The sequence below is a fragment of the Lycium barbarum genome, chromosome 12 (assembly GCF_019175385.1).
Source record: "Lycium barbarum isolate Lr01 chromosome 12, ASM1917538v2, whole genome shotgun sequence".
Lineage (NCBI taxonomy): Eukaryota > Viridiplantae > Streptophyta > Magnoliopsida > Solanales > Solanaceae > Lycium > Lycium barbarum.
The window spans coordinates 101785451-101851627 of NC_083348.1; the positions used below are offsets into that span (position 1 = coordinate 101785451).

The 66177-nt window shown below is 34.9% G+C and overlaps 4 protein-coding genes and 1 long non-coding RNA gene across 15 annotated transcripts; 1 reads left to right on the plus strand and 4 right to left on the minus strand.

The window, feature by feature from the left end:
• Positions 1–6119: 6119 nt before the first annotated feature.
• On the minus strand, positions 6120–17607 carry LOC132624740 (uncharacterized). Its single transcript, XM_060339469.1, has 2 exons — positions 16713–17607; positions 6120–6190 (listed from the first exon to the last, which is right to left on the minus strand). Exons 1-2 carry the CDS (start codon positions 17605–17607, stop codon positions 6120–6122), a joined length of 966 nt encoding a protein of 321 aa, XP_060195452.1.
• Positions 17608–19201: 1594 nt separating this feature from the next.
• LOC132623490 (DNA-directed RNA polymerase V subunit 7-like) lies at positions 19202–24022 on the minus strand. 2 transcript variants are annotated; one of them, XM_060338253.1, is made up of 2 exons: positions 23867–24022; positions 19202–19883 (listed from the first exon to the last, which is right to left on the minus strand). In XM_060338253.1, exon 2 carries the CDS (start codon positions 19871–19873, stop codon positions 19331–19333), a length of 543 nt encoding a protein of 180 aa, XP_060194236.1. In that variant the 5' UTR covers positions 19874–19883; positions 23867–24022; the 3' UTR covers positions 19202–19330. The 2 variants fall into 2 exon arrangements, with proteins under 2 accessions (XP_060194236.1, XP_060194235.1); XM_060338252.1 differs by lacking the exon at positions 23867–24022 and adding an exon at positions 21360–22196.
• Positions 24023–32231: 8209 nt separating this feature from the next.
• LOC132625070 (uncharacterized) lies at positions 32232–36912 on the minus strand. 3 transcript variants are annotated; one of them, XM_060339846.1, is made up of 3 exons: positions 36762–36912; positions 36489–36580; positions 32232–35316 (listed from the first exon to the last, which is right to left on the minus strand). In XM_060339846.1, the coding sequence occupies exon 3, from the start codon at positions 35293–35295 to the stop codon at positions 32995–32997; it is 2301 nt and encodes a 766-aa protein (XP_060195829.1). In that variant the 5' UTR covers positions 35296–35316; positions 36489–36580; positions 36762–36912; the 3' UTR covers positions 32232–32994. The 3 variants fall into 3 exon arrangements, with proteins under 3 accessions (XP_060195829.1, XP_060195831.1, XP_060195830.1); XM_060339848.1 differs by lacking the exon at positions 36489–36580 and having other exon boundaries at positions 36762–36897; XM_060339847.1 differs by lacking the exon at positions 36762–36912 and having other exon boundaries at positions 36489–36719.
• A 3104-nt stretch (positions 36913–40016) lies between these two features.
• Positions 40017–43164, plus strand: LOC132622574 (uncharacterized). Its single transcript, XR_009575937.1, has 2 exons — positions 40017–41236; positions 42328–43164. It is a non-coding gene; the product is annotated as an uncharacterized LOC132622574 (long non-coding RNA).
• A 3107-nt stretch (positions 43165–46271) lies between these two features.
• Positions 46272–52094, minus strand: LOC132625114 (uncharacterized). 8 transcript variants are annotated; one of them, XR_009576651.1, is made up of 5 exons: positions 51718–52094; positions 51512–51600; positions 49547–50199; positions 49321–49405; positions 46272–46510 (listed from the first exon to the last, which is right to left on the minus strand). XR_009576651.1 is itself a non-coding variant. In XM_060339908.1 (5 exons), exon 5 carries the CDS (start codon positions 47818–47820, stop codon positions 47014–47016), a length of 807 nt encoding a protein of 268 aa, XP_060195891.1. In that variant the 5' UTR covers positions 47821–47864; positions 49321–49405; positions 49547–50199; positions 51516–51600; positions 51718–51876; the 3' UTR covers positions 46587–47013. The 8 variants fall into 8 exon arrangements, 7 of the variants coding, with proteins under 7 accessions (XP_060195891.1, XP_060195890.1, XP_060195893.1 ...); XM_060339908.1 differs by lacking the exon at positions 46272–46510 and adding an exon at positions 46587–47864 and having other exon boundaries at positions 51516–51600; positions 51718–51876; XM_060339907.1 differs by lacking the exon at positions 46272–46510 and adding an exon at positions 46587–47864 and having other exon boundaries at positions 51718–51876.
• Between the last annotated feature and the right edge of the window lie 14083 nt (positions 52095–66177).

Here is a 66177-nt window from a genome sequence, read left to right on the forward strand (position 1 = left end):
CACTCAAGTGTTCGTCCTGGTCTGGATTGACCCCTGCTATTCCTTGACTTCGATCTGCCCCTATTTCGGTTGTAGTTTCTGTCATAATTTCTGCTTCTATTTTCAACATTAAAAGCAGAACTCGTCGATGCCTCTCCAGAATCTGTCCTGCGCACCTCCTCAGCAAGGATACGATCCCTAACATCGTTGAACTTTAGTTTGTCACTGCCGACATAATTACTAACCGCTGCTCTCATTGGCTCCTAGCTATTTGGTAGGGATGCCAACAAAATTAGAGCTTGTACTTCATCATCGAAATCAATTTTTACCGATGACAATTGATTTACAATGGTATTGAATTCATTTATGTGTGCAGCAACATGAGCATTTTCCATCATCTTTAGATGAAATAGTTTTTTCATGAGAAATACCTTATTATTTGCCGAACGTTTCTCATACATATCAGACAATACCTTCATCATATCTGTTGTGGTCTTTTCCTTTACCACGTTGTGAGCAACGTTCTTCGACAGCGTCAGCCGAATGACTCCCAGAACTTGTCTGTCGAGGAGATCCTAATTTGTTTGCTTCATCTCCTCTGGTTTCGGACTCAGAGGTTCATGAAGCTTTCTGTCATATAAATAATCTTCAATTTGCATTCTCCAGAACGCAAAATCTGTACCATCGAATTTACCGATGCCGTGCGTCGTACCATCTTCGCCTCCTATCGTTTCTAAATCACAACACAACCTGTTGCTCTGATACCAGTTGGTAGGATTTTGAATCCCAAATCCGACCTTTGTAAGCAGGTTCCCAGGAAAGATTGGAGGGTCACAGCTGGACCACTTAAATACCAACCTCCTTAGACAGAACCTACTTACGCCGTGATGTAAGCGAAGAATATATAGCACACACAAATTTATAGTGGTTCACCCTCAATGTGAGAGCTACGTCCACGTTGCTGCTGCAGATCTTATTAAAGAAGAAATATTACAAGTGTTTACAACACTCAACCTCACAACCCCAATCCCAATTTCACTCAAGAATTTTTACTAAAAATTCTCTCAAAGACCTTCTCTTACTTAGGCCTTTCACTGAGAGTATTTCTCTTAGATTTTTCTCTTTTTGGGATGTGTTGTCTTCTTCAATTTTTTGGTGTGTCTAGCAAATGAGAAAGCTTCCCTATTTATAGGTATGAGATGAACCTATTGATGTCATTAGTGACTTAAGCAAGCACTTGACAATTTGCCAAAGACAAGGAAGATGTTTTCTTCCTACAAACAAGGGAAGTGTTTTCTTCCTCAAAACAAGGAAAGTGTTTTCTTCCCTAAAATAAGGGGATGGACCCAACACATGGTTCCAACGCTTTGCAGACTATGTCTCCACTATTGGTTTTTCACATAGCCGATCTGATCACTCTCTCTTTATTTAATGTCGAGGTTCTGACATTGCTTACATTCTGCTATATGTTGATGATATTATTCTCACAGCTTCCTCAGATGCCCTTAGAAAATCCATCATGTCTCTGCTTAGTGCCGAATTTGCTATGAAGGATTTGGGCCCTTTAAGCTATTTTCTGGGCATTGCTGTTACTCGGAATTCACACGGCATGTTTCTCTCTCAGAAAAATTATGCAGCAGATATTATAGAGCGTGCGGGCATGACTGCCTATAAGCCGAGTCAGACACCGGTCGACACCAAAGCCAAACTTGGTGCCACGGCCGGGCCTTCTTGCGATAATCCCACACAATATCGTAAGTTGGTCGGCGCGTTGCAGTACCTTACATTCACAAGACCAAACATCTCCTATGCAGTTCAACAAGTATGCCTTCACATGCATGATCCAAAGGTTGCACATATGCATGCTCTCAAACGCATAGTACGATACATTCAAGGTACTATTGAGTTTGGTCTCCATCTGTACAAATCCTCCATTGTCTCTCTTGTTTCTTATACAAATGCAGATTGGGGTGGTTGTTCAGACACTCGCCGATCCACATCCGGTTACTGTGTTTTCCTTGGCGATAATCTCCTCTCATGGTCATCCAAACGGCAACCTACTATGTCTAAGTCGAGTGCCGAGGCCGAATACCGTGGCGTCGCTAATGTCGTCTCTAAGTCCTGTTGGCTTCGCAACCTTCTTTTGGAGCTCTGTTGTCCCATCCGGATTGCTACATTGGTTTATTGTGATAATGTTAGTGTCATATACCTATGAGGTAACCCAGTTCAGCACCAACGCACTAAACATATTGAGATGGACATACATTTCGTACGTGAGAAAGTTGCCCGTGGAGAAGTCCGTGTTCTTCACGTCCCGTCCCGTTACCAGATCGCAGACATCTTCACTAAAGGTCTTCCGCGCGTGCTCATTGATGATTTCAGGGACAGTCTAAGCGTACGACAACCTCCCGCTTCGACTGCGGGGGTGCGATAGACTATGTAATAGTCTACGTAAATATCGTAAATATTAGGATAATCTTTTCATAATTAGCAAATGTATATTAGGCATGATCTCTTCCTTATGTATAGTAATTAGGTCCTATAATTTAGCCTAGTATTAAGCTGCTAGTTAGATACCTACTTTGTATATAATGACTTTCATACATCAATATAGATCACGGATTGATTTCCTACACTAGTATAAGTATTTGTTATTGGACCCAAGTTATGTAGAAAAATGTATGCTCGTGCATAAATAACATGCTTTGGCTCCTGAATTAAAACCTCTTACTCCTTTAATTTTCTTCCAAGTTTGGGTTTAATCTTTGTTTTTGTTTATAGAATTAGCTCTAAATAAGAAGAGGAATATCTAATTCATTACTCCAAAATGTATGGGGGGGACAATAAATTCATCATATTCACTTTGATTACTATGATTCTTTTCTAATCTTGAAATTTGTTTTCATAAAACACCATCAAAATTACAATTTGCACATACCCCTTTCTCTTTTTTATTTGTCAATCTTTTCCCAACAAACCCGTGACAATTCATCCAAAGAGCAATTCCTCCCAATGTAAGCCATTGCAGAATCACTAATCCCAGAGTATCTCCATCAGCATATGCCATGATCTGTAAGTAACAAATTAGGGTTCAAATTCTAAGTTTGTTTAAACTTTGGCGGCTAGTTAGTGATCTTCAACTCTTTGCCCCGCTTAGCAAATTTTTTGAAAAATAACCTCAACTTAAATATTACTTATATTGTCCATCACACATAAATTCTATATTTTCACCCCCAACTCTACTTTAAAAATCAAACTCCCCCCTCAACTTTGAACAATAATCCTTCTCCCCCCTTTATCCTAATTAACTTGTTTAAATTCCTATTTTACCCTTATATTATCAACTTGTCTTTTTTCTTTTATTTCTTTAAAATCATGATGATATTTTTTATCTTCTTAATCAAATTTCCTATAAGAAAATATATCATTTTCAAGACGGAAAAAGAAAAGTAAGAAATTCCAATTGATTATATAACTTAGTATCATTCTATAATGAAATAAATGAGAACAATAAGAATTTTTTTTATTAATAATAACCAAAACTCTAATATCTATATTTATACAAGTAAAAATAACTGGTAATAATAACTTTATAAATATGTTCAATGCAGGTAATACAAATTAATTAATAAAAACAGAGGTATATTCTATAACAAATTCCTAAAAGATTATCTATTTATAATTAAACGAATTTTAAATTATTATTTAAAAATTCTTCCATTAATGACAATCAAAACTCGTTTATATATTGACAATAGAGAATACGATATCAGTGAAACTTATGTATATGTGTGTGTGTGTACAGAACTATTAAGTTATATCCTCAATCATAAATATATTAAATATCAATCATAAATAAAGTTTTATTTAAGTTCATATTCTAAGTAGAATAATTCTTTTAGAATTTATAACAAAATCTAATGTTACTTTTGATGATTGATATTTAGGTAATATATATATATATATATATATATAATATATATATATATATATAATATAAAAAGATATTACATAGATGAGGGATTAAAAACGTCAAGGGTAAAAGAGACATTACATAGGATAAAGGGGGGAGAATGACTATTGTTCATAGTTGAGGGAGAGTTTGATTTTTAAAGCAAAGTTGGGGGGTGAAAATGATTTTCACCCTAAATTCTTATCATAATGTGAGCACAAGTTAATTTTATCAATGAAACAACAGTTTGTGACATTTAAATAAGTTCTAAAGATTAAAATATTACAATGTGTTGCCTATTAAAATAATAAAACAAACCGCAGTTGTATTAATTGGCTTGCTTTAAAAAAAAATTAATCATGATAAAATTCAATTGTATTTTTTTAATAATAATTTAATAATATATATCTTTCAATTAAAAAGGTGAGTATTAATTTGTGGATTATAAGTGTAAGAATTATTTTTCGTAGTTTCCTTTCATTCCTTGAATTGGTTAATATACAAAAATATTCTAACCTAAAATAGGAGAGTATAAAATATTACAAAATATTCTAACCTAAATAAGAGATTACAAAATATTACAAAATATTTACATAATCTATCACACCCCCGCAGTCGAAACGGGAGGTTTACGAACGCTGAGACTGTCACGAAAATCTTCAAAAAGGACCTGAGAAAGACCTTTAGTGAAAATATCTGCAATCTGATATCGGGACGGGACATGAAGGACACGAACTTGTCCCCACGCAACCTTCTCACGCACAAAATGAATGTCCATCTCAATACGTTTGGTGCATTGATGTTGCACCGGATTACCGGACAGATATATGGCACTCACATTGTCACAATATACCAACGTAGCCTTGCGAACCAGACACTGTAATAACAATAAAAGATTGCGAATCCAGCAAGACTCAGAGACAACATTAGCCACACCTCTATACTCTGCTTCAGCGCTAGACCGAGAAAGAGTTGGTTGTCGCTTTGACGACCAAGAAATCAAGTTGTCACCCAAAAATACACAATACCCCGACGTAGAACGACGAGTGTCCGGACAGCCACCCCAATCTGCATCGGTGTAGGAGACAAGGTCGGTGATCGATGAGGGGTAGAGATGCAATCTATGGTCAAGAGTGCCCTGAACATACCGCACAATTCGCTTAAGAGCATGCATATGATCGTCCCTCGGATCTTGCATATGTAAGCACACCTGTTGGACAGCATATGAAATATCGAGTCTCGTGAAAGTGAGATACTGAAGAGCACCTGTGAGACTACGATAATGAGTGGGATCCTCATAAGGAGCACCCGAAGTAGCACTGACCTTCGGTTTTGTGTCAGCCGGAGTGAGAGAGGGCTTGCAAGATGACATACCCGCGCGATCAATGATTTCCTCGGCATACTTACGTTGAGAGAGGAACATCCCCCCCCCCCCCCCCCCTTGTGACGGGTCACAACAATGCCAAGAAAATAATTCAAAGGACCTAAATCCTTCATAGCAAATTCGGAACCAAGCCTATCTGTTGACACCCAATTTTGTCCCTCCTTTATTTGAATTTTATTTACTCAGGCTTCTAAATTATTGACGAGCTAAATACTTTATTACTATTTATTGCTACTACTATTAATATCGCTACTTTTATTTTTTTTAACATTACGAGCATTACTTTATCACAAATTTTAAATGTTCGTCATCGTTTCATCTTCGGGTTTGGATTCGTTAAATTAATTACAAGACAACATTTTGTTAAATCCTCATTTTTTTTCTACATATTAATTATTAATTGTCTCCACATAGTGTATATTATACCAGTTATTAAATTAAAAGCCCACACTTTAACTAATTCAGCCAACAACAGACCAGCCCAACAACGGACCAGCCCAATTCCATTTTTTCACCCGACCCGATCCGGCCCAACCCCCTTATTTCTACCCTAATTCCCTATCTCTCCTCCCTTTTCCTTTTCTCCACTTCAGCCGCCCCTCCCCAACGTCTCTTTCCTTTCACCTCTCTCTCTCTCCTTCCCTTTCGTCTCTCTCTCACGCCTCACGCTCCCTCCACTCACTGTTGTCCCCCCACGCATCACGTTCCTCTCCACTTCCCCTGTTCCCCCGCTCCTCTCTCTCCTCACTCTATAAAGGGAGAGGGAATTTTCAGTATTGAGGGGCGGAGATTTCTTGAGTATTTTTAGAGGATCTGATTAGAGTGTTTTAAGGGAAGAGGATTCAGTGTTTTGAGGGGATTTTGGGAGCAAAAACCTAACAAAAACAAGCAAGAACAGACCGGATAATCACAAACACAAGTTTCGGTCTTTTCAAATTTCCCCATAAATCCTTAGATTTTACTTGATTATCATTCCAACTTTAAGACTATCAAATATTCATTTCTGTCTTGGTGGACTTCGGCCACGACACAAATATTCGAATATATTCGAGTGAGGTTCGGTTCGCTCGTGTTCGAGCGTAGATTCGCGACTTCGACATCCCAGTTCATTGCGCGCAAAACAGGTAAATTTCGATACATTTATCACTCGTAATCTTTAATTTCTGTTTGTTTAAGATTTTAGCTTATTCTGCTATATGCTTAGTGGTTATGAAGTTCTTTGTCGTCGCGTTATTTGTTTGATGTTTGGATGCTGTTAGGATAGAATAACAATCGCTAAAAGGAATTTAAAAGATGTACACTGTGGTTTGGATGCTCAGACCGAATTCACATGACTTAGAACTTACTTAAAAGTCGAATATATATAGGATATACTGGGGATACCAAAGCAAGAAGAAGGTATACATTCAACATACACCTGATATACAAACCCTAATGTGTATATTTGGGGTATATTGTGTATACGATTGAAGCAGGTCGGCACTGCCTCTCTTTTACTCTATTTGTTCAAGTAATATACACCGATATGTATGTATCTGCTTGGGTTAGATACGATGAAATGGTTATATGTACTGAATTACTGGTATTCATATTTATGTTAACTCCTCTTCCTATTTCAGTCAGATTATCTGTTTTAGTTGCTAGTTTAGGCGTATTCATGCACGTTTTAATTCCTGTTTTACTATATCGATATGCTGGTTGTTGGTTTAGTTCATGTTTGGTGTTAGTTCAGTATGCCTCTGCCGTTTAGTGGAATATTGGTCCTCATTATGTTTTTTTGAATAATATCAGTATAAACATGAGTTTCAGGCATAAATTATTGTCCTAGTGTGTACTCCAAGTAGTTGGGATCAAAGGGATCTATTATGAATAATTAGTTAAGTTTCAGCTCTTTTCTTAGCAATTTAGAGGAAACATAATGACACATGATTATTTAAGCTCAATCTAGGTTAATAAGAATGCTACAGACTGAAATTTCCCCTTTAAATGATCCTTAGTTACTGCCTCGACATTTCAGTCAATTACATTTTGATTGCTGGTAGTGTTTGGTGTTTGGCGTTTGTGGTTATTTGCGATGTTCTTAGTTTCATAAGGCTGGTTTTGTTTAACTTCATCACATTGTTGTTGTTTAGCCTTATATGTACTGGAAGATTAGCATTGTAGATTCTAATAGGTCATTTCCATATCTTTGATTAAGTTACGAATTAGCTTAGATAAACAATCTGCTGGTTATGGAATCTGTGTTTCGGGTCCTAATCAACATCTTGAGTCATCTTGTTAAGTTTGTGATCTTCTTTGGTTTGAAATATGATTTATATGATTAACTAATTAACCATGAGTCTGTTCAGTCCAAAGTTTAATCCAATTGTGTCTGTTAAAATTATGTTCAGTCATATGTGATAAAATGCAGGGGCTAAATATATATAGTTGCACTGTATGCCCAGTTCTGGTCGAAACCATATGCGCTTAAATGTTATTGTCTTGTGTTTAGGAATCATCAAATTGTTTGGTGAACCAACATACATCCCTCTCTAAGTTCTGAATGTTGAAACTGTTCAAAAAAAAAAAGGAAAGTGCATGAATCCTGAATTGGTTTAAACACAGTCTATAGCGATTTTAAAGGAGTCTGCTGATCTGGTCTATTTGCTTGCCTAGATGACTTCTGTCGAAATATTGGACAGGACCCTCGCGAGAGGAATTTTGCTTTGTGAACCTTTACTTGCATTCATGCCTCATCTTAGTTTATAATAGCTGAACCATGCCTCCAAACTTTGAGTATTGTGATGAGCAGATCCTCCTCATCTCTATATTTTTATTTTAAAGAACTTTTGAGTGCTAACTCTTTCGAGTCCTTCCTGTTTATTCAGTATTTTTTTTATTTTCCCATGAATGAGTTTGGTCCTTGTTGCGTGAACTGTCTACTCTTGGTTGGGCGAAGCTCTACGAAGAATCCAGTTTCTTTTATTATGGATGGATTAGTTTTAGCTGTTGGTATTTCTATTCGTCCTGACCTGACAGATCTAATTTGTTCATGACTACTTAAGATGGAGTTGCCTTTGTTCACAGAAAAGTTTATCTGAGATTAAGTGACAAGATATATTTTTTTTTCTTGCTCATGAATCGTAGTGTATGCTCCCTTAATCCTTTTCTGTCGAAAATGCCGATTGAAATAGTTAAGTTTAATCACTAAACTTTGAGACTAATGATTGATATACACTCTTATTTTGGGAATGTGGCTTGGTGAGAAATATATGTTTCAGCTGCTGTTTTAACGGCAGCAGCCCTTTTGTTTGGTATGAATCGGCTTTAAGTTGGAGCTTTAGCCTATTTATAAGCTGCTGTTTCATAGTATCGTCAAGATTAATTTCTTTCATACGCGTTCTAGTCAAATCTGTTGAGTTTATCATATGATAATTTTATGCTAATCTTTATCTTTTCTTTTTACATGTACACCTCGGAGCGCAATGGAGTCTTCATAAAGACTTATTATCCGAACAGTCTCATTTTGAGACTATACGGCATTTGAACTTTGCATGCGTCTTGCTATTCGGCTCTCATTCCCTCGACCTTCATCCGAACAAAAAAAAAACAAAGAGAGTGGTTAGCCAAACGGCAAACCATTGAAAACTTTACTCTTCTATGGGAGACAAATGTGGCTTTAGTCATCTTATTTTCATTCTCTAACGCTTGTTTGTGTTCGGTGTGACTAACATTTTATCTAGCTGTGTGATTGTGATAAATACTTAATTGCTCATTTTTGACCGAGCCTATTTATATTAGGGTGTCTCAATAGCAAATTTAGGTCTTAAATTAAACGAAGTTTAACTGTTCCTCGTAGCCTATTTGGCATTTTTTTAGTTAGAAAGAAAGATATGCTTCCGAAGCATCATATAACTTTACACATTGACGTCAGCTTGTTTTGAGAAATAAGAAAAACGAACTAGTTTTCGTGGATAACCATTTTACTTTAGCTCCTTTCCAATATTTGAAACACGTATTTGTTAAAACAACCTTTGCACAGTTTATATTGAACTAATTGTCTTTCTATAAAACCTTTTAAACGTTTACTAAAATTAATCTTACAAACAACTGTTTTAATTTGTTAGTCAGCGTAATTTGTTTTCTCCAAATATTTATGAAACATTGCACCATCTTGCGTTTTCTTCAGTTTATTTACAACTAAGCTCTTTTATACAAATTATTATTTTTCTACAAGTCTTATTTTAAATAACCTACTTATATGTCTATCTATAACTTTAGCAATACTTATAAAACTATTTTCTTTTTCTATAATATTTACACTTAGCCTAACTATTCGCAAGTCCGGTCGGTTAACCATTGTTAATGGGTCTTAAAGGATGCATAATACCTTCCCTTTAGACTAATTGAACCCTTACTTAGAATCTTTAAATTTCGCAGACCTTAAACAGAGCTAACTTTAAATATAACTTTAATAAACTTTAGGTGTCCTAATTCACCATAAATAATTAGGTGGCGACTCCTTTAAAACCAACAAAAACAGGAATCTCCGATACGTCATACTTCTACTTTAACCCGGTTAAAATGGGGTATGACAGCTTGGCGACTCCGCTGGGGATTATTTAGGTTCTAACCATAACAGACTTAGTTTAAATAGGCTTTGTGTGCTTATTTGAAATTACTTTATCATTTGTTAACTGTTTTTACATGCTATTAATTGTTTGCTTGATATAAACTGTTTATTTGATATAAACTGTTTATGTGTTACTGTTTTGATAAAACTGTCATTCCGTTCATATTTCCTCCACTTCTGGAAAACTCACACATAGTCACACACTTAAAACGGCTTCGCGGTTCGCGCCCGTTCACTACTAAATTACCCCTTTAGTTGGATTGATCTTGTGGATTTAGTCGATCGGCGGTGCAGTCGACGGCCACAGACTTTCCACTCCCAAGTTGTCCTCTTGGGGGAACCTTGTGTCATAGGAAAACAACTCTTAGTCAGCCTAAGATAGAGCTAAACCAACACCTTTATTAGGAGCATACTTTTCATGACCTAGGAGGTTTAATACCCTTGGTGTATTAAGCCCATTAGATGACTTTACCCAAACGTCCAAGCGGGTTCACGACCCCAAGCGACAATAATCATACTTTATATGCACGTTTGAAGGATAACTGTGCCTAAATATTGACTATTTGCTCTAATTAATTAAACTTTAGGAGGGAGGGAATGACTAACGTTTCTATGACAGGTATGCATTTACATTGGAGTACAATGAATGACGAAGATCAATGACATCACAAAACAGAGCTTAAATTTAGACATAGGAAATTGTATTTACTTTACTTAGATTAGGAAACACTTTATGTTGTACTCATATGACATGTAATAAATATTACACTACTTTTGTACTTTATTTTGGGGAAATAGAATTTGTTTAATCAATCAAAGCAATGGGATGACGTATTATGGCACACTTTACCCTTCAAACAAACGTTAGGCCTACCTCTGGCACAAAGAGGTCACATGCATATTAGGACGCGTTATTATTTTTTTTGATATAATCGTTTACATTTGTTTGACAATTTGTTTGACTTTATTTGACAAATTATTTGCTACATGACTTACTTGACTCTATGTGATCATGACTTTACCTACTTGACTCTATGTTATGGGACTGACATCATTTTGCATTTTTATGTTCTTATATCCCCAAAAAGAGTTGATTCGTGTCGACACCAAGACACTGACCATCCGGGATGCCAAACCAGGAGAGACTTTGAAGAATTGGATTCTTACTCCAGGAGTCTTGGTAGTTTGAACATATAGAAAACTTTTGAAATAACACGATTTTAAAATTGAGGTTTGAATCATGCTCAAGACTTTTGTTGCTTTGCCTCATCTTTTGAAACTTAATTGCAAAATCTATAAATGCATTTCCGATTTTCCTTAATCATCTATTGCTATTTGTACTTTATTTATCAAATCTGCCAACTCTAAGATTATGACATGAGATGAAGACAACATACATCCTGAGAGAGTAACAAAAAAAAACTAGGGGACAAGACAAGATTCCATTCGAAAGAAATTGAAATAGCCGATAGGTGATGACATAAGCTTGAAAGCTAGCAAGTCAAGAAGACATTGAAAGACAATATTAGGTTAGACAGCCTAGTTTGCAACCCTTCCTTTAACAACAGTACGAACTACGCTTGACCTGATTCCTTGGTGGATACGTAGGCAGCCCACATAGGAACTCGGTCATACTAGGTTAGAATTTTTCCCATTTTGCATGCGTTACGAACTACGTTCCGACCTGATTCCCGGGGCGGGATACGTAGGCAGCCTACATAGGGTTCGGTTGCGCTATAACAGAAAATCTAAAAAAAATCATTACACAAAGAACCACACAGGGCCTGATTCCCTCGGCGGGATTCGTATACTATCAACATACAGATCCAACAAACCTTTTACCGTTTAGCCATTTACGGGGTTCAGTTGCATTATAACATAAAATCAGAAGTCCTTATGTAAGGAGAATTACACATGACTTGATTCCTTTGGCGGGATTCGTAGACTTTCAACATACGGGTTAGTCATAATTAGGTAGAAAACCAACAAACCTTTTACCATTTACACAACAGAACTACGCTGACCTGATTCCCTTGGTGGGATACGTAGGCAATCCACATCGGGTTCGGTCCCTTTATTAAATTCTCAAACCATATTTTATGAACCTTACGAACTACGTTCCGACCTGATTCCCTTGGAGGGATGCGTAGGCAACCTATACAAGGTTCGGTCACACCACAACATAAATTTAACATACCCTTCTGAACCCAAAACTGGGGCATATTTTGAAAATATATATAGACAAAAGAACGGTTGGACATCGACAAGATTGAGGCTACCAGATAGGAAGTATTATAGACCAATTACTTTAGAAGTGTCACAATCTGAAGTTGGCAGAAATATTTTACAACTTACATACATATATTTACACATATATATTTCCTTATATACATATACTTACATATATATCTTTCCTTATATATACACTTACATATACACTTTTTAAATGAAACACTTTCTTTCAATCATTTTCACTACTGTTCATCTACCGAGGCTTGAACGGAGATCTCAAGATCCAAAAAAACAAGACGAACGGAGCACCAACAAAGTCAAGCTTTGAGTCAACACGAATCAACTTCCCCCTCCCAAACTAAGAATTTTTCTTTGAGTGCAGGAACCTAAAAGCGCGAGATCAACAGTCAAGTCTATCAATCATGGCAGAAAAGCATCCTTTGGCCCATTGTGGCCTCGCCTCAAAAGCCATACGGCTTTACTTCCAACTTTATCTTTTAATTTATTTTATTTTTATCACAATAATTTTATGACTTTATATACCTGTTTTTGTAGGTTGACGAGATTGAAGGCAAATTAAATCAGGTTTACGTGTCCTGAATTTGACCTGTCACGATACCATCAACATCATAAGCCAGACGGCTATTCCACCACTTTACTCCATACTTTATCAATTATTTTATCATATACTTTACCAGCTTTAACCATTTTACTCTGAACTTTGCAAGAAATCATTGTTAAGTTTCCAAAGACAGCTGAAGGCATCTCCCAAGACCGCTGGAGGCATCAATATCACACCCCGAGGATAACTATACATTTTAGGCTCGTCCGCCTTTAATAGGACATCATTTTTTCAAAAAGCATCGCATTGCATATGCACTACTGATTTTCAAATGCCCCGCAAAGGGACAATATCATTGTTCACAAACGCACAACACTTTAGGCTCGTCCGCCTTTAATAGGACAATTAGGCTCGTCCGCCTTTAATAGGACACTTTAGGCTCGTTCGCCTTTAATAGGACACTTTAGGATCGTCCGCCTTTAATAGGACAGTTTAGGCTCGTCCGCCTTTAATAGGACAACTTTAGGATCGTCCGCCTTTAATAGGACATTTTAGGCTCGTCCGCCTTTAATAGGATATCATTTCTTTAAATGCCTCACACGGCATATGCATCATGTCCTCGAAAATAACCGGAGACATATCATCAAGTCCCCGAAGACAACCGGAGGCACATCATCAAGTCCCCGAAGACAACCGGAGACATAGCATCAAGTCCCCGAAGACAACCGGAGGCATAGCATCAAGTCCCCGAAGACAACCGGAGACATATCATCAAGTCTCCGAAGACAACCGAAGGCATAGCATCAAGTCCCCGAAGACAACCGGAGACATATCATCGAGTCCCCGAAGACAACCGGAGACATATCATCGAGTCCCCGAAGACAACCGGAGACATATCATCAAGTCCCCGAAGACAACCGGAGACATAGCATCAAGTCCCCGAAAACAACCGGAGACCCATCATTAAGTCCCCGAAGACAACCGGAGACATCGCATGGATATACGGCCTCATCTGCATAAGCCAAACGGCTATACACTTACTTTACTCCTTGCTTTATTTCTTTATTTCATCATCTACTTTACCTACTTTAACGAATTTACCTTAAATTTCGCAGATATCATTTATCGTCGAGTCCCGGAAGACAGCCGGAGGCCTTATCACTATCATCTTCAACTGCAACTAGAGATATTATTGCATCCTCAGCATACGCATCACACATTCATTCAAGTCCCTGAAGACAACCAGAGACAGCATTGGCCACACGGCTTCATTTTCATTCCCACACACATATTTACTATCATTTTACACTCTTTATAATTTTACACTCTTTATAATTTTGACATAAATTTCAGTTTTGGCAGAAAGTACAACCTGCAGAGACACAGCACAACGTGGAACTTTATCTTACGCAGTGAACTGGGGCAAATATGCTAAAGAGGAATATCAAACTCATAAGCAAAGGTCACGGATCTACTCTCGAACTCTATTTCGCCTATGTGCACAAACGTGTGCTACGTAGGTTAATTTCTCTTTCACATCCTCTGCTAAAACTCCGCTAAATCTACTCTTTTCACAATCTCATATTCCTTTCTACATCCCCAGTGTCTCCATAACTCAACACTGGGGCATTTTTGAAGAATTTACATCGTGTCTAGTAGAGTCCTACTTATGGGTGTGTTGTGCACCACATTTATAATTAGGAGGTTAAAATGGGGTATGACACTATCCATGATGGAACGACGGAGAGCGTCTGAGGATGCAGTGAGTATAATATCATCAATATATAGTAAAATGTATGCCATTTCAGTCCCCGTATGGTAGATGAACAAAGAATTATCAGACCTGCTATTAGAGAAGCCAATGAAAAACACAAAATCTACAAATCGTCTATACCTAGCACGTGGAGCCTGCTTAAGCCCATAGAGAGACTTACGCAATAGGTAAACATAATCAGGATGTGTGCGATCCCGAAAACCCATAGGTTGATGCATATACACAGTTTCCTTGAGCTCACCGTGAAGAAAAGCATTCTTCACATCCAGTTGATGTATAGGCCAATGCTTTGACAAAGAAAGACTAAGAATAGTGCGAATAGTTGCCGGTTTCACCACCGGACTGAACGTCTCACCACAGTCAATGCCAACCTGCTGAGTTTTGCCATCACCTACAAGTTGGGCTTTATGCCTCTCAAAATCACCATTAGACTTTTCCTTATGAGTAAAAATCCACATAGAACGAATAACATTAACATTAGGTGGACGGGGGACCAAATCCCGCGTCTTATTCGTAACAAGAGCATCAAATTCATCATTCATATCCATTTTCCAATTCGGGTCACGAAGAGCGGCCAATGGGTTACGAGGTAGAGGAGATTTCGTAACCGAGGTATGTAAGTTAAACTGACGTTTAGGCTTGACAATACCTCGTTGGCTGCGGGTGACCATGGTGGGACGGGGAGTGGGGATAGGCGGCTGGATAGTGGCATGAGGAAGGGGGCTGGCAGTCGGGCTAGGGGCCTGGTGGGCAGCCTGCACGATAGGCGGTGCAGCAAGAGGAGTGGCGGAGCATAGAGAAATACGGGGGGGGACCAGCTGGGGCTGCCGCACCGTGGGGCCAGCAGTGGTGACGGGAGGCAGTGGAGAAAGACTGCTCGGCTGGGCAGAGGGCGGGGAGGGGGCAGGTCCAGATTTTTGGAGGTGATGAAAAATATAAGGGGAGATCCCTTCATCCAAAAAATCGTATGTATGGGATTGAGGAGTAGGAAAGTTAGCAAAGGGAAACCGAGTCTCATCAAAAATAACATGACGACTAAGGATGATCTTATGTGATGATAAGTCATAGCATTTGTAGCCTCTATGGTTTGATAGGTACCCCAAAAATACACAAGGTGTAGACCGGGCCTGCAACTTATGAATTGTAGTTGACGGGAAAAGAGGGTAGCACAAACACCCAAAAACCCGAAGGTGAGAGTACATAGGTTCCTTTTGATATAGAGCATGGAGGGGAGACTTATGGTTCAATAACTTGCTTGGTAAAATATTGAGTCGGTAAGTTTCCATTTGCAATGCATGATGCCAAAAGGAAGGTGGAAGAGAAGCGTGGGCAAGAAGAGTCCGCACGACATTATTGATAGACCGAATCTTCCTTTCGGCCTTCCCATTTTTTGAGGACGTATGAGGACAAGAAAGACGAAAGACATCCCATTCGACTCACAAAGACGCCAAAAATCATTATTCTCATATTCTTTCCCATTATCACATTGGACATTTTTTATTTCTCGTTCAAAATGCGTTCGAACATGGGCCCGAAATTCTAAGAACTTAGCAAAGACATCAGATTTCCTAGCTAAGGGAAAAGTCCACAAATATTTTGAGAAATCATCCAAGAAAAGAACATAATATCGATAACCCATGGAACTTAAGACAGGAGAAGTCTATAAATCACTATGAATAATATCAAAAGGCATACACGTGTTCGAATTAGACGGAACAAAAGGCAACTTAATATGTTTTCCAAGCACGCAAGAACGACAAATATTAGAGCAACTAGAATTATTACATTCAATGCTTTTATTGATCCTAAGAGAATTCAAAACTGACGCTCCCGGGTGACCCAAACGATCATGCCAAAGAGAAGAAGACAAAGCAGCAAAGGTGGATGGAGAATTGGCTGTGTTTGTGATGGTGGTGGTGATGGGATATAGATCGCCCTGGCTCTCACATCTCATTAGTGGCATCCCCGTCTGAAAATCTTTCACAGAAAACCCATATGGATCAAAATTAACAGTCACAGAGTTATCAGTAGTGAACTTTCTAACAAAGATTAAATTTTTAATGAGTTTTGGGGCGTGAAGGACATTTTTCAACGATAAAGGAGGGTTTGGGGGAGGCAAATGAGTATGACCACAACCGTGAATTGGAATTGAATGACCATTACCAACAACAATACCATGATGATGATTGCTCAAATTAGAATAAGACGAGAGATTACCATTCGTGGATGTCATGTGAGATTTGGCACCGGTGTTCATGTACCACTTCTGGTCCGGAGGATTCATAGTCATCGTATGCATTGCTGATTCGATGTCCGTTGGAGCATAAGATGGGGCATACATCTGCTGGTACGGGGCAGCAGCAAATGCCTGCTGCGGAGGCTGGGGAGTAGGGCCGAGAATTCCCGGCTGTTTGGCCGAGGGGCCTTGCGAAGACGTCGGCCAAGTTGACGGATACGGGCAAGGTGGCACGGCCCATTGTGGCATCCATCTCCAAGCATAATTTGGAAGCTGCCACGGGTGAGGAGACGGGTGACGCAGCCAGCTGCCTGGCGGTGGCTGGGAATTTCCGTCACTGTGACCACGGCTGCCGCCACGGCTGCCTTTGCCGCCACCGTTTCCACGGCCAGCGCCGTTCCGACGGCCAGAATTGCGGCCTTTGTTGTTGTTATTTTTTCCCCTGTTAGTCACAGCATGACCAGACGAGTGAGTATTATCAAAAATAGAAGTCGAACCCTCGCCACCTGTGGCAGCCACCATCGCCGAAGGAGTAGAGTGGACCGTCTGCATCGCCTGTTCTCGTTCCTCCAGAACGATTGATGAGCGCGCCTCGGTGAAAGGAGGAAATGGTTTGCTGTGGCGAATCTGCATTCCCACACCCTTGAATGCGTCGGTGAGACCCGAAACAAGCTGAAGAACAAGGCGGGAATTGGAAACCGAAGCCCCCACATTTTTTAACTGATCGAAGATGCTCTTGAGCCTTTGACAATACGCAGACGTGTTCGGGAAGTCTTCCATCCTAGTTGTGGAAAACTCTTGTTCGAGCATAACGGCACGGGAGTTTTGATGGTCTTGGAAGATGTCACGCAAGCGATCCCAGGCTTCCATGGCCATTGCTCCAGGTTCAAGAATAGTAGCAAGGAGGTCATTCGAAATCGTGGAATAAATCCACTGGAGCACAGTCGCATCAAGGGTCGACCAAAGTTCTTTGTCGTCATCGGAGGGAGGGGCTACCTGCTTCCCTTTCTCCGGTGCGATGATATGGTGTATGACCCTATGGGATTTGGCGTGGATTTTAAACAATTCCGCCTATGTACCGTATTGTGCATTCTCCATTTCAAGAACCACAGGAATGTGATTACGGATGTTGGAGACGGCGAAAGCGGGGTGGGAGGATGATTTTGAGTCGGACATGGTGGCGGAAAAAAGGGTGGCAGGCGCGACGGAGCTAGGGCAGCGGAGAGGAGAGAGGAGAGGGAAAAAAAGAAAACCCTAGACTGTTGATACCATGTAAGAATTATTTTCCGTAGTTTCCTTTCATTCCTTGAATTGGTTAATATACAAAAATATTCTAACCTAAAATAGGAGAGTATAAAATATTACAAAATATTCTAACCTAAATAAGAGATTACAAAATATTTACATAATCTATCAATAAGAATGACTCTTTATAAGCTGGAGGAAAAAGTTTGTGAACAATTAACTAATAAATAACTTGTAATATGCATTCATATTAAAGATATATTTTCTTCTATCTTTGAATGTTGAAATTGTTTCTGTGTATCGTTACAATTTTATTGGATATCCCTAAAAGACAACATTGAATCTATTTCTCCAATTTCTTTCGATTAGGTGTTGCTAATATGCGTTTGTATTAAAATTGAAACAATTGAGCGAGCCCGAAGTTACTAGAAAGAAACATTAGCAGTCGTACATCCCTTGGATGAATGGCAAATTGCTAACGGAAACTTGAAAAAACAATTTTTTTTTTTTTTAAAGATAGACAAAGATGAATGAATTGGATTATTCTAACTTGAAATTATGTTAGTTAGTCCTTCAGAAAAGTGATAAGTTGAGTTACACCTTCAACCTTGCATCAATGACAAAAATGGAAAACTCAAAAAATAACTTTGAACAGTACATGAACCGACTCAACTTTAGCTAGATGTTATGGTTGATAGGTGGAGACAGATTCCTTTCCAAAACAGCTATAGCAAACAGTATACAAGCACAACGTCAAACAAGTACCACAGCCAGAACTCTTTTTTGCATAGTATTAATATGCTCTGTCTTCTTCAATGCGCTTAATCAACATAAAGTATGAACAAATCCCACGTAAAATGAGTCCAACAGCAATATATGTTCACTGATCAGCCAGCCCAACACCAGAATACAGTATATACCCGAACACCCACTGATTTAATGCCACTATCACAACCTTCACAAGTGAAAAAGAAATCATAATCTTGTGTGAGTTTATCTCCCAATTCAAAGTAGATACATCCAGAAGATACTGAATTTATTCAACCATGAAAACAGAACCGGCAACCCATCAAGAAACCGTAATGAAGATGACTCAGAATGAGAAACATACTTATCACCTAACAAGTAAAAGTATCTGCGAAGACATTGCTATGCCTTAAAGCATTTACATAATGACTTGAGGGCTTAAGGAGCCAAATGAGTAAGACAGGCACTTCAGAGAGGGTCAACAACATAAACAGTAAATTCACATTCAATCCAAAACAGTACTAAACACAGATATAGCTACAGAAGTTAGCTTTACATGTCATTGGTCTATGTCCAAAATGAGCCAATCATGGCGAGTAACCTAAATCTAAACAGAACTTTGTGAGATGGGTCCAAGGTAATCACCCTCCAAGCTCACAACTGCTTGGACTTCCTTCTCCGCCTCCACATACCTTGCTCCAACCACAATGAAACGCACCACAGTGTCTTTCTCAATTCTTGACATCTTCTCATTCATAAAGATGGGATTTTCTCCAGGCACATACTTATAGTCCGACATCTTCTGATGAGAGAGGTATACCTTGGTGGTGGGGCCACATCTCAGAAAGACACCGTGCTTCAAGATCTTGTCAACAACCCCTTCCAAGATCTCTCCACGGAATATCTTGAAGGTAACACAGCTGAATTCCACAGGGAAAAGCACGTCACCAGTGTGTTCTCGAACTCTCCCTTCCCCAATCTTCTCCAATGTTGTGACAGCCATAAAGTAACCAAGATTTTTTGAAGCCTTCTTGGAAGCAAAGTCTTCCAAGAGGCGAACAACAATTGCCTTCTGAAGCATTAAGCCTTCAACATTAAGGTTCTCAGCAGGGATTATCACATTCCATGACAACTGAGATTCCAAATACATTTCGGATGACCTGTCACAAATCAAAACAGAGTGGGCAATTACCAAAGGAAATGCGGGGCATTAAAAAGATACCATGCAGTCAAAGCAATGCTTGTATGAAAGTTCAAGAAAATGTTCTGAAATTCATATAACACAACCACAAGAAATGCAGAGCACATTTACTGAAATTAATCAGGAAAAGATTTGTAATCCCTGAAAACATTGTTAAGGTGTAAGAGGTACTGGGTAGGAAGCCGCAAGAGACCAATGGTACATTAAATAAGGATTTGCATGCTGGGTTCTTAACTTGCAGTATCAGCCATCTCTCCCTCAAATAAGTTGCAAAGATTGGCTTGAAACATCAACATAGAAGAGTACACATGATTAATTTTAAGCTGTTCCGTAGTAATCTGCTTGTACACTTCCTTTCTTAAATATTCTGATATTTAGTCATAGCTATTGAGACTTTAATGGGATTAGTTGTTGTATCACTTTAGGATTTGTTGTTGAGTCAATTCCTATATATTCTTCATTTAACATATGAATAAAGTGTGGTTCAACTCATTCTCCATCTACTCTATCATTTGTTTTAAAGTTCACTCCTGTGAGATTTATTTTATTAATCAAGTGAAATGACAAGAAAAATCAGGTCTTACATTAATCAAACCTCCACAAAGAAAGCAACAACTAACAGCCTACAATTGGTTGTAAAGAGTGTAAGAAATAACCTGAATCCTAACTGCTTAGTGTCATAAACAATGAAATATGACTCTAGCCAATAAACCAGTATACAGATCAATTATCCTAGTAAGCTGAATACAAGAACAAAAGGGCTTACAGAGCCCCATTCAATAGTAAGTAATCTCTCGACTTAGTCACTTGATCGTATCACCTTTTACATCACAATCAATTGATTGACGACTAAATTAGGTTTGATTATACCGTCGCCATGGAAGAAAAATAATTTATATTGTCTATACCTATTAGTTGAGAATATTTAAGACAAGTTAAAACTATTATGCTACGTCTTTTGTTTCTAGGAGTGGTTAACAAGATTTATACATTTAAAAAATATAGGAACTTCTAGTACTTTTAATTTGTATTTGCATAACATTGGCATGTGGCGAGTTTAAAGGTAGTAACAAGATTAATAAGAGTTCATATAGCCGACCGCCATTTGTTGGGACTGAGGCATAGTATTGTAGAACTTTAAACACCATCACTACTTCCCCAAGCCATGTTGCTATTATAGGTTACAGAAATAAACAAAATGCGTAAGTACCAGTAAGAAATTCTCAAGATTTAATAAAACATAACTTTGAACATGGCCTAATATCCTCTTTTTTTTTTTATTTGGAACATAGACCAAAATACATGAATTAAATATAGCATATATAGCCCATGCAGCCCTGCAGAACTCCATGGTACTCAAAATCAATGGAGAAGGCCCATGACATGAGAGAAAGTGAAGAATTAAACACCAGAAAGTTCGGGAGAATGCCCAGACCTCACTTGTGGGATTACACCGGGTCTTCTGTTGTTGTTAAAGTTCGGGAGCATGTGAGATTGTTGGAAACTGAGTTGCACCACCTCCGTACATTCTCGGATGCAGCGAGTTAAGGATGAGGAAAGAAAAAATAGTTTTAAAACAGGTGGAAAGAGATTTGGACCCTAAAAGATAGAAACTTAATGGTGGAACCAGCTTAGAACTAAGCAAGTGCTCAGTTGCACAGCCATTACAAGATGAACTTACAAGTCCCAGAAGCAGATGGTATGTATTTAAGGCTGGATTATCCTACAACCAGCTTCAAATAAACATAGGGTCATAAATATTTTGAAGAATACAGTAGCATCACATAAGGAGGTGAACAAATTGCTTGAGAGGGAAAGCATTCTGCCAATGATGCATAGGGTTTCGACAAATCTGAGCACAACAAGGAATTGCAGCTAGTAAGGTTCATCTATGGGTTATTTCGATGCTTCATATCTATTTGGCATGAGTAAAATGTTTTCAGATAAATATTTAATCTTGTCGTACTATCATTTTGTAACTTTTGGCTGGTAATAGAAGTAAGTGATAAGCACCCTTCGCAAAAGACAATAGGTGATTTCTTCCCATATGTCCAAGCTTTCTTGGACATAGTTACCCGGTATCTGTGCTGGTGGGAGGTAGCAAGTAACCCATGGAATTAGTCGAGGTGCATGCAATAAACAAAAAGTAGGTGATAAGTAGCAATCACACAAGTAGTGTAGGCTATAAGGAGAATACAATAAGTGATAGTTTTGAGCACTAAAAGCTGACAATAATGTCTAAGTGCTAATTTAAAATACTTTTGAGCGCTAAAGGTTGACAATTATGTCTAAGTGCAAATTTAAACTATAGACGTAAGAGTTCTGACATTTACAAAATGAAACAGTTTCCATAGCTCAACATAACCAAAAATGGAAAATGAATTTGCTATGGAATTTTTTATTTTTTATTTTTGCCATACCAAATACAACTGACTCATGCTTCACTCAGTGCCAGGAAAAAACACAAAATCCAGATTCTACATTTTTTTATCAAGGCCTTTATAACGAAGTAACGAGCAATGCTGTTTTTTCTCTCTATAATTAAAGACCAATGATCCCTCTGTTTGGATGGTTGTTTCACGTGGTTCATTAATGTACAGTATGGTATGGTACAGTATGGTGTTGTATTGTATTGTACTGTATTAATGAACACAATGTTTGGATAGACTGTATCATTTGTTGTGGTTTAATAACATTTGTATTGTTTGTTTTGACTGTATGGTACTGTATAATAACTTGTAAGTTTACTAAAATACCCTTAACTCTTAATTAGAAATTAGTTTATATATATTAATAAAACTCAAGTAAAGAACAAAACAGGAACTTTAAAAAATAAGTAGGTAGTGAGTGGGAGTGGTGGAGGGGTGGGTGGTGTGAGGTGGGTGGTTGTGGGATGAAGGTGGGGTAGTGGGTGGTAAGGTGGGGGTGGGGGTGGGTGGTGGTGAGGGGTAGTAGGTAGCGGTGGTGGAGGAGTGGGTGGTTGGGGGATGAGGGTGGGGATAGTGGGTGGTAGGTGGGGGTGAGTGGTTGTGGGGTGGGGTTAGGGGGTGGTGAGGTGGGGGTGGGTGGCAGAGGAGTGGGGTAGTTGGGAGTGGGGGTGGGGTGGGTGGTAGGGTGAAGGTGTGGTGGGAGTGAGTGGCGGGGGTGAGGTGGGCGTGAGTGGTAGGGTGGGGTGGATGGTGGAGGGTGGGGCAGGGGTGAGTGGTAGCGTGGGGGTGGGGTGGGGTGGATGGTGGATGGTGGATGGTGGATGGTGGAGGGTGGGGTATAATGGAGAAATGAAATATGTAACCACGGAAAAATCACCAAATCCGTGGTTACAAAAATTGGGACTTTTCATGGTTATATAACCATGGGATGAACCACGAGTTTACAACACCATACCACATAATTTTAAGAACAATGAAAACAAACATGGTTTCATAGAGAACCATACATTAATGAAACACGGGAAACCACCATCCAAACAGGGGGGAAAAAGTTACTCACTTTGACCCAATTTATGTGGCACGCTTTCCTTTTTAGTCGATCACACAAATAACTAAAGTTTGTTTTATAACACAAATTTCAAAAGTTTCTTTTTCTTTTTTAAACTTTGTGTCAAGTCAAATAGTGTCACACAAATTGGGACGGAGGGAGTAAAACATACCGCAGCTTGACTAAGTGGAAAGATTTAGTAAACAATTTCAAGTTTATGACTTTGATGGCAACTACTAAAAATTGAAAATAGGAAGTAAAAGTCTTATATTTTCCCCTATTTCATGAGAATGTTGTTGGTCTTGTATAAACAAATGTCATAACATAACATGCAACAAATTTGCATTATGAAATAAGAAGTAGTAAATAAGAAAACAGCTCACATTTCTTACTCTATTCTAGTATTTGGGGAAAAGGAATTAGGGTTTTGTATGACGAGATACTGAGAGAAAAAAAAGAACTTACAACTTGGAGTCGCCGGAAAAGATATCGGAGAAGTTCGCCGGCGAAGCAAGTTATGAAGAAATTGCACGGTTTGTCCTTCAAATGGACTGCACTTTAATTTTTGCCGGCTAGTTTTTGATACGGAAAAGGGACAAATAAACCCCAGTACTGCGAGAAATGTGCTAAAATATACCCTTCGGTATACTTGCTGTACAAATATGGCTTTGTTGTTATATCATTGCTTCAAATATACCCCTCGTTATAATTTGAGTCCAAATATACCTTTATCGTTATATTATTAGTTCAAATATATCTCTCCTCTGTTAAAATTGTCTAAGGTGGACATTAAATCTTACGTAGCACAGACATTTAATGAGATGAATGTCACATGGCATGTCACCTCAGCACCCTAAATTCATTTCACCCCTCCCCTCTATTTGTTCTTTCACCACTAAAATTTCCTTACCCTATGCTACCTTGGACAATTGTAACGAAGGAGGGCTTTATTAAACCAATTGTATAACGACAAGTGTATATTTGAACCGAAAGTATAATGAAGAGTATATTAAAATCATTTTTCATAGTACAGGGGTATATTTGTTCCTTTTCTTTTTTTAATATTATAATATAAAAATATAAACTTATGCGCGAAAAAATTATGTGGGATAAAAATTAAAGACCAACAAAATAGGGACAAAAGTGTAAGTGACGGTCGAGCAAAAGTGGGTTGGTGGACTTTAAACGAAGAAGTGGACTGAGGGAATTGTCCAGTTCAAGCCAATCAAATGATATTTCATTTTATTTTTTTTTGGGTAATACGCAGGAATGCCCTTATTTTGGGGTGGTCTTTAATTTTTGTCCATTAAATTGGTGGTCTTTCATTTTTGTCTTTAGCTAGAATCTTTTGGTTTCGGATTCGAACTTCTACTCAGTTAGAAATTAAAAAAAAAATTACAAGGTAGAATTTGAATTGGAAAGGTAGAGATTTGCTTGCAAAATTTTTGCCTGATCAAGAGAGTTTTGCCTTCAGACATGGGAGAGTTTTGTCTTATATCTGAAGGTAAAACTCTGTGTTAAGGCCTAACTTTGGCTCGAACAGGCTTAATTTTACTACAAAATTCTACCTTCCGAAGTTGTCTTTTTTTTTTTTTACTGAGTCGGGGTTCGAACCCCAAAACTCATGGTATTAGGCGAAAGGGGCAAAAATTAAACACCAGTGCCTTTGAAGAGCACTCTGCACAAAAAATTGTTTTTTGGCGCGGAATGCCCTTCAAAGGCACTGGTCTTTAATTTTTGCCCCTCAAATTTAAAATCTTTAATTTTTTTCCCTTCGCCTAAAATCCATGGGTTCTGGGTTCCAACCCCCGCTTAGTCAAATATTAAAAAAAATAGGAAGGCAGAAATTTGTAGCAAAGTTAGGCCTATTCGGGCAAAAGTTAAATCAAGCAGAGGTTTATAAAATTCCAACTAAGTCAAAAAAAGAATTGCTTTAAGGTAGAGTTTTGCCTTATGCCTGAAGTTAAGGCAGAATTTTGCCTTCACTAGAAGGCAAAACAACTCTGCCTTGCGATTTTTTTAAAAAAAAAAAAATTGATTGAGCCCTCAAATCCGAAATCAAGAAATTTTTAGCGTAAAGCAAAAATTAAAGACCAGTGCCTTTGAAGGGTAATGTGCAAATGACCCATGATATTTAGGCTCCGTTTTTAACCTCACTAAGCCACTTCCTTAATGTCCACGGGCAATTTGCACGATTGTCCCTATTCGGGGGTGATCTCTAATTTTTGCCCCTCAAATTGCTGGTCTTTAATTTTTGCCCTTCACATAAAAAATTTGGGTTCAGCGATCGAACCCCCGTTCAGTTAAAAATTTAAAAAAAAATCGCAAGGCAGAGTTTGATTACAAATTCTACCTTATCAGGCAGAGTTTCAAATTTTACCTTAAGACAGAATTTGACTGCAAACTCTACTTAAGGCAGAGTTTTGCCTTCAGGCATAACGCAAAAAAAAAAAAAAAAAATTACTCAGCTAGAATTTTGCAAAACTTAAGGCATAACTTTTGTTTGAATAGGCCTAATTTTGTTATGAAACTCTGCCTTGCGAAATATTTTTTTACTGAGCCGGAGTTCGAACCCTAAACCTCGGGGTATTAGGCGAAGGGCAATAATTACAGACTAGCAATTTGAAGGATAAAAATTAAAGACCATTGCCTTTGAAGGTCAATCTGCGCAAAAAATACAATGTCCAATTTGCACGATTGCCCTTCAAAGGCACTGGTCTTTAATTTTTGCCCCTGAAATTGTTGGTCGTTAATTTTTGCCCTTTGCTTAATACCCCGAGGTTCTGGGTTCGAACCTCGGCTTAGTAAAAAAAAAAAAAAAAATCACAAGACAGAGGTTTGTAGCAAAAGGCCTAATTTTGGGTAAAAGTTTGCCTTAAGACAAACCTCTGCTTGAATAAGCCTAATTTTGCTACAAACCTCTGTCTTGCAAAATTTTTTTTAACATTTGATTGCGCGCGGCTTCGAACCTAAAACCTATGGGTTTTTAGGCGACGTTAAAAAATTAAAGATTTCAAATTTGAGGGGCAAAAATTAAAGACTAGTGTCTTTGAAGGGCATTCCGCACAAAAAAAATGCCAAGAAAAAGCTAGAAGGTATTTGGGCTTGTCCAACTTCAAACATATTGTCCCAATTAGATTCCGCAGGGTCGCCTATTTCAAGTGGTGTGACATATACTGAAAGAAACACAAATAAGATTCTTTTAGCTTCAAGACAAACCTCTATATCCTATGCTCACCAATGTCTACTGAATAATTCCATCATGACTCATGGCTCCTGAAGTAATGGTATCGAACTTTTTCGATTTGATATTTGATATCTAATTTAATTATCAATTATTGAATTGTCGAACTCGAACTTTAAAAATGCCGAATCCGAACAGTTACCCCTACTCCTAACAGGCTCTCCTTTGAGCTTTCCCAATCCCATGACTCCACAATTTGACCCGCAGTTGACCCGCAGAGTCATGCTCAGGCCCCAGCCATCCCAAACCAAACAAAAAACACATACACAACATGCTTGTAGTTCATTTTAGCGCATAAGTAAACCGGGACTTATTTCAGCAATATTTCTACTATATTAGAAGCACTGGATGGTGCACTTTTTCGTCGTCCGTTTGTGGGTCCAAAAAAATTATGGGCTCACATATTAAACACAAATCAACCAATATTAAAAAAAAAAAAGTGTAGTCCCCATATTAAACACAAACCAACCAATATTAATTTCTACTATATTAGAAGCACCGGATGGTGCACTTTTTCGTCGTCCGTTTGTGGGTCCAAAAAAATTATGGGCCCACATATTAAACACAAACCAACCAATATTAAAAAAAAAAAGGTGTAGTCCCCATATTAAACACAAGCCAATCAATATTTAAAAAAAAAAAAGTAAAAAAAGTGAAACCCACCATCTCCAAATTCACGGAGAAAAAAAAAAAGTGAACCCCATATTAACAAAATCAAGCAATATAAAATAATGTGAATCCCATATTAAAAAAACAAACAATGTAAAAAAAAAACGTGCAGACTTTGTATTCGTAGCAAACACTAATATAATAAAGTTTTAGATACGGAGCACAAACTATAATGTTATATTAATCGTGTTTTGAACATTAAAAAAAAAAGTAAAAAAAGGTGGAACCCGCCATCTCCAAACTCACGAGGAAAAAAAAGTGGGCCCCATATTAACAAAATCAAGCAACATAAAAAAAAGTGAATCCCATATTAAAAAAACAAACAATGTCAAAAAAAAGGGGCAAACTTTGTATTCGTAGCAAACACTAATATAATAAAGTTTTAGATACGGAGCACAAACTACAATATTAATTGTGGGCCCACATATTAAACACAAACTAACCAATATTAAAAAAAAAAAAAAAAAAAAGTGGAACCCACCATCTCCAAACTCAAGGGGAAAAAAAAAAGTGGATCACATATTAACAAAATCAAGCAATATAAAAAAAAGTGAATCCCATATTAAAAAAACAAACAATGTCAAAAAAAAAAAAAACAGATGGTGCACTTTTTCGTCGCCCGTTTGTGGCCCAAAAAAATTGTGGGCCCACATATTAAACACAAGCCAACCAATATTAAAAAAAAAGTGAAACCCACCATCTCCAAATTCACGGAGAAAAAAAAAAGTGAACCCCATATTAACAAAATCAAGCAATATAAAATAATGTGAATCCCATATTAAAAAAACAAACAATGTAAAAAAAAACGTGCAGACTTTGTATTCGTAGCAAACACTAATATAATAAAGTTTTAGATACGGAGCACAAACTATAATGTTATATTAATCGTGTTTTGAACATTAAAAAAAAAGTAAAAAAAGGTGGAACCCGCCATCTCCAAACTCACGAGGAAAAAAAAGTGGGCCCCATATTAACAAAATCAAGCAACATAAAAAAAAGTGAATCCCATATTAAAAAGACAAACAATGTAAAAAAAAAACGTGCAGACTTTGTATTCGTAGCAAACACTAATATAATAAAGTTTTAGATACGGAGCACAAACTACAATGTTAATTGTGGGCCCGCATATTAAACACAAACTAACCAATATTAAAAAAAAAAGTGTGATCCCCATATTAAACACAAACCAAATAATATTAAAAAAAAAAGTAAAAAAAGTGGAACCCACCATCTTCAAACTCAAGGGGAAAAATAAAGTGGACCTCATATTAATAAAATCAAGCAATATAAGAAAAAGTGAATCCCATATTAAAAAAACAAACAATGTCAAAAAAAAAAAATTGTGCAGACTTTGTATTCGTAGCAAACACTAATATAATAAAGTGGAACCCACCATCTCCAAACTCACGGAGAAAAAAAAAAGTGGACCCTATATTAACAAAATCAAGCAATATAAAAAAAAAAAGTCAATCCCATATTAAAAAAAAAACAATGTCAAAAATAAAAACGTGCAGACTTGTATTCGTAGCAAACACTAATATAATAAAATTTTAGATACGGAGCACAAACTACAATGTTATATTAATCGTATTTTGAATATTAAAAAAAAAAAAAGTGGAACCCACCATCTTCAAACTCACGGGGAAAAAAAACTGGGCCTCATATTAACAAAATCAAGCAATATAAAAAAAAAGTGAATCCCATATTAAAAAAATAAACAATGTCAAAAAAAAACGTGCAGACTTTGTATTTATAGCAAACACTAATAATAAAGTTTTAGATACGGAGCACAAACTATAATGTTAATTGTGGGCCCACATATTAAACACAAACCAACCAATATTTAAAAAAAAAAAGTGTGGTCCCATATTAAACACAAACCAACCAATATTAAAAAAAAAAAAAAAAAAAGTGGAACCCACCATCTCCAAACTCACAAGGAAAAAAAAGTGGACCCCATATTAACAAAATCAAGCAATATAAAAAAAAGTGAATCCCATATTAAAAAAACAAACAATGTCAAAAAAAAAAAAAACGTGTAGACTTTGTATTCGTAGCAAACACTAATATAATAAAGTTTTAGATACGGAATACAAAGTACAATGTTATATTAATTGTGTTTTGAACATTAAAAAAAAAGTAAAAAAAGCGGAACCCACTATCTCCAAACTCACGGGAAAAAAAAAGTGGACCCCATATTAACAAAATCAAGCAATATAAAAAAAAAGTGAATCCCATATTAAAAAACAAACAATGTCAAAAAAAAAATCGTGCAGACTTTGTATTCGTAGCAAACACTAATATAATAAAGTTTTATATGCGGAGCACAAACTACAATGTTATATTAATCGTGTTTTTAACATAGTATGTATATATATATATTATATGCATAAAAATAGTGCAAACTAATAATGTTCAAAAGGATGAGCCCCATACTAAACAACACCAAGCAATATAAAAAATGGACCTCATATTAACAAAATCAAGCAATATCAAAAAAAAAAAGTGAACCCCATATTAAAAAAAATAATGTCAAAAAAAAAGAGCAGACTTTGTATTCGTAGTAAACACTAATTTCCAAAGTATCTAATTAAGTCAATAATGATGGATTCATTGCCACGTGCGTATCAATCCATTAGTGGGAGCAAATGAAACTGTTTTTCTTCAAAAAGTTAAGTAGTCAAACCATACAGTTTTCTTTCTTTTTTTATATTAGCCTGAGATCTAATCTAAATATTAAACTATTGTATTTGCTATTCCGCCATGTCATTTATTTGTTATGTTCACTAAAATAATATACTTAAAATATTTATATTTTAAAATAAGATAGAATAATGTGAAAAGAGATTAATGTCGTGAAAAAAAATATATCAAATAGAGATCAACTAATGAATAAGGTAAATTCGTCAAATTATAATTCTAATCGACGTTTTCTTAAAAAAACATGCAAAAGACAACATGACAAGTAAAATGAGCTAAACCGAGAATATTTACCAAAAATTAAAAAATACTATTTCGTCGTTTAAATAGAAAATCAATTTCTACTTTGTTTCGTTTTAAACATATAAAATTAATTTAATAATTTGAATTAGAATTATCCAAATCAAAATTTAATAAAAAATAACAAGTATTTTACACCTTTAAATTAATCGAATTAAAATTAAAAGTATCAACTGATGCTTAAATATTGCTATTATTTTATCTCAAAGAGAGAAAAATAGTTTCCTTTTAAATAAGTTTTCTCTTTTAAAAAATATTAATAAATTTTCCGATTTTGTATTCATAGCAAACATTAATATAATAAAATTTTAGATACGAAGCACAAATTATAATGTTATATTAATCGTGTTTTGAACATAATATATAGTGTATATATATATAATCACTATTCAAAGACAACTACATACACATAGATGCACTATAATCTAAAGTGTTGGGCCCGTGCACAGCACGGGGCTAGGCCATCTAGTTTACTAAGGGGCATCTGATCTCTTGAAGTTTAATCATATCGAGCATGACATAAATTCAGACTGCTGAACAAGTTTTACTAGCCTTAGCTACGTCAATAAGGAAGGATGAATTAAATCCTAAATAGGCATGATAGTAAGTAATCATTCATTTAAACACCTTCCAGATAGTAGAGATTTTATTATAAAAAACAGGATGATTCTTGGCAGAGTTGTTCTATTAGGCATGATGAGGTTTAGATTTTAGGACCATTAGTTCAAACATGATGTCCAGATGGTTAAATTGTCCTAAAGGCATTGTATCTAACAGAGAGTGCCTGTTAGCTACACAAAAAGCAGACATCGCAAAGGAAGGGAGGAGACTAATTTCTGTGCTTTCAACATTCATACAGCATAGAGGTCTAAAGGCAAACTAATCTAGTTTCCACAACTAAATTTCAACCTCAATCCAAATCATGATTTCTAAGTTCATGTTCAAACGTCTACTTATATTGTCCATTAGACATAAGTCCTTATTGTAATGTAAGCATAAGTTAATTTATCTATGAGACAGAAGTTCGTAACATTTGAATAAGTTATAAAGATTGAAACTAGTGTTACGTGTTGCCTATTAGACAATATTTTTTCAGTTGTATTGATAGATTGCTTGCTTTAAAAAAAAAAAAAAAAATCATGATCAAGTTCGATTGCATTTTTTTTTCAATAACTAATTTAATAACATACATATCCAGTTAAAAAGGTGAATACTTTTTAGTGAATTTTATAAAGTGGAGGAAAAAGTTGTGAACAATACAATAACTTGTAATATGCGTTTATATTAAAGAATAATATTTATTCTTCTACCTATGAACATTGAAACTATTTCTCCGTATCGTTCCAGTTTATTGAATGTCCATGAAGGGACATTACAGAATTCATTTCTCCAATTCCTTTCAATTGGGTGTTGCTAATGTATTTTTATAAAAATGAAAACAACTAGGCAAGCCCGAAGTTTCTAGAAAGAAATATTAGCAGAATGATAGAAACTCCTTCGTCCCTTTGATGGATGGCAAATTGCTAACGGAAACTTGAAAAAGAAAAATTAAAAGAAAAAAGAGAGACAAAGATGAATAAATTGGATTTGTTAAAATTGAAAGTGGAGTTACACCTTCATCCTTGCAAGTTGCATCAATGGTAAATTGGAAAACTCAAAAAAAAAAAAAAAAAAAAAAAAGGAGAAAAAAAAAATGAACAAGAAGAACTTATGAACAAAAATACATGGTGGAGGTAGAAGTGTCTTAGTTTATCAAGTGGCTTGTACGAGTTAATAAAATGTACTACTTTTCAACAAAGGGAGCTAAGATTGCCGTGTAGGTTAGCTAATTAAGAAATCACATGTTTGACAGCAGTGCTGAAACTGATACTTAATTCCTCCGTGCCTCTAATAAATTTTGAGTCTGAGAAGATATAATTCGTTAGAATAACATTCTATTGGAAATTCTAAGCTTGAAATTATCAGGAATGCAGTTTACATCCACGGTCAAAACTCATTTGCTTGCTGACAAGAAGTATATACATCCATTTGAAGTGACATGTTAACCAATTCAGTGTTAGTTTCATATCCAAGAAGTGCAGTCGCTTCTATCTAGCCATATGCCTACTAGATAATTCAAGCATGAATACTGATGTGAAAAGAAGAAATTGCAGGATTAAAATCAACAGTATATTTTGCAGTCAAGAGATGATGCCTTCCAAAACGGCTACAGCAAACAGTATACAAGCCCAACATCAAACCAGTACCACAGCCAAAACTATCTTTTGCATAGTATCTTCACATGCTCTGTCTTCTTCAATGTGCTTATTCGACACAAAGTATGAACAAATCCCATGTAAAATGAGTCCAACAGTAATATATGTTCAATGAGCAGCAAGCCCAACATGGACATATCGTCTATCCAAACATCCACACATTTAACATCAATACCAGAACCTCCAAAAAGCGAAAAAGAAATCATAATCTTGCTTGATTTTATCTCCCAACTCAAGGTACATGCCTCCAGAAAAACTGAATTTATTCAATCATGAAGAACAGATTTGGCAACCCATCAAGAGAACGTTAAGAAGATGAGTCAGAATGAGAATCAGGACAAACTGACTCAAACCAGGTCAGAAAAAATTCTATCATCCACTATATTTGCAATTGTTCCTATGTGTTATAAAATTCTGTTTGTTAATCAAGAAACTGGGACTGTAGAAGGTTTATCTTGGAGGGAAATTACCGTCTCAAAAGCTCCCACCAAAGCTTTAACCTTGCTCTTCCTGGTTTCAACAAGCTTACTCGCCGTCTCTTCAATCACATTATTCAACAAACCCTGCACATCTTTCTTTTCCTGCACATCCTGATGCCTCAAAACAATTCTTCCAGAGTTATGGATTGTACTACTTTTGTCGCCATCAACTCCTTTCTTTTTAAAGATTCTCCTTCTCATATTGCTGTCCTGGCTTTCCCCCATATGTCGTCCCCATCTAAATGTCAGCCTCCTAGGGCTGCTGGTTTCTTGCTGGAGATCAACTACCTTACCCCTCCTGAATTTCAGTTTCACCACTGAAGGATTGTAATCATTAGAAACACCTGCCTTGCCTTTTTTCAATGTCTTTTTCGGATTTTTCCCAACAGTTTCTGCTTCTGCTGTGCGTAATAGCCTTTTGCTGCTAGAGTTGTATTTACCTGATGCACTGTCTGCAGACTTAACTTTTTTATCTTCTTCATTAGACAGCAAACGAGATCGTGACTGGGAGGTAGACTTCAGTGATGCTTTCACCTTGATAATATGCAAGGTTTTCTCAGGAACCTTTTCAAGGTTCATTTTGTTGGTTCCATCTTTCTGCATCTTGTTCTGGTCCTTCAGAGGAGCCAGCAGTTTTAAGCTTTTATTGTTTCTTGCTCTCAAGCCTAAAGGTTCAACAGAGGAAGATTTTGGAGAACATGAAAGAGTTGGAGTCTTCAAAGACTTCTTTGCAGATGCTTTAGACACAATTACTTGTTTTCTAGAATTAACATCAATGTCTTTTCTGCCTCCTGCATCTACACCTCGTAAGATCTTGGATGAAGATTTTACCATTTTAAGCTTTATCTGCCCAACAGGAGAATGCTTTGCCAAAACATCTTTCATTTTCCTTTCTGTCTTTGGCATCTTGTCACCTGAGGAATCCGATTGCGGAGAGTGAACACTCTTTGGAGGCAGCGGTGCCTTCTTCTTTATTATATCAGAGGGTTCAAGAGAGTGAACCTTGCGAGAAGGCCTTTGACCGACCACATTCAACTTCTTTCCCTGTCCTACCATACTCCCTGGAGGAGCAGATGGCTTTTGATTGACCAGAGTCACTTTCTTTCCCTCTCCTAGCATACTCCCCGGAGGAGTAGGAAGCTTTTGCTCAACCACAGTCACCTTTTCTTCCTCTCCTAGCATACCCTCCAGAGAAGCTGAAGGTTTTTGCTCAACCGCAGTCACTTTCTTTTCCTCTTCCAGCATACTCTCCGGAAGAGAGGAAAGATTTTGATTGACCACAGACACCTCATCTACCCCTCTCTGCTGCATGCTTCCTGGAGGAGAAGAAGGCTTTTGCTCAACCACAGCCACCTTCTTTTCATCTTCAAGTAAACTCTCCTGAGGTGCTGAAGGCTTTTCATTGACCACATTCATCTTCTTTCCCTCTTCCAGCACACTCCCTGGAGGAGTGGAAGGCTTTTGCTTGACCAAAGTCCCCTTCTTTGCCTCTCCAAGGGTACTCACTGAAGTAGTGGAAACCGTTTGCTTGACCACGGTCCTCTTCTTTGCCTCTCCCAGCATACTCCCTGGAGGAGTGAAAGACTTTTGCTCAACTCCATTCACCTTCTTTTTCTCTCCCATCACACTTCCTGCAGCATTGGAAGCCTTTTGCTTGATCACAGTCCCCTTCTTTTCCTCTCCCACCAAGGTCCTTGCAGGGCTCTTCTCATCAGCAGGAAGTTTGTTCTTTCTTTTTGACATAGGATGCCATGGCTTTGCTTCCGAGGTGTGTTTCCTGCCATATTTACAGAAGTCATGGCAAGAACCAGTGGAAGCTCTCAGATAATGAGGAAGAACATCTTGTCCGCTGTCAGGAGAATTCAACTTCCCAGTGGATTGCCTTCTTGTATTGCCTCCACTGTAAGATGAAGTAGAGGAGGAGTTGCGATAGCAGGGAAGAACCTTGTGTCCGTTACTCAAAGATCTTGGTTTTCTTGTGCTGATTTTATCTGGCTTACTTCCAGCAGAGTCGCTCTTCACACTAGTTAATGGACTCACTAGTTCATCGGTGTTATCCTCAGCCACAGAGTCATTCTTCACACTAGTTACTGGGCTCACTAGTTCATCAGCGTTATCCTCAGCCATAGAGTCATTCTTCACACTAGTTACTGGACTCGCAAGTTCATCGGTGTTATCCTCAGTCATGGAGTCATTCTTCACACTAGTTACTGGACTCACTAGTTCATCGGTGTTATCCTCAGCCATCAAGATTCAAATTCCAAAATCCTGGAACCATGAACATATGAACATGAAGCAAATTATCCATTAGGTCAGCAGTATGAAAGGCGTGAACTACACAAAAGTTAAACCCCCAATTAAGAGCAGAAAGAATTGCTTCAAACATCCTAAGCATTGGATTCCCTCAAACTATTATTATTTGGATAATTCGGAATAGGAAGTCAATGAACTAAACATTACTTAATGCTCCTTTGAGATCCCAGGCTTCTAGGATATATTCTAGTGTCCCCAAAAATGTACACAACCAAAAACTCTCTGCTAAACTTGAGTCTGCAATTGCTAAATGATTGTTAAAAAACAAATTTATGGGGCCATTAGCCATGCCCTATTGAAATTATAAGTTACAATTTCTTGCTTGGTTCAGCTAGGAAGGAGAGAAATAAATGAAAAGATCAAACATGAATATAGGGCTTTTCAAGTTCCAAAATATGGTTCATCGCAAACAGAAACAAGACGAGAAACTTATATCTTCCCTCTCTAATATTCTCTATTTCGAATCGAGGAAAGGCCCCAAGAAGCCAGGAAGCACGAAGGTACCTGCAGTTATCAGTCTACTTGTTTTCTGGATCTTGACGATAATTTTTTTCTTTGTTTTGAAAAAAGAAAAGCTCGGAAATCTTTATCAAAAATATTAGGTGTAGTCCATGTCTAAGCAAAGCTATTGAGAAGACAAACACATCCCACCAAGAATTAATGTACTACCTAATTATGAAACACACACTGCCAAGCAAAAGTCCCTAACACTCGACTAAAATCATCGGTAAGATCTAAAGAGATAAATTAATTCAGTATATAATTTCATACAAAAAGTATTCAAAAAAGAAAACAAAAAACATCTCTAGTAATGATTGATTGATCTTTAGTAAAAAAAACAGAGCATCCCTAATTTTGTCAATCAATCAAGATATCAGAAATCCATGCAGTTACAGTATTCTTTCGAGTCGAGGGTCTATCGGAAACAGCCTCCCTACCCCACAAAGGTGAGGGTAAGGTCTGCGTACATCCTACCATCCCCAGACCCCACTCAGGGAATACAAATACACTGGCTATGACGTTGTTGTATGCAGTTACAGTATCAGCCATTGTCCGATTTGGCTTATTGGAAATTGGAAGTTCACAAAATAACAAACAAACAAACAAAAAAAGGAAGATTAAACTACCTCTTGGGAATACCGACACGCAGCAAAAGAGAAAGCTATTGAACAGAGCTGAATTTACCAATCCCAATCCGCGAATCCAATATAAAAAAACCCTAGTGAATCACAAAATCGAAAAGGGACTATTAAAAGGTGGCTATAATAACTGAAGAACGAAGCGAAACTGAAGAAATACGCGGTTTTGCCGATTAAATAATTGTTCAAGTTCGAAGCTTAATCTCGAAGCCAAGTAAAAGAGTATAATAAACAAATAACAGAAAGATAGATCGAAAATACCGAGCAGTAGCGATCGTGCAAGCAACGTTTCTTCTGGAATTTTCTTCTCATTCAATTAGCGTGGATTTTTTTTTGTTACAAGAAGCGTGTTAAAGCACTGTTTGTTTGCTTTTAGGCTTTTAATGTGAACCGTGAAGGGGCCAAAAACAAAAACGTTGAAATCATGACCTACCCGGAAAAGGAAAAGAATAATAAAACTCCTCTTCTCAATATCCACGTAATATCCCATCCCAAAAGTAGAAAGTCCAATTGAATAAAGTTTGCATTAGAATTTTCAGTGTATGATTTCTGAATTTTCTTAAAAAATACCTTATCCAAAATTGAAAAAATTATTAACATATATATCACTAAATTATTTTTTCACACGAAAAATATGATCTGGTCCAAAATACTGAATTTTAATAAACTTATAAGCCGAATTGTAGCAAAACCCTATAATATTGTGGTTCAACTTATATTATTTTGATCATTCATCATTCTATAGATCAATGAAATAAGTAAAAGATCGCCTTTTAAATCCAATAGGGTAAGAGTATAGATGTCGAGTTAGGATGAATAAAGGTTCGGCGGACCATCACTGCATGGAATATTAGAGTTCAAATACAATGAAGATAACTTTTGGTATGTAATTGTCACATTAAAATTATCCTATATTTATATAATATTATAAGAATTAATAGGTATTTGACAAAATAGTTAGAATTTATGCAAAATTACTCAAACACCATTGTTATTAAGAAAAACGAAGTTTGATATTTGGCTTAAAATTTGGAGTAGCTAAAAATTAAGCCATATCAAGGGACAAATAGTTCATCACCTGTGAGCTTTGAATTGGACCAATTAAGGCCATTGCCAAGTGCTTAGCTGTCTAAATTATACGAGGTCACAATTCAATTCCCATTTTCTTTCTTTTTGTTTGTTCTACTTCGTGTATTTTCTTTGTTATTAGTTAGACCCTAGTTGAACTGTTAGGACAAAATTAGGAGGTCCCGATCTTGTTTGACGATTCTTCTTCATTATCTGGCAAAGCATCTCTCCAATATACCAACTTAAAAAATCATAGAATAAAACATTTTTAAGTAGTAGTATTTAAGTACCTCATCCACTCTAAAATCACGACGAAAATAGTTTATTTTGTGCCACACATAACTGTTCCTATTTACAGTGTGAGGCAGTAAGAGTTGTATTATATGTTTGACTAGTGAAATTTGTGGAACACAAAATCTTTGAATTCACATAGTAATTTTTTTTTACTAAGGTTATTGTAATGTCCGGTATTGTGAAATTCAAAGAAAGTCATATTGATTGGTGTGCCAAATTTAACCAACCCACCCCCCTCTCTGCACAAATGTCCAAAGTCAATCCAGCGAACGATTCTCTACCTTACTTGGCTGTTGGAATAACCCCTATTAAAATGAAGGAAATGAAAAAAAAAAAGAAAAAAAAAAAGAGGGTAAAGTATTTTTAAATAATGTAATATTATATTTGTCCTCATATGCATCCCAAAGATTTTTATTCAGTATCTTAATCGCAGATTTACTAATTTAGATCTAAAACAAAGTCATACCGTGTTTGATTAAACATGACCACATGTGATAAAATAATATTCTGATCCAAAACATAATAGTAGTTTTTAGAAAAATCAAAAAGAAAAGAAAAGAAAAAGAAGATCTCTCATTCATACTTTCTTTCTTCTAAGTACTACTTAATAGTACACTTCTTTTTTGGAGTTATGTTTTCTTTTTGGAGGTATGTACCTAGTAATTAACTTCTTTTATCATATCCCATCTAATTAATGAAGAACTATTTAATTTAAGATGCTTATTTAATTTGCGAATTACAAAAGTCGCAGCCAAAGAAAGCTTTAAAGGGATGATTAAACGTCAGTTTCATAAATAAAAGATAACACTAAAATAAAAAAACTTGTATGGCATGAATATGGAAAGCAGTACAAATTTTATATAATAATTTTATTGTTAAATATGTTTAATAATTTTAAAAAAGTATCATATAAAAACCAAAATTGAAAATCCTTCGCTAAGTTGTAATAATTGACTAAGAAGAAAAAACTGGGCCATGGTATGGCACCTTCTTGGAAATTTCGAACAAGAGATTAATCATTCTCTCTCATTAATGACGACGAAGTTAGAATTTTAAATTTATGAATTTTTTATTATCAAAAATTAGCTTACTGAATTCTTAATAAATTATTTATACTATATATTAGATGAATTATTTAACACAAATACAAAATTTAATTTAAAACTACTGAATTCTACCAACTCAGTAAGCAAAACTGTAACTTTGCCCTGTCACTCATCCCACTCACCAAAGTTGGGGGGTGGGATGGGGGGAGGTTGTGACTCCTTGGATTCCCTTTGGCCTTGGCCAACATATAAAGGTATATACTCTTAAGTCTTGTTTTTATAAGCTTTGCTTTCATAGTTGAGATCTCTAATCACGTTTATTTTCCAACCCACTGACAAAAGCAATGTGGGGAAAAGTCTCAAGGCCTCAAAGGGCCACCTGAACATCATTTTCTATATAACTTCTTTCTTTTCTCTAATTTTCTCAGCAAACTATTACCTGAGTTGGTGCTGGGGTTTTAGCGAGGGACAGTTCAACTCACTGGCCCCCTGAACTCTCTCTTTCCTAGTCATATTATTATCATCCTTTTATTGGATAAATTCACTAGTCGACTAATTAAAATTCGTGTTGCCTAGAGTACAGTAAAAACAAATTCCACTGATACAACTTGTGAACTCGATCTCAATACTTAAATCATAAAGCTATCATTCTTCCAAGCTATCTGCGAACCTAAAAAAATGATTAATTTCCTTTATTGAGCGCACATATAGCCTTTGTTTTTTCAATTGCTAGACCCACAATGAGCACTCTCAATTAGTGCTACCCCCTTCTTTGGCAAAGACAACATTATGTCTATTAAGGAGCAGAAAATTGTTGAATGATCTCAACCTAAATAGACAAAAAATTAACAGCCACCCTCTACGCTGTACTACTCACATTCAACAGCCATCAGGTCCCATGTTATTATAATTTTTTTCATTGATAAGGATATGAATTGATAGTTTGCTAGTTCATCCTTAAAATAATTGTAAATTGCACCATATAAAACCATACTATTTCGTCTGAAACTGAATGAATTATTTGGATGGCCAATAAGGTCTATCTAAAAAATAAAAATAAATAAGGTCCTTTCCCTAGAAACAGGAAGAGGGCCAGAATAATGTTGTTACGTGTTAGGATAACAGTGTTAAATGGGTGGATTCGAATAAATTTTGATGGGTGAAATCAGCGAAGGGTCTTCTCAAAAGCTTGAAGAAAACAATATAATGGATTATAGCCAACAAAACTCAAACTAATTTTTTAATTGTTTGCTGTTTTCTAATAATTTATTTAACTACTAAAGTAAAGTAATAACCTTTTTCTTTATTAAGGATATCTAGCATACCAAATAAAAGAAAAAGTTAAACATCTTGCCATGTTTTATATGAGTCAATTTACAGTAAATACCTAGCCAAATCAGTTTGATTGAATTGTGTCCAATTGACTCTCCATGAGTATATACACAGTCAAACCTGTCCAAACTTGAATAAATTTAATAAATTATTCCAAAAAAAAAAAAAAAAAAACTCAAGTGACAAGTTTACGTGCCAACTCTATGATCTTGGTGCCCCAACACCTGAGCCTCTAGAAAATTGGCCAATGAATATTGTGCTCATACGCAAATGCAGGCAAAACTTTCCACATGCTGCAAGAAGAAAATGAACTTGTAAACGACCATTTTAACTATGCTCACAAGAGTATATAAACTAATAATTGCATAACAACACCATTACACTAAGTCTAGTAAATGATTTATGTTGGTGGTGATTGGTAATTTTGGATAGTGATGGAAGAAGAATGGTTATTGTGGTGAGTTAGCATGCTATGCTAGGTGACTAAAATGGAAGGAGTTACGGAGGAGGGATAAATTTGAATCACTTGTATAAAGTTAGATGCATATATAGACCAAAAGTATAATAGAGGACAATATTAAACATTTTTCACTAGTAAGGGGTCAAATATGACACTTTTGCCACAGATAAATTATTTCCCCTCTTTATAAGGTAGTACCGTAGTAACAATGTGCGTCTAACTTGCCGCCAAAGTTTAAACAAACTTAAGTGACCAAAACCTAAACAGATAGCTTAAAATTTGAACCCTAAATTCTCATCTAAAAATATAGAGATTTTCTGGGTAAAAATCTCTTCCTGTAACAAATTAATTGTTGAATTTGGGATAATGAAAGTTCATTCCTTTTTGTGTTTTATTTGCAATATTTTATCCTTTTTTTCCTGTTGTCAGGAGGAGTGATTTTGCTATTGCTTAAAGTGGGAGGAATTGCTCTTTCGATGAATTATTTCGGGAAAAGACCGACAAGTAAAAAAAAAAAAAAAGCTTTAGCAGATCAGGTATATGTGCAAAATCTGATTTTGATGATTTTAATGGTATCTTACAAAAGCAAATTGGCAAGATTACAGACAAGCTATAGTAATCTCAGATTTCTTTTTGTCGGGTTTGAGTATTTGCTACCTGTTTACGAAGAAAAAGAGAAAGCATTAACGGGATATGTGCAAAATCTGACTTTGATGATGTCTCATATGTTTAACAGTTTAAGTTTTCGCTTTCGGTTTCGAAATTGCTATTCCAATTTGTTGTGGTTTTTTTATGCTACTCACCGATTTTATTTAGTAGGTTAATCAATAATTGCATCTGATTGAGATTGAATTACTTTTGGATGTATATTGAATTCCTTAAGAATTCTAGAAGAATTTAACTCGTGCAGACGGTTGATATTAGTTACTTTGATTTTTATAAACGTTATATCCGAAAAAGTTGTACTTTGTTCTTTCAATAATTTCATCATAACATTTTACTCTTGCACTTCTTTCAAACCTGTCCTGAAAAATGATTTTCTCAAGCCGAGGGTCTATCGGAAACGGCTCCTCTAGCTAGAAGTAAGCTCTGCGTACATCTCACCTTCCCCAGACCTCATTCTTGGAACTATATTGGGTGTGTTATTGTTGTTGTTGTTTTATCCGAAAAAGTGATCTCAATATAATTTTGATCTCAATTTAATTTACTTTTATTTTGATGGCGCTAATTCTTGAATATCCAGGTTGTAGCACCGTAGAATTTGCTCTCTGGTCTATCTATCATCGATCACGTTTTATGTTTTCGACTATTTCAATACTGCGACAAATTGTTAGGACTACATCAATATAGTAGAAATAACCGTGATATACCTATGAGCTTGTGTTTGAAACGATACTGATAGCTCAATTTGCGGACTATATAACTACAATTGGAACGATATTAGAAAAGTTGCATCACGTCTTAATTATTTTAGTTACTCTAATATTTTGGATTGTTGCTATCACTTTTTGTAAGATGGAAATAAGTGAATCATATATGACTATACTTCACGAATTATTATACTACTACTTGAGATCATTTAGTTTTCGGTTGTGAATTCACCTTATACAAGATTTTTTTTTTCCAGGAAAATTTATGTCTCGCACTTCCCATGATGCATCCATCAAGCAATCCAAGCAAATTCCTGGCACCAGCCGAAGGAGACATGCAGCAACGCCCATGCTTTCGAGTTAGGTCAGAGCAGGACTTCTCCAATACGTCGCTTGGATTCTCGGCACCTGCCGGAGGAAACATGCAGCAATAATGCCCATGCTTTCGAGTTAGTTCGGCGCGAGACTTCTCCAATCTGTCGCTTCTACAACTGAGTGATTCCCCTTATACTATCTACCTCGAGCCCGATAATGCTGATATTTTTAACAAGTTAAGTCGATTTAGGAGAGATTATCCCAACCTGGTCGTACTTCCCCGAGTAGGCACGAAGTAGCTACAACCAACCCCCTAACAAGCATAATACGAGTAATTGGCTCTCTAACAAGATTAATGGGAAGAATCGACTTTCTAGAAATATTAATAGGAGGAATCCCTAATATAATATTGAGTTTGGCAATTTTAAAGTGGGTTAACAATGAAGCACGAATATGCTTGAACATAGGTTGTTCGAGTCACCGGAGAAGGCAGTGAAGCTCAAAAGAGAAGAAAACAAAGTGAAAAGGGATTGAGCCCTATTTTTTATGATAAATGGGCTACAACTTGTCTTTATACAACGGAGCACGAATAAACTTAGACACTGATTTACTTAGTATTAGGAGTTTGTTTAGGTGAGTCAGTCGTTTGTGCTTGGTTTATGAATTTGTTCAGGATGTGTGCTGAACCATGGGATAATGAAACATATTAGAATGTTTGTTTTTGGCAATTTGAATTGTAGTCTAATGCTCAAAGCTATGAAGTATATTAGTCGTTTGTATGTGCTGAACTATGGTATATTGAAACATGTTTGTTTTTGGCAATTTGAGTTTTAGTCTAATTTTCAAAGCTAAGGAGTATACCATTTCCAAAGCTATGGAGTATATCAGATTCAAACATAAGTATTTTGATATCTCCTCCTCCATTTCCACCGACGTACTCTTTTTGATTCCCTTAAATATCATATGCCCCGGATCCCGCTCATAGCCGGAGCTTAGTGCATCGGGCTGCCCTTTCTTTTTTTTATTTTTTTTTTATTTTATGAATTGCCTTGTTTACTATATCAGTGAACTTGGTCTCTACTGCCAAGAAGAGATTCTGTATAACAAGGTTGAAGGGTCAATTTCCTTCCTAAAAAGAAAAACAAAATACATGGTCCACACATGTACAAACCTTAATCATATCAAACATAATTTAATTTGCAACCTTGAATTTTTTATTTTTTTTTTGGGTAAATAAAGAAACTTTTAGTACCAAACTTAGAAACATGTACAGTCAAAAGGAAGTGTGTATTGGAAAAACAGAGGTCCCAACCCACAGTTGAGGCTAAATATCAAACAAATAACACTATTGAATATCCCTATTATAATTCCGTAGCTGATAGTAGTTAATACTTCTCCAGCCACTTTGTTATGTTTACCTTATGAGCACCTCTACAATGGATTTCCTGTACAAGTGACAAGTTTACGAGCGAACTCTATTTAGACAGGTGGTGATGATACATACAATAAAGTTGTGACTAAAATGGACGGGGTTAACGGAAGAAATGCAAGCTTGAGCCACTTTTATGACATTAGGGGCATATACAAGCTAATAATATGGGAGTAACAGAGAGAAATATTAAACTTTTTCTAATAGTAGAGGGGCAAATATGACCTTTTGACCAAAGAAGAATGATTTGCTCCTTTCTTATAAAGCAGTAACTATGTGCGTCTAACTTGCCGCCAAAGTTTAAACAAACTTTGTGACCAAACCTTCTGTCTACTACATATTTTTTTATATATTTCTGGCAATGACTGATTTGAGAAGAAAATCTTTTAACAGTGATATTTGATAGCTAAGTGCCACATAAGTTTAGTTAGCAAAGTGCAAGTCTTCAAGATTTTGCATAACATTAGAGAACTATTTGTTATTTTTCTTTCATTATAACTAGGGGACATCTTTCTTTTGTTTGGCATAACTAGGATGTTATGCCTTGCTGTGTAGTAGAAAAGGTCTAACCGTGCCTATAACTGAACGAAACACTTACTCTAACTGATTTCCATGAAGCTACTTTTGTTATCCAAAACATAATGAACAGTACTAAGTTTATTTCTTAGGGGTCGTTTGGTTGGAAACAAGTTATCCCAAGATAACTTATCCTGAGATTAGTTATTTCATCCTTCCACAGGGATAAAATTACACTACAATCCCGGGATAACTAATCTCGGGATTAGTTATACAACTATTTTATCCCGACCAAACATGGGATAAATTCATCTAAAATATAATCCTGGGATTATTTATCCTTATCCCTTGTACCAAACGAGCCCTAGTGTCCAGTTACAGTCAAACCTCTTTATAATTGCCATACGTTATAACGGCCTAATTTTCTCCAGAACTGATTTTTTATGTTATATTTTACTTCTCCATAACAGCATTCTGCCTATAACAGCAATGACATTCATTATAGCAGTACACTCTTCGTAAAATTACCTCTCTATAACAGTCACACTCAAATATTGTGTAATAATATTTTATAAGAAATATATTATCTATAAAATAAAATATTAAAATATTTATGATAATCATCATTAATGTCATGTACATAGTAAATTTCAAGTATGAATATCTAAAAATCTTCAATTATAGTATTAAGCTCTTAGACAGCCTTCATGGGAAAGCTATTAAATTCCCTTTTGCTGAAAATTTGAACAAAAATCTTTGTCAGTTCAAACGTTATATTATTACTAAGAGGATGGAATTTATGGAACAATCTACAATTTAGAATTCTTACATTAAACTTGAAAATTTAAATTTTCAGTTAATTTTAAATGCATATGTTCCTTAGATTTTAATTCTTTATCGGGATGGTATAACTAGTTATGGATTTCTTAATAATTTATTAGTCGTTTCAATTTTTAATTAATGAAATATGAAAATCAATTGGGATTTTAAAATTAACAAGTTTTTTTGGTTTCGTTTATACTAGCATAAAAAGTAAAAAAATAATAATATTTTTTGCGTACTTTTGTTTATAACAGCTAAATGAAATCTAAACATCAAATACTAGTATACATACATAGCAGCACCTCACTATAGCAGCTATGAAATTTTGAGACAAATACTGTCATTATAGAGAGGTTTGACAGCATATGCTTGTATTGCAGCTTGCTTAATAATATATAAGTCATAATTGTATTCAATTAGCAGTATATATGTTGATCTCATCCTCGTTGTGATCTCATCAACGGCGGACATTAAGACAAACAGCAAGAGGAAGTGGCATAAGGGCTCCTTTAAATCCTACATATCACACTGAGCTAAAAGAAGTGAGATTCGGTGGAGTTCATGGAATAAAAGAAGAGATTGAATTTGCTAGTTACATTCTGAGAAGTGCAATGCTACTCCAGCAGATGTTTCTCAGCCAACACTTAATCAGCCCATATTATAGTATTTATTCTGGTTATGATATATGGAAGGAAAGAGAAAGAGAACGTATCTCAATCCAACGACAACTACATGGCAAAGCTCTCTAGTAATGCTGTGGTGATCATCCAATAGGTTCTTGTACAAACACTATATCAACTCTCTATTGTCATTAGTGGTTGTAGAGGTAATGGAAGCACCTATTTATTTGTTATTATTACTAAAGAAAGGCTATACTTTTTGGGCTTTTTCGTCAATGGTAGCAGGCTCATGCTTTAGTGAAGAGCCATAGTGTGCTTGTGAAAGAATTGCCGTTCTGGTTGCAATGTGCTAGTTTTTTTAAGACTTCTTGTGTTACTATTCTAACTTTTTGGGAGCAGGAAGAAAAGGGACCAGTGGTTGTAACTTGTAAGTTTCCGCCTACATCCGTAAGACTGATACCTGGATAACCATGTTGGATAGTCCTACTTGCACCAGATATTTATACCAAATCAATAAATACAAAATGTTTTTTTCATGCATATTTATAACTTACCTCAACACTACAAAGATTACAACATACTCAACCATAAACACAAAGAGAAGAATCTGTCGCACCACCTTGCAAATCAAAGGCTTGTGGTTGCTTGTAAATCATCTACTTCTAATATTGATCAACACCATTGAGCCACCGCATTTCCATGACTATCAGCTAAACTGAATGGGTAATGCAGTAGATCCTGCAATGGCTCCCAATGTCAAAATCAAAGGCAAGAAAGGACCATGCAACTAGGTTTTCTATACAAAGATGAGATACATAACAAAGAGAAACTGAGGACAACTCAGACATCCATTTGAGCATACATACAAAAGAACAGGCACCGATCTTCAGACAGTAGTTCCCAAATGATGATACAGATACTATGGAAATACAGCTAGTCTCCTTATCAAAATGTATTAACATAATTAGAACCAATTTGTTTCCGACATTGGAGAATGGTTGCTATGGAGAAAACAAATTACAACCTGACAATTGCCATATGGCATACCCAAACACAGATATGAGATAATTTTTTGCTAAAATGACTTGAAACATTTCTCCCTCTCACACCATGAAAGAATTTACAATGAGCACTGATGCCAGAAATGTCGTCAAATTATGCATTCAATTAAGATGCACTCAACTATGCTGCTTCGTAGCACAATTTTTTGGTCCCACACGATCAAGAACAAAAACAGCATTTCAGGTGACGATTTCTCGAACCAACCAATCCAAACTGGGATATGCAAAGTACAGAATTAGAAAAGATGGGAGAGCAAACACAACGGTGACGAGCATGTACAAGGCCAAGATTGCGGCGCTGGCAGGTATAGCATACATGATGATCAGGAGAAATACGACTACTAGAGGAAACTTGGCTGTCAAATGAACAAAGAAAACAAGAGACTTGCGCAGAGAAGAATGAAGTCTCTCAATAGCAAGAGAACCATTGATGTGATTGTGATCATGGCTCGAGCCTGATGATTCTTGGTGATGAACATACTGTCCCCTTTGTCGGTTAGACTGGCTTGCTGTACTTCCTAGGAACTTTGTACATGATGGCCAGGCTGTCTGATGATGATCCCCACAAGATGAATTATGAGACTTTGTTCTGTCACCGTTCATACTCTCAAGCATCCAGAGAAGAAAGAAGTTCTTACGGGGAAACTTAAGGTTCCCTCTATAAACCAAACGAAGGGATAACATACTGCACCAGGGACAAGCTATAAACAGTGGAAGCTGGAGCGGCAAAGTAGGAAATTTCACAACGGCCCATTGTAGTCCTAGGATGCAGTTTTTACAAAGGGTATGGCCACACCATAGAACATAGGGTACGTTTTCAACAATGTTAAAAGATTCCCAGCATATTGGACACTCAAGTCCCTCCTCCCTGCTGGTTATTGAAGAGGTTTCATCGTCTGATATATCTGCTGAATGCTGAATACGCTTCAGAGAGTCATTCTTTAGCCCTATATTTCCAGCTACACAATTGGATGCAAAGTTCCACATAGTGGTGGTCTAAGGTTGATGTTAAGGTGGGTAATACTCCAAGACTGCCAAAAACACTTCCTGTCAGGTCAAGCCACAAACAAAAAGTACAAGGCAAAGCTACAAAATATTGGAGCCAAAGAAGGGAGCAAAGGGAGCATAAAGACTCAAGTTTACGCAACCCAAACATATCCCTCCTCTTCTTTTCTATTATTGTACCCAGTACCACATGAGATGTTGTGCGATGGACAACAACAGCAGCAGCATACCCAGTGTAATCCCACAAGTGTGGTCTGGTAGGGTAGGATGTACACAGACCTTTACACCTGCCTTTGTGGGGTTAGAGGGGCTGATTCTGATAGACCCTCGGCTCAAAAGAAAAAGAATCCACAGCACGTTGCAAGACAAAAATATGATAGCAAAATAGCAATACAAAGCAAATGATGAACTAAACTAATAATAGAAATACAGAATATGTAGCAATAAGTTCCTAAGAGAATAAAGGGCAGCCCGGTGCACTAAGCTCCCGCTATGCGCGGGGTCCGGGGAAGGGCCGGACCACAAGGGTCTATTGTACGCAGCCTTACCTTGCATTTCTGCAAGAGGCTGTTTCCACGGCTCGAACCCGTGACCTAAGAGAATATGGAAGCTAATTTGCTGTCACATGTTGTATAAAAAAAAGATTAAAAAAGCATATCTGGTCTCAAGCATGGATAAAGGAGAATGATTACAGTAGGTTGAAAAACATCCTAATATATATAAATACTGAATCCCGAAAGGAGTAGACTGGATATAGAGGATTCATTTAACTGATCCTAATAGTTTATGATTGAGGCATAGTTCTTTGATATGATTGATAAGAGAAAGCAATACAACTAGAGGCGCTCCCAGAGAGAAGTAGACTTCTTATCGACTTGGATACCGAGTTCAAATAGTGCTAGCAATTTTTTTCACAATGATCGTGTCTGCCTTCTAGCCGAGCTTGTTTGCACCTCGACAACTCCACTAGATACCTACTACCTCCCACAAGCATAGGTATCAGGCAACTCTCTTCAGTTAAGACGGATGGGAAAAAATCACTTAGTGTTTTGTCTCCACTGAGATTTGAACATGAGACCTCATGACTCTTCTCCGACTTCATTGACCACTATGACATAAATAATTCCCATTTTCCACTCATAGAAGCATTCATTTTAATTTTATTTTTACTTAGCGTCCCATGGGATTGTAAATGGTTTGGTCACAAATTAAAGTCTTCAACGCAATGAAGAAGCACAGATAATAAAAAACCAGTAGCACTATAAGAGTCTCTAGTATACCACAACAGTATTAAAAATTCAATCGATTCCACATTAAACGCTACGATAAGCAAACAACATTAATATTCAGTTGAGCTAATAAAATCAAAATTCAATAGCAGAGAAAGCATAGATAGAAAGTAGCAGATCCAATCCCAGCGCGTATAAATTTAACTAACTAATAGTATATTAAAGGAATGGCGAAATCAATAATAGGACTCACTATCAACATAAATCGGTCATCATGTTAAAGCAGCAATCTCAGCTGAAAATCCAATGTCTTGGGAGCTGGTAAACGGGAAATCGATCTTTAAAAAAAAAAAAAAAAAAACAACAACAACAACAAAAATTAACCAATAGAAACTTGAAAAACAAAAAGATTTAACAACGAGATTTAGCGATTGTTTGTAGCAGAAAGAGGAGAAAAGTTGAGAAAAGATGGAAATGACCTCAACAGCTTCTTCTGGGTGTTGCCTGTTGAAGGAAGCCCTATGGCCCCTACTCACGTTTAAAAATATGGAAACCTCTATTATCTTTATTTGTCTTTTTCTCTCTTACATCTGTGCTCTCTAATTTCATGCCAGCATATCAGATCCAACGTCGTATATGTCTCTTTATTAATAAAATCCATAAAAACTGTGACTCGCTTGATTCGATTAAATTATCTAAACTTAGGCATTTTTGGGTTAAATATATTTCATGGTGAATAAATTTGGACAAAGCGTAAAGTTAATCTATCTACTAGTCCGGCTAATTAAGTTGACAGATAAGAGAATTTGTCAAAATCTTTTTAAAAAAGTAACTTTTGATATGTTAGATATAAAGTCATAGTAAAAATAATATAACAAGCTATAAGAAAATAAAATTTGAATCTAGTTGAACATATTGAGTTATAACTCATTGTTCAACTTCTTTTTAGTCATTTAATTTCAACATAAATAACATTTGGTTGAAGAGGTTTCATCGTCTGAGATATCTGCTGAATGCTGAGTACGCTTCAGAGAGTCATTCTTTAGCCCTATATTTCCAGCTACACAATTGGATGCAAAGTTCCACATAGTGGTGGTCTAAGGTTGATGTTAAGGTGGGTAATACTCCAAGACTGCCAAAAACACTTCCTGTCAGGTCAAGCCATAAACAAAAAGTACAAGGCAAAGCTACAAAATACTGGAGCCAAAGAAGGGAGCAAAGGGAACACAAAGACTCAAGTTTACGCAACCCAAAAATATCCCTCCTCTTCTTTTCTATTATTGTACCCAGTACCACATGAGATATTGTGCGATGTACAACAACAACAGTAGCATACCCAGTGTAATCCCACAAGTGTGGTCTGGGAGGGTAGGATGTACACAGACCTTTACGCCTACCTTTGTGGGGTTAGAGATGCTGATTCTGATAGACTCTCAGCTCAAAAGAAAAAGAATTCATAGCACGTTGCAAGACAAAAATATGACAGCAAAATAGCAATACAAAGCAAATGATGTATTAAAGTAATAATAGAAATACAGAATATGTAGCAATAAGTTCCTAAGAGAATAAGGAAGCTAATTTGTTGTCGCATGTTGTATTAAAAAAAAAAAGATTAAAAAAGCATATCTGGTCTCAAGCATGGATAAAGGAGAATGATTGCAGTAGGTTGAGAAACATCCTAATATATATAAATACTGAATCCCGAAAGGAGTAGACTGGATATAGAGGATTCATTTAACTGATCCTAACTAGTTTATGATTGAGGCATATTTGATATGATTGATAAGAGAAAGCAATACAAATAGTGGCGCTCCCGGAGAGAAGTAGACTTCTTATCGACTTGGATACCGAGTTCAAATAGTGCTAGCAATTTTTTTTACAATGATTGTGTCTGCCTTCTGGCCGAGCTTGTTTGCACCTCGACAATCCCCCTAGATACCTACTACCTCCCACAAGGATAGGTCTAGGGCAACTCTCTTCAGTCAAGACAGATGGAAAAAAAATCACTTAGTGTTTTGTCTCCACTGAGATTTGAACATGAGACCTCATGACTCTTCTCCCACTTCATTGACCACTATGACATAAATAATTCCCATTTTCCACTCATAGAAGCAATTTTCTTTTTTACTGAGCACGCCACATGATTGTAAATGGTTTGGTCACAAATTAAAGTGTTTCAACACAATGAAGAAGTCCAGATAATAAAAAAACCAGTAGCACTATAAGAGTCTCTAGTATACCACAACAGAATATTCGAAATTCAATTAATCCCACATTAAACGCTACGATAAGCAAACAACATTTATATTCAGTTGAGCTAATAAAATCTAAATTCAATAGCAGAGAAAGCATAGATAGAAAGTAGCAGATCCAATCCCAACGCGTATAAATTTAACCAACTAATAGTATTTTAAAGGAATGGCCAAATCAATAATAGGACTCACTCACTATCAACACAAATCGGTCATCATGTTAAAGCAGCAATCTCAGCTGAAAATCCAATGTCTTGGGAGCTCGTAAACGGGAAATCGATCTAAAAACAAAAAGAAGAAGCAAAAATTAAGCAATACAAACTTGAAAAAGAAAAAGATTTAACAACGAGATTTAGCGATTGTAGGTAGCGAGAAAGAGGAGAAAAGACCGAAATGACCTCAAGAGCTTCTTCTGGGTGTTGCCTGTTGCTATGGCCCCTACCCACGTTTGGACACCTCTATTATCTCCTGCTTTCTTTATTTGTCTTTTTCTCTCTTTCATTTGTGCTTCTCTAATTTCAGTATGCCAGATCCAACGTCGTGGATGTGTCTTTATTTTAGTCCATAAATTACTATCAAAACTTAGGTATTTTGGGTTAAATATATTTCATGGTGAATAAATTTGGACAATGCGTAAAGTTAATCTATAAGAGAATTTGTCAAAATCTTTTTTAAAAAGTGACTTTTGATATGTTAGATATAAAGTCATAGTAAAAATAATATAACAAGCTATAAGAAAATAAAATTTGAATATATTTGAACATATTGAGTTATAACTCATTGTTCAACTTCTTTTTAGTCATCTAATTTCAACCTAAATAACATTTTGATGAGTTAATGATCTACTCATTGTGACATTCACATTCAATCCAAATCGTTTATCTGACCCTCCTAATTTTGAACTAATGGTATCTTTTTTAACGATAGTTGTACTTCTACTAAAAGTAAACTTCAATCTTGTTGTAATTAAAAAAAAAAAAAAAACAAGAGATACTACTAACTACGGAATACTAGTACTAAATACCAACTAACGTTGAATTTTAGGCGTTTACCAGTTAAAAAATGCTAGCTTTATGGAACATGAAGCATCGTATGGGCCGTGTAGGTAGGGCACAATTTGAGGAGGACAAATGGGCCGCATAACTAAATCATGGGCCAAGATAAGAGTATAACACACAGAGTTTTGGAGCCCATCATGCACTTGCGGCCTGGAACGCTCAGGTACCCAGATTAACATCTTCTCTGGGTAACTAGATGGCCTATGCCCGTGCTGCGCACGGGCTCAACATTTCGGATTATAGTGTATCTATATAGATGTAGTTGTGTTTAGATAATGATAATATATATATATATATATACACATACTATGTTCAAAATACGATTAATATAACATTGTAGTTTGTGCTCCGTATCTAAAACTTTATTTTATTCGTGTTTGCTACGAAAATTTCTTAATTCTTTTTAAAAGAGAAGATTTGTTTAAAGGAAAACTATTTTCTTCTCTTTGAGATAAAATAATAGCAATATTTAAGCATCAGTTGATACTTTCAATTTTAATTCGATTAATTTAAAAGTGTAAAATACTTATTATTTTTTATCAAATTTTGATTTGGATAATTCTAATTCAAATTATTAAATTAATTTTACATGTTTGAAACGAAACAAAGTAGAAATTAATTTTCTATTTAAACGAAGAAATGCTATTTTTTAATTTTTGGTAAATATTCTCGGTTTAACTCATTTTACTTGTCATGTTGTCTTTTGCATGGTTTTTTAAGGAAACGCGAATTAGAATTATAATTTGACTAATTTATCTTATTCATTATTTGATCTTCATTTGATATTAATCTTTTTTCACATTTATTAGAGTAAGAATAAAAATAAAAAAGTAATTAAATTGTATGTTATTTTTTAAAATATATATTTTAAGTATACTTATTTTAGTAAACATAATAAATAAATGACATGGCGGAATAGAAAATACAGCAATTAAATATTTTGAAGAAAAGTAATAATATGAGGTCATGTTTTTTGTTGTGCAATAATTTCATTTGCTCTCACTAATGGGTTAATATGCATGTGGCAATGAATCTATTATTATTGACTTGATGGGGATACTTTGGGAATTATATGAATATTGTTTGATTTTTTTAGTATATGGGATGCACGTTTTTTTTTTTTTTTTTTGACGTTGCCTTTTTTTTTAAAATATGGGGTCCATTTTTTTTCATGAGTTTGAAGAGGATGGGGTCCACTTTTTTTTCATGAGTTTGGGGAGGGTGGGTCCAGTTTTTTTTTTTTTTAAGAGTGACTGTCGACGAAGCATGGGTAAACCGATGCTTTTATATAGTAGAAGAGTTGGTAATATAAAGTATAAAACGTTATTTTTTTTTGCCTTAAATAAAAAAGTGGGTGGGACCACTTTTTTTACTCTTAAATAAAAAAATAGGACCGAACACGGAGTAGTAATAGTAATAGTAAAGTAATACATATAATTTTTTTATCAAAGTTTGATTTGGATAATTCTCATTCAAATTATTATATTAATTTTATATGTTTAAGATTAAACGAAGTAGAAATTTGATTTTCTATTTAAATGAAGAACTTCTATTTTTTAATTTTTAGTAAATATTTTTTGTTTAACTCATTTTACTTGTCATGTTGTTTTTTACATATTTTTTAAGGAAACGTCAATTAGAATTATAATTTCACTATTTTACCTTATTAATTATTTGATCTCTATTTAATATTATTTTTTCTTTTATGACATTAATCTCTTTTCACATTTATTAGAGTAAGGAAAAAATGAAAAAGTAATTAAATTCTATCTTATTTTAATATATAAGTATTTTAAGTATGTTGCTGTACAATAATTTCATGTGCTCCCACTAATGGGTTGATACGCATGTGGCAATGAATCCATCATTATTGATTTAATTGTTTGATTTTCTAAGCACTTTTTTTTTAACATTGTTTATTTTTTAAATATGGAATTCATTTTTTTTAATATTAGTTGTTGTTTAATATATATGGGGCCCACATTTTTTTCCCCAAGAGTTTGGATGTGGTGGGTTCCACTTTTTTTTTTAATACTGGTTGGTTTTTAATATGGGGCCATAAAGGACTTCTATTTTTTAATTTTTAGTAAATATTTTTTGTTTAACTCATTTTACTTATCATGTTGTTTTTTACACGGTTTTTAAGGAAACGTCAATTAGAATTATAATTTCACTAATTTATCTTATTAATTATTTGATCTCCATTTAATATTATTTTTTCTTTTATGACATTAATCTCTTTTCACATTTATTAGACTAAGGAAAAAATGGAAAATTAATTAAATTCTATCTTATTTTAATATATAAGTATTTTAAGTATATTGCTGTACAATAATTTCATTTGCTCCCGCTAATGGGTTGATACGCATGTGGCAATGAGTCCATGATTATTGATTTAATTGTTTGATTTTCTAAGCATTTGTTTTTTAACATTGTTTGTTTTATTAATATGAGATTCACCTTTTTTTTTTTTTTAATATTTCTTGATTCTATTAATATGGGGTCCACTTTTTTTTCCCGTGAGTTTGGATGTGGTGAGTTTCACTTTTTTTTCTTCCTTTTTTTTATTGCTCGATATTATTTAGTATGGGGCCCACCCTTTTTTTTTAAGGGACAACGGACGATGAAGCATGGGTCTAAATCCATGCTTTATATAGTTTCTTTTTTTTTTATTGGATTCACCTTGTTTTTTTTTTTTTAATATTGCTTAATTCTATTAATATGGGGTCCACTTTTTTTTTCCCCGTGAGTTTGGATGTGATGAGTTCCACTTTTTTTTTTATTGCTCGGTGTTATTTAGTATGGGGCCCACCCCCTTTTTTTTTTTGAAGGAACAACAGACGATAAAGCATGGGTCTAAACCCATGCTTTATATAGTTTCTTATTTTTTTTATTTTTATTTTTTATATTGCTTGGTGTTGTTTAATATGGGGCCCACCCTTTTGAATATTATTAGTTTGCACTATTTTTATGCATAATATATATATATATATATGTGTGTGTTCAAAACACGATTGATATAACATTGTAATTTGTGCTCCGTATCTAAAACTTTATTATATTAGTGTTTGCTAAGAATACAAAGTCTGAACTTTTTTTTTGACATTGTTTATTTTTTTAATATGGGATTAACTTTTTTTTTTTATGTATATATTGCTTGATTTTGTCAATATGGGATACTATGTTCAAAACACGATTAATATAACATCGTAGTTTGTGCTCCGTATTTAAAACTTTATTATATTAGTGTTTGCTACGGATACGCATGGTGTTTAATATGGGACCCACAATTTGTTTTTAACATTATTTTTTTTTTTTAATACGGGATTCACTTTTTTTTAATATTGCTTGATTTTGTTAATATGGGGTCCACTTTTTTTTTCGGTGAGTTTGGATGTGATGGGTTCCACTTTTTATGGGGGGGCCCAAAATTTTTATTTTTTTTACAATTTTATTTTTTATTTTTGTGGGCCTGTTTAATATTGGGGGGGGGGGGGGGAATTTTTTTTTAATTTATTTATGGGGGGGGGGGGGGAATTTTTTTATTTATTTATGGAGGGTCCACGACGGACGACGAAGAGTGAGTAAAACTCACTCTTCTAAATAGTAGAAAATGTAGAAGTTTAATGTGTCGTCAATCATAGAGCCTGTTTGGATGGGCTTATGCCTGTAAGCTGCAAACAACTTATAAGAAACAGTTTATAAGTTAAAAAAAATAAGTTGGGGTAGTCTAACTTATTTTTTTTGGCTTATAAGCTGCTTTTGATAAGCTAAGTCAAATGGACTCAATTATTTTTTTTGAGCTTATTTTAAGCACAAAATGATTTTAAGCTGGCCAGCCAAACACTCAAAAAAACTGAAAACAGCTTATAAGCAACTTATAAGCCAATCCAAACGGGCTCATAATAAGTAAAAAAAATACTTCATTTGTTTCAATTTATTTATCTTACTCTCCTTTTTAGTCTGTTTCAAAAAAATTATTGCCACATCTCATGTTTAAGAATCCAAGATTAAAGGATATTTTGGTATATTATACATATCTTTAATTTAAGATCACAAAATTCAAAAAAAATCTTACTTTCTTAAACTTCATGCCTAATCAAACTAAGACACAAAAATTGAAACGGAGGGAGTATATTGAAGAAATAAAGGAAGAGAAAGCACAAAGAGGAAAAATTGAAAGATGAAATGATTCTGCACAAACAAGATTGCTTACCATATTATATAATCTCCTTCATGGTTTCCCTTTTATTTCCTTCTCTTTTCTACTAGATGATGAAAGTCCGTGCTAGCACGGGCCCAACACAAAAAATAGTACCATATTTTTTAGTCTATCTAAAAAAGAATGATATATTTTTATGTTTAGAAATCATTTAACTTGAAACTTTCCTTTTTACCTTTAATGAAATGATTTAAATTCACACAAATATCTATAACTTATTTTAGACCACAAGTTTCAAAGATATTTCCTTTCTTTTTTAAACTTCATGCTTAATCAAACTACATCACATAAATTAGGACAGAGAGAGTACCTTTTAGTAATATAATTATGAAATTTTTATTATAAAAAATATTATAATTCAGTTAACTGAAAATATCAATAAATTATTTTATTTAGTCCGCTTCTCCCATATATGACTTTTTTGGTTTGGTTCTCCAATTGAAAGATTTGAAATACACCTTCTCCTACCGAGTTTCATGCCATCATCTCTTTTACTCAACAAAACTGAAAAGCGCTTTCATGTGTCAGCATCTGCTGCAGTCTTAAATTTTTAAGTATAGACCAACTTCATCATTTTAAGAAAATATGTGTATACATTTCTTGACCATTTATATTTCGTCTTCTTGATGTTATTCCTCATTATTTGTGTGAGACGTATGTGTCTAAACTTATACCTTTGGGTATAAGTTTTAAATCTTTTGGTTTTATGACTTCTTTAGTGGTTTATGTGGTCAATTTAAATCGTTATTTTTTTTCCTGAATTTCTCTGATTTAAATTTTCTCTAAGCGTACCTTTATCATTTTTTGAACTTATTATCATTATTTAAATGCCTTTTTTTTTGTTGCAATTTTCTCCTACTTCTTCACATGGGCCCCACTTTTTTTTTTGGGCAATTGTCTTCTAATTCTTCACGTTGACCCCACCTTAATTTTCTCCTAATTCTTCACGTGGATCTCACCTTAATTTTCTCCTACTTTGTCATGGGGACCCCACCTTTTTTTTTTTTTTTTGCAATTGTCTCCTAATTCTTCACGTGGGCCCCACTTTTTTTTTGCAATTGTCTCCTAATTCTTCACGTGGACCCACCTTAATTTTTTTTTATCTCTACTATAGAAGAGTGGGCTCCATTTTTTTTTTTTAATTTCTACTATCATAGAAGAGTGGACCCCACCTTTTTTTTTAAATCTACTATTATAAAAGAGTGGGTCCCACCTTAATTTTTTATTTATTTATAATTTACTATTATAGAAGACCGTTTATATTTCGTTTTCTTGATGTTATTCGTCATTATTTGCGTAAGACGTATGTGTCTAAACTTATACCCAAACTTCACGTGGATCACACCTTAATTTTTTTATCTCTACTACTATAGAAGAGTGGGCCCCACCTTAAATTTGTTTTTGTTTTTTTTAAATTTCTACTATCATAGTAGAATAGGCCCACCTTAATTTTTTTAAAAATTTCTACTATTTTAGAAGAGTGGGCCCCATCTTAATTTTATTTTATTTCATAATTTACTATTACAGAAGATCGTTTATATTTCGTTTTCTTAGCTTGATGTTATTCCTCATTATTTGTGTGAGACGTATGTGTCTAAACTTATACCCACCTTATACCCAAAGGTGGGTATAAGTTTTAAATGTTTTGGTTTGATGACTTCTTTAGCGGTTTTTGTATTCAATTTAATTCGTTATTTCTTTTTTCTTGAATTTTTCTTCTTTAAATTTTTTCTCTAAGCGTACCTTTTACCATTTTCTGAACTTATTATCATTATTTAAATGTCCTATTATTTTTTTTTTGCAATTGTCTCCTAATTCTTCACGTGGACCCCACCTTAATTTTTTTTTTATTTCTACTATTATAGAAGAGTAGACCCTTAATTTTATTTTTTTCAAATTATAGAAGAGTGGGCCCTTAATTTTTTTTTAAAAAAATTTCTACTATATAATAACATTAGTTTCTATATAGGTGGGTCCCTGGGGTGGACGACGATCCTATATAGAAACTCATGTTTCTATATACTAGAAATTTTAATGGGAAGCCTTGAGATTTCCCTTCTAGTTTCTAAAATACGCAAGTGACACCAAAGGAAAAAGAAGGAAGTTGCCAATATAATTTGCTAATGCTTCAAGCCTACAATCACAGTACATGCGGGAGGTGTCCATTTTGTATTCATCTTGTGAATCAATAGGTTTGATATCATGAGGATTTATCAACTTTACACAATCAGTTAATCTATCACAATTTGTCTTTTTTATATCCGAGGTGAGAACTACGATATGAGCAAACTCGCACTAAAGTTGTCAGAAATAAGTTAGGTATTGTGGTAGGTACAAGGGAGAAATATGGAACAGTAAATTAAAGTAAAAAAAATCCCAAAGGTGGTTCATGAAGATTCTGTTTGGATTTGCATTGATAGAAGTTTTAGAATGACACGAAAGTAAGATGCCGCGTCTACTTAGTGAAAGCAATACTATTAGTTCCATTTGGAATGTAATACATTATAAATAATATTAATGGAAGTTCAAGAAGAGATGCTAGTACTTTTTGTTGTACCAATTGAGCGTACGGAACATGAAATTGACTGCTGTCCCTCATTAGTCCGCCCTTAATCAACCACCGCTCACCTCCTATCATCTATCTTTATCAACGATTTTTATGCGTGCTAAAATTAAAGATAATGTTTATTTCTGATAACGATTGATGGTGTTCAAGTTATGCGTATTTGATTATTATATTGGATATTTGACTATTTGTTACGATGTTATCTCTGGCAAATAAAAATACCGGATAACTCCGACTTAAGGTAGCTGGAAAAAAATCAACATATTAGCCTGGACATGGGGTTGAATTCCAAAATCAAATTACTTATACTTTTTTTTGGGTTCTTTTCTGTAATTTTAGTCTGCCCCTTGATTTGTTATTTTATTATGTTTATGTGGTTCATGAGGGACAGTAAGAAGTTAAGGTTATGGTTTATGTTAGTAGTGATGTAATTGATCTTTTTAAAGTATTGGAGAACTCTCACATCATGATCTAAAATAAGGATCCTAATTGTCATAATTAATAATATTATTTGGTTTTCAAAACATAGTAATATTTATTTATTTTTTACAAAACCTGAATTTTTCTTTTTCGCCGAAAGTCTCTCCAATGATTTTTTTTCGTTGCTTTTCTTTTTCGCCGGAGTACTGATTGCTCTTCTTATATGGTCTGCTGTCATGTGACATGGTCTGATTGAATATTATTAATGGTGTAAAAAGGAATTTTTGTGGTCCAATTTCCTTCAAGTATGTGTAGATGCATCTAATTTTTGAAATTGACCCAACTAGTAGTACTAGTGAACGGCACGCATGAAAGATCTATAAACATCATGTAGCTCTCAGCATTATTCTCCTCCAAAACAAGATTTTTCTGTCTACTTCCTATTTCTTTTTTCTTTTTTCGTCTTCTACAGAAAGGCATATTCTTTAGTTTTCTCAAAAAGAAAAAGAAAAAAATCCTGCTGTCTGGGTAGTTTCCTTGTCAGGAAAGTTAGCCAGGAAAACAAGTTCATTATTTTGGGAAAGCAGGACAACATCTTATCAAAGGCATGCATCTGTAGAGAAGTGTAGGGACGATATGTTAGTAGAAATTAGTGTCGATGGAAAAGTATTTCAATATATGTCCTCTTAAGAGCTCGAAAAGCCATGACACTTGGCTCACTTTTCCTTCATAATGTAGGCAGAAGTGAATCTAAATTTAATAGACACAGAGTATCAGGTACGTTTTTTTTTTTAATGTTTTTTTGAACGAGTACATATAAATAAACATCATATCGGCGGCCAAAGGCTAATAATACTATTATTTGTCTGGAAAGAGAGGCGGATTCAAAATTTGAGTTTAACAAATTCCATCTTTAAATTTTGTATATTGAACTAATTGTACTTTTTGAAATTATGAAATCATAAATTAGTCTTGTTAAATTTTAGTGATTTTTCGCATATATAACTTTGTTTTCAAAATATGTGAAGGGTAGGTGGCTAGGCGAGTGGTGGAAGAGGAAAGTGTAGTCATTATACTTTTTCTTATTTGTTGGTATTAATGTTGCTAATATTGTTTTAATCTACAAACAGAGAATTATAAAATTTGAAAGGGATTATATCAAGAAATCATGGGAGAGCTCAAACGACAAACCATCAAGAAACATGTGTATTGAATGATCTTGGGTAGTTAAGTGACTTATCAGAGGTAGGCCCCTCAAATCAATTATTGAAGAGCAATCAGTAAGTAATTATTGAAACTCCAAAAGTTTGAAATCCATAATGAGCCCGACTGGCTTATAAGTCGCTTATAAGCTGTTTTTAGCTTTTTTGAGTGTTTGGCTGGTCAGCTTAAAGTCATTTTCTGCTTAAAATAAGCCTAAAAAAATAATTGGATCTGTTTAACTTAGCTTATCTAAAGCAGTTTATAAGCTGAAAACAACTTATAAGTCAAAAAAAAAAATTGGGTTACCCAATTTTTTTTTTTTTTGGCTTATAAACAGCTTATAAGTTTAAGCCCATCCAAACAGGCTCAATATCTCGTATCCAATCGACCTAAAAGTTTTAAAGGAAGATAGTTACTTTCTCCTTGATAATATATATATTAGCGAAATTTGTGCCTTTTTAGCCCAAAAAATATTGTAAATTTTGATTATTATCTTTATAGATTAAGCACATTTAATCTTCAAATAAAAATGAATACTTTGAAATATCCTTTTGCGCGTGAATATATATAAATTTAAATGAATTATTAATTTGTAAAAGATTAAACATGATTTAAAATATGTTTGGATGGGTTCCAGCCATACTTCAACGGGTTTTTTGCCAAATTGATATTCTACTATCTAACTAAAGGGAATAAGCGCACAAGACGTCAACATGCCAGCTTGGCATTTCAATCATTTCGAGGGTATTTCAGTCATTTCAGTCGAAATGGAGCATATCAGCGAAAAAGGTTGTATTCAGCTTTCCTACACCTCTGGGCCCCATTTGCTTGCCATGCATTTGTTTGGATTTTCTTGAAAACTTGTGGACCCTAGCTCCTATTTTGCTTGACAATTCACAAGAATTAACTTGATAAAAAACTTCTAAAAGACAAATAAACATATGATTCCATCGAAAATAAACTTATAAGAGATCTAGACTATGGGAAAAATATAATAATAATTAAAAACAATTGTACTTAACTATCAATCCGTTGTTTATTAGAGTGAAGAATTAAAATATCCAAGCCAGTTAGCCTTTATCAGTTTTTTCATTTCACTTCCGTTATAAAAATTTCTCGGGATTAATTTTGTATAATGCTGCTTTAATAACTACCGGATATAGTCTTATACATACCGTAAATCATTTGCCCTCGAGTAATGTTTGATTTACTTTAACTTCAATAAATGTAGATTAAAAGGTTGCAACTGCATAAAAATACAAGTAAGTTTATTTGTTTCTTTATATACCCAAATAAAGAGTAATCTATTTATTTCGTTTCCTCATTTACTCAAGCAAATCTTATGAGGGGGAGCCAAAAAAAAAACTCTCCTAAAACACTACAATAATGTATGATAATTAAGAATAATTGTATATTAAAAATTTCATTAAATAATCATCATACATCACTCATTCAAAAGCACTGTCTAAATGGATAAAAAATTGCAGCCAACGAACTATTTTACGTTTAGTACGAGTATGTTTGTTTTATGAATTAAGTATCACACTAGTTTGATAATAACATATTCTACGTTTCATATTTTTTAAAAATTAAGATAATCAATTTGTTTACATAGAATACAACATTAGGCCCGTGCTATGCACGGACAACTGCCCACTAGTTTTAAGATAATCAATGATAATTGAGTAGTGTTTTTGTTAGAAAATAGTTTGATGAATTAATTTCCTGCAATTAGACTATAAGTTCGACAACCTTCTAAAATGCTCGCCATTGATAGCCGCTAATACTTATTTTTAAAATTAAAAAAAAAATCAATTGATTGTATTATCAATTGTTTTTGTCTCTTCAGAAAATTAAACCTGATTCCTCGTATAGAGTTCTCGATCCACCTATTGACCATTAAGTCATACATTTAGATACTACATACTCTCTCCGTTTCAATTTATGGAAACCTTTTCGGAGTACGAGGGTCAAATTTTATAATTTTGACTGTAAATTTTGACATAGATTTTTCAAGTTTGTAAAAATAAAATTTATATGTTTAGAAATTACGTAAAAAGTACTACAAGTCATGATAGTTTATATTTCAAATAATTTCCAAAAAATCTAAGGAAACCTCGTAAACTCCACAAATAGTAATAGGTTCACATAAATTGAAACAGAGGGAGTATATATTTAGGAAAAATTACTTGGTGTAGCTTCTTCTAAGAGGTAATTATCGATAATAACTACATTTTGATTTATTTATATTTAGTTGCTAAATTAATTTTCTAAATTACCATGATAGTTATACCAAAATGCATATGCCTCTCTCTATTCTCCCTCACTACACATTTCAGATTTTTAATATTCTCTAAACCTGAAAAAAAAATCTCCCTCACTACACATTTCAGATTTTTAATCTTCTCGAAGCCCGAAAAAAAATTCTCTCTCATTCCTAGTCACTAGCACAACCGCCGCCCCACAGCCAGAGCTCCGGCGACGAACCACGACAAGAACACCTCTCTTCTCTCCCTCTCCTTCACACGACTACCAGAGCTCCGCGAACCACAAGCCACCACCATATCCCGCCGCCCTTGCTTTTGTTAGACATGTCGCCGTTCGCCGGAGTGAATGATTTTTTAGATCAAATTGAACTCATATATGAAAGGAAGAGTGTCGTTGGAGTTGTATACAACTGAAATACGGTGTGTATTTAGTGTATACTCGAATACATTCAAATACATGTGACATCAGATAAAGTTGGATACAATTGAACAATGTATTCAAATACACCGAAATACATCAAATACAACGAAAATGGCTGATGTAGCTACGATTTGTAAATAGCAAAAAGGTAGCTACTGATTGAAAGCAAGCATTAAAAGGTATTCTCCCCGTCCCAATTTATGTGATATAATTTGACTGGACACGAAGTTTAAGAAATAAGAAAAACTTTTGAATCTTATAATCTAAAATAAGCCAAAAATATTTGTATGGTTATGGATCATCTCGTTAAGCCTGAAAGGTAAAGTTTAAAGTTAAATTATTGTCAAATAAGAAAACATATCGTTCTTTTTGGACATATTAGAAAAGAAAGTGTATTAAATAAATTGGGATAGAGAGATTAGTTATTTATGTAAAGTTGCCCATATATTTATATATTTCGTGTAGAAAGTTCCAATAAACTCGTTGCCGGCAGCATCACCACCGATTAACATAAACAGATACAGAGTGATACCTTGCGCTGGAGGTTTATATACACTTGGAAATTGGAATGTTAGAAATATAGTAGGATTTATTAGTAGGCCATTTGTTGGTAAAATATCTCCTTCAATTCTCCGATCAGATTTAGACACACATATATATAGCTTGTTAGCATTTGTTTTCTTGGACAGAGAATATACGTCACTTCAGTTAAGACTAGTGGCAGCACGGGCCGATGTTGTAACGGTAAAACAATATGGAGCTTATGTTTTCTCAATTTTCAAGGCCCGTTTGGCCAAGATTTTTTTTTTCCAAAAAACATTTTCATTTTATTTGAAAATCAACATTTGGTCATAAAAATTTCAAATACAACTTAAATCTATATTTAAATTTTGAAAAACATCAAAAAAAAAAAAATCACTTTTTTCACTTTCAATACATTCAATCAATCAAATATTTTTTGCAAAAACTATAACCAAACACAATTTCATCTTCAACTCCAACTCCAAAATATCAAATAAAGTGAAAAATATTTGATTTTCATGGTCAAACACCTACTTAATTTATGCAAATCTATTTGTCATTTTTAAAAAATAATTAACTTAAACTTTTCATCATGCCTATAATGAGAAGTTTTTATAGCCGTACAAGTTACAAATAGAAGTTTCAAAAGTTTTACGACTACACAAATGTTACGACATGTTTAAGATCATAATTTAAAAAAATGTTACGACATGTTTAAGATCATTTTTTTTAAATAATCATTTCTTTCTTAAACACAACACTTACACACCTGCTCTTTAGAGAGGTACATAGAGCATAATCCTTGAAAAGCTTCTTGAAGCTCAATTTGACCTTCTCCGTGTGCATGAATCGTGATGCATACCACCATTTCGAAACTAAATTTCAATTTTTGTTAATCTATTGTTCGGAAAATGCATTATGAAATCGACAGAGTTAAAAATAGATAAAATTGCATCAAGATACTGCAATACGATGTCTGCAATTGTTTTTCCAAATTAAATCATACACAAATATTTATAATAAAGTTAATAGATAAATAAACATAACATAAAATTTAAAATAAAAAAGTTTAAACTTTTGATAATCCAAAGAAGTGTTTGCAGATGTCCCAAAAGTAATAGCATTCGAAATCGAAGAAACAATTTCTTCGTAGTTGGAAAATGCATGTTATCACATGATGCCCCCTACCTCCTCCCTTTTCTTAGTCAAGCTGAAATAATTAGTAGTGAATTATCTTAGTGAAATAATTGGTACCTGATAAAATTCTCAAGTTGTGTTGCAATCATAAAACAATATGGAGCTTATATTTTCTCAATTTTTAGGGCCCGGTTGGCCATGATTTTTTTTCCGAAAAATGTTTTCACTTTATTTGGAAATCAATGTTTGGCCATGGAAATTTCAAATACAACTTGAAGTTATATTTGAAATTTGAAAAACACCAAAAAATTTGTTTTCACTTTCAATACATTCAAACAATCAAATATTTTTTGCAAAAACTATAATCAAACACAACTCCATCTTCAAATCCAACTCCAAAATATCAAATAAAGTGAAAAATATTTGATTTTCATGGCCAAACGCCTACTTAATTTATGCAAATCTATTTTGTCAATTAAAAAAAACAATTAACTTAAACTTTTCATCTTGCCTATAATGAGTACTTTTTATAACCATACAAGTTACAAACAGAAGTTTCAAAACTACACAAATGTCACGAAATGTTTTTTTTTTTAAATTATTTCTTTCTTAAACACCGCATGTACACACCTGCTCTTTAGAGGGGCACATAGAGCATAATCCTTGAAAAGCTTCTTGAAGCTCAATTTGACCTTCTCCGTGTGCACGAATCATGATGCATACCACCATTTCGAAACTAAATTTCAGTTTTTTTGTTAATCTATTGTTTGGAAAATGCACTATGAAATTGACAGAGTTAAAAATAGATAAAATTGAATCATGATACAGCAATATGATGTCTGCAATTATTCTTCCAAATTAAATCATACAAAATATATTTATAATAAAGTTAATAGATAAATAAACAAAACATAAGATTTAAAATAAATTTTTTTAAACTTTTGATAATCCAAAGAAGTGTTTGCAGATGTCCCAAAAGTAATAGCATTCGAAATCAAAGAAACAATTTCTCAGTAGTTGGAAAATGCATGTTATCGCATGA

What these genes read in the sequence shown, in the direction of transcription:
- LOC132625114 (XM_060339913.1), bottom strand. Translation starts at nt 47,820, where the DNA reads ATGTGGAACTTTGCATCCAATTGTGTAGCTGGAAATATAGGGCTAAAG.
- LOC132623490 (XM_060338252.1), bottom strand. Translation starts at nt 21,412, where the DNA reads ATGCTCCCGAACTTTAACAACAACAGAAGACCCGGTGTAATCCCACAA. An exon ending in GGTGTAATCCCACAAGTGAG is followed by an intron (nt 19,884 to 21,359) that starts GTCTGGGCATTC and finishes GATTTGTGACAG; the next exon opens with GTCATCCGAAATGTATTTGG.
- LOC132625070 (XM_060339846.1), bottom strand. Translation starts at nt 35,295, where the DNA reads ATGGCTGAGGATAACACCGATGAACTAGTGAGTCCAGTAACTAGTGTG.
- LOC132624740 (XM_060339469.1), bottom strand. Translation starts at nt 17,607, where the DNA reads ATGGCCATGGAAGCCTGGGATCGCTTGCGTGACATCTTCCAAGACCAT. An exon ending in TCACATGACATCCACGAATG is followed by an intron (nt 6,191 to 16,712) that starts GTAATCTCTCGT and finishes TGTTTTTGTTAG; the next exon opens with GTTTTTGCTCCCAAAATCCC.